Raw genomic sequence first — 72,089 nt, forward strand, 5'->3', positions numbered from 1 at the left:
GATTAAAACAAAAAATATGAAGCTATATTAGACTCAACAAAATAAGACAGAAGATCCCTCAAGGATCTAACCAATTACAAGCGCTATAATAGGCTGAAAAAGCCCAAATCCTAAAAGTACTATGTTTATTCAAAAAAAAAATTGTAAAATTTTAGTTTTGGAAAATAGACAAAAAACATGCACTTAAAAAAATGCACTCGAGATTGTGTCCATATGATCTTGAATGAAGACTTTGAAGTTACAAAAAATGAGATTTGTGATTTTCAGAAAATATTAGAAACATAGATCATAAAGTATGTGCAACAATGAGAGAATGATAATGTGATAAGAGAAATAAGTGGACTTCACACACAAAGAAGTATGAAATGAAAACCAACTCCACCTCAAGTGGATTTCATCAACACTATGTGCTAAAATGTATGATTTCACACACAAAGAGGCATGAAATGAAAACTAACTCCACCTCAAGTGGATTTCTTCAACACTATGTGCTAAAATGTAATGCAAACTCCGATATTTCTAGATGACAACTAATATGCAAATGCATTATCCTAAATAAACTTACCTAAAATATAACTAGTAATTTTTAATTAAACCAACGATTTCAATTTTCCAAGTCTACTAATCATATTGGGAGAAAAAAAGATTACTACATCAAAGAATTTAATCGAGTTCAAAACTATGGAGAGAGAATATTTAGGGGTTGCTATTAAGGGAAAACAAGACCATTAGTGGCATAATTGAAGATGACTTTGGATCATCTAAGGTGCAAGATAGGTAGGTAGAAGAGATCTAAAGAGTTATGGGAAGATAGCACATGTATGTTATGTAGAACAAGTGCAATTGAGGCAAAATGATACTTTCTCATAGAGTACTCAACATATAAAGATATCTAAGCCCAATACAACTTCATCTTTAAGAAAAAATATATAAAGATATCTAAGATCATTACAAATTCTTCTTAAAAGAAAATAAACAAACATAATCTATTTGACAAGAATTCATAATAAAAGAACTAACATTAAAAATAAAAATAAAAAACTGACATTAAAAAAATATATATATATAAAAAGACATTAGACAACAATAATCCCTTGGATTTCATAGATTGTTATTATTATTATTATTAAATTTTATAAACATTAAATATTAGATTGTTAAGTTTCATAGACATGAAAATCTTCCATTTCATTTCATTTCTTCCGTCCCTTCCCTCGAGAAGAAATCTCATCATCATTAATAATAATAATAAAGATATAAGCTGTGTGCGAGTTTTTAATTTTGTCAATCAGTGTATGAAACATAACAAAATAAAATAATAATAATAATAATAAAAATAAAAATTTAAAAAAAGGCGATTTAGCAGAGTGTGGCTGTGCACGATAGCAGTTGAGTGCCCTTAATAAGGGCCTTTATATTTTGCTGTTTCTTTTGCCGTGCTTTGTGCGGTTCCACATAGCCGAGGTTTGGAGATCGATTTCATGCCGGAGCTGCCCCTCTCCTGCTTTCATCTCAGACCATCATTTGCACATCTCAGTTAGGTAAGGAATTGTTGCATTTCTTTTGAGTATACTTTGCTCTTCCGTTCTTTCCCATGCTCAGCAATTGATTATCATATCCGAAACATCTGATCTGATCCGTGTTGGTGACCTATGTTTTGATCCTTGTTAATTAAAGGCTTATGTTTTTCATGCTTCTTATGCTGTTTTTTTTGGTTTTCCAAGTATATAACGCGCTTCTGACAATGTATTTCATTTCCTCAAACAGTACCAGAATAGAAAGTAGAGATGGGCAAAGGACCAGGATTGTTTTGTGATATTGGAAAGAAGGCACAAGGTAAGCAGCCTCTACATTTGCCCTTCATTTGAATGTTTTCCTATCTGGAAATGAATCAAAATTGTAGAAGAGATTCTGAATGTAGCCTTCGGTTCATAATTCAACGAATGGAGCTTCTATGGAATTTATTGTATTAAAGTGCAGATGGAGTATGTGTAAATAAACGATAATAAGTGAATAGATCCACGAAGAAGCAAATGCTTTTCAGCGAGCTAAAGATTATTTTGTTATGTTCATAGCCAAGTTAAACCAAGCTCTGTTGAGTTATATTGCCTATCTATTCAAATTTTGAGAAGATTGATAATCCTTTATTTAAAATCTTACGAAACATTAATGATAGAGAAAACATTGAGCTTACCCTAGGGGTTAAGCGCGTATTTGAAGAAAATGGTTTGTCCACTTACCTGCCATTATATGGCCTATGCCAGCCTTTCGTATTCACTCTTTCTTCAGTGTTTTTCATTGCAATTCTCTGTTCACATCGGGCTCTACATTATTGAAATGGTAGTTTGTCTAGGTTTCCAGGTTTGCATGGGCAGCTTTCTAGAATTATTTTCCTAATAGAAAATTTTTCACTGTTTGCATTGTTTAAAGTATCCCGGTGGTTGGTGGCAGCAGCACAAACTGTTGTATACCTTAGGCCCAGATGTCTCCATTGCTGATGCACCATGCTAAAAACTTTGCCAGTATGTGTTATTAATTTATTAGTGTGTGAAGGTTTCTTCTCATTGTGCCCTGTATTTATGCTTTGTTACTGAATTATTCATGCATGTATAGGGGTTCCTTTTTTTGTATCATGGATTCATTTCTGCCTGGTTGGAGGTTGTGTGAAGACGGTGGCTTGAGCAAGTTACAGATCATGGTTAATTCCTGCTTCTTACTGTTGCTTGTGCTGATTGTTTGAGTTTCTTTTCCCAAAAGTTTACGTAAGTAGTCTGGTCGGATCAACTTGGAAGTTCCAAACTCCAATCCCTTCTCTCTCTCTTTGACCTTGCATTACACCATAACCTCATTTTTAAGAATAGTGAAAATACCAATTGAGACTGAGTCCCAAGAGAAATAGTATCCATCATAAATCTTTAGAACTAGCTATTTGAATAGAATGGAATATTGGATCAGGCTTATGGAGATTTGGCCTATCTACCAGACAATTAGTGTATTTTGACCTCTGGATGTTTAAAGGGAGAGTGGAGATTTCCAAAAATGTCGTTGATAAGGGATTTTTATGGGTAGGGCTGTACTTGTTATGAAATAGTTTCCAGTATGCATCAACTTGATGGAAAATTTTCTTTTTGCCATTGTTTGGTTGAATGCGCGAAAAGAGTTGCAGGGTGAAATATAAATAATAGGTGTAATTATTTCATTACTAATAAAAACTTGACGTTTTAGGTGTAAAAATATGCAATAACTAAGGTTTTTTAATTCTCTAACTTCTACTCCTAATGGTTTAGTAATCAACATTATATTTTTAACAAATATTTATGGGTAACCGTTGGGGGAATATTTATAGGAATTGCTGGGACTTTGCAATCCTCTATTTAACTATGGTAATGCTCAATCCCCAGAGTCTAGGACAGCATCTGGAGGAGGTCATTTTCTTCTATTCTAGTGCTAACAATTAAAACCAACTGGGGTGAAATGGGGCAGAAGAAAACACCAAATAAAAGAGGCTATACATTATATCAGATAAACCTTTCAATCCTGTGTTTCTGGTTTTCTTATGTAAGAATTAATTTAAAATCAAGACAAAGTGCAAGAGATAAAAACTTTAACCGATAACAGGTGAGAACATTCACCAATTCACAATTAACTTTGATGAATAGCAGAAAGCATAGGCATAACATCTTTATTAAATGTTTCAGAGGCATTGCTGGGCTTAGAAGGCTACACTACTTGAAACGCAGATGACTAGGCACTATTACAAATTATAGTATTTATGATTATTTACAATGAGCTCTAGGTTTATATGTATAAAAAGCTTCCAGGAACCTTTCCTTAACTGCATAGAAACGAATTTTCTGCTTTAAACTATCAGAAAAGCATGCAAGAGCATAGAAAAAAATGATCTTCAGTAAACTGTTGCTACTGCATCTATTGGCTGCTGCCAGGTAGTAGTGAATCCTTGATTTCTTCCATTGATATAATTGTATAAGTCTTTGTTTTGATCTGGATTCTTTACACATGCTTGCATGTGCCTTTATAACTTTATTTTGCTTTCATATTGATGACTGCCTGTATTGTGGTATTGCAGGACATTTCACTTTTGCCACCATCTCTGTGTATTTTATTAATATTTTCCTTTTGACCCTCTGGAGTTTATATTCCATTGGATGGGATGTTACAGCATCAAATCTACAGTCTGTGGACCTTTTACCTTTGATAACTTTCTGCCAGGCCCTTAATGTAAAACGGTCTGGAGTTCTTGAGACTTACTCTCTTATTTTATGGGGTCTCAAGTCTTACACCCTAACCTTTTTATATTGCCTTAAGGGTGCAGACCCCATAATTGCCACTCTGACTGAATCAATAACTGACACCTCAGAAAGCTACCCTGTGAAGTCTGTAAATGTAGACTATTCAATTTGCTTAGTTGACATTTCATCTAATTGTTTTCATAGTAGATTGATGGGATTGAGGAAGAGGAACCCACCATCTATTGCTTTGAACTTATTGAGGATTCATACTTGCGTTCACCCTGTTTGGTGGACAATGATTGACAGTGATTGAACCTTTTTGAGACTTCAGTGACTTGCCTGTCACTGGATGAGCATGATTTCTTTGTCACATTTTAACTCAACAGTCTACGGATTAATTCAGTAAGAATCTGTGAACTTTAAGCCTTTGATAAATGATTTGAACTCAATGGTTCAATGAGATTTCAACAATATTGAAGTATTGAGGCCAAGGTTATTAGAAGTACAATCTTCAATGTTCATCATACTTGCAGGCACAATCCATTTCAAAGGTATTGTCTTTTGAAATTGGAATAAGCTTTAATAACAAAAACTATCCAACTTGATCCTAAGCTTGGTGGTGATGATGATGATTCCATAGGTTACCAGATGCACATTCTTTGTTCTGTATCTTGGGTAGAGAAGGACACAGACAGTTCTTCTCCTGTCCTCAGATATTGTTGGTTTTCTGACAATGTCAGTTCCCATGGAGGATGTCCAAGGGATGTCAAGATGCACTTGGATTGATTTGAGGAATTTGGGATGTGCGTCTCTCCACAAAATTGATATAAATAGAAAAACTTCCCATATATCTATTTTATTTGAAAAGAGGGTCTGAGCTTCAAACCAAGCTTACTTAATACATGGATCTAATTGGCAGTTGAAAATTTAAGCTGTCTGCATATACTTTGAAGTGCAAGCACTTAAAAAGTAAATTATTTATACAACTTTAAAAAAATTTATATTCATAAGCTTTTAGGAAATCCTGCATGAGACATTAGCAATACTGTAATAGGATCAAGTATATTTGGCCGATAAATAAGTTAGATCAAAATGGTACAAGAAAATGTGTTACTAATTCTTTTTTGGATTTAATAATTAACTGTATACTTTATGATATGGTCAAGATTCAGTCCATTTAGTCAGCAGATTTAAGTACACAAACACAATATGAAAGTGAAATAGTAACACATTTAAAATGGAATACACGCTGTTCTTATTAATTTCTTAGAAAAAACTCAATATAGCAAGTAATTGGAAGACATTTCTAAACACAGCATTCTTCTGTTCACTGCTTCTGAATTCAAATAACAAAGATACACTCTACAACTATCTTGACTTCTCGTGTTTCTAGAAATCTCATGCAAAAGCCGCACTACTCACTTACTGGAAGTTTCCATCACCTTCCCATCCTCACGCTTACCAGAATTCATTATCTAATATTTTGGCTGAGTAGCTATCTTCATTGCACTTTTCTACTAATAAAGGGAAGAATAATTGGTGGAAAGGAATAATTGGAATTAAAAACATGCCTTTTACAACCATCTTTATTTCTTGAATTCGTAGTCACTTCCCTTGAAATCTACACATTCACTTCTTGGAAGCTGCCCTCCCCTTGCTAACCTCACTCATCCAAATTTAAAAAACTCTTCTGTTTTTGGACTGAGTATTTATCTTCATTGTTCTTTTCCATTGTTCACCAATTGGCTTACAAACATACACTCTACAACTTTCTTGACTTAAAGTCATCTCGCACTCACTTCTAGGAAGACTCCCAACATTGCCTCTCTCACTCTTCCAAATTCCAAAAGTCATCTCTTATGTAACATGGGTTAATGAGTTTGACTTAAAAACTACACAGTTGAATCCTGCTAGAAATGTCATAATTGACTTGCTGCGGGAAATACCTCATATTTATCAACCATTCCACAAGTTGTTTTTATTTTGGCTGTGTTTATCTTCATTGTAGGTAGTTGAATGATCAACACATGAGCCACATTTCTATTGTCTACCATTTTATCCAACAAGATTGGATTATGATCCCTACAATAGAATCAAATACCAACACAAAATTCAACTTGAAGATTTTTGAGCCAACGCTACAGATGAGTATGAGGTCAAAAGGAGTATGTCTTTTAAACTGTCACTCCACTGTTAGTGCGTGTAAAATCATCCGAGTGCCAGACTGTCATATCCCTTAAATTGTGAATTCATAAAACACAGATGTAAATAAGGAAAGGAAATAAAAAGCATACCTTGTCATACATATATAGTACTTGTAGTAGTTAGGACATCATTTGCATTTGCATCCTTAGGCATCATCCATTGCATACTCACACATGATGCATCCGTACATACATAAACACCAATACATTTACTCATACCATGCATCTATACACGCACACACACACACACACACATATATGAATACTCACATACATACACATATCTACAAATATACTTCTCTGCATATACATAGACACATGCACACATACTCCTCTACATACATGTACACCTGCACATACGTACATGCATACACGATCATCTACATGATTGCATCATACATCAGCATACCATGGTTGATATATATATATATCTGTGTGCATGTGTGATGGAATCCATGTGGCACTCTTGCTATATGTATATATAAATATCCATACTGCAGTGATGCAAGATGCTTAAGTATCATATTCAAAGATGGATTGTTAATCCATAATTGGTTGTCACTGCTGAATTTTGGAAGAAATCATGATAAACATGATTACTTGTAATAATCAGATGATTATCATGAATGATAAATATTATATAGCCTTAATAATTATTGACACTTGATCGTTTGTCATCCTTGTGTGATTAGCATTAATAACATTATGTTCATGATATTCATTGGTGATGTTAAATAATCACATCAGCAGTTACCCAATTGACGCGACTCTACAAGCGCGTCCCTTACAACACATATTAACAACATGATAACTGAGAAGATCAGAAAAGGCTACTCAGAGACACAGGATGGATATAAAAGTTTGTGAATCTACAAAATACTAGGTGACTATTCCATGCCATTTGATTAGAAAAACATCATCGATTGAGAATATATCTTATTTACTCCCTTGTGGATTTATTGCTCCGTTTAGCAAGCAGTGGTTGCTGACACAACCTTAATATTGTTGAATTGCAAGTATCGCAACAGTATATATTAGACACAACACATATTGAGAATACTCATAATTAAATATCAGAGACAACTCTATCGATTACAGATTGCATATATAATTAAGAAGATCCGAGACGCATACTGCCTGTGACCATCCCAGTATTGGCAACATATTTTATAAAGGGATATTAAAGACATGTAGCCAGGAACGTGCGTGGATTGTAACAGCATATCAGAGACAGCCATAGCATCACCTGAAGGTCTGGATATTATTTGCAGACTTAGTCTGTAATTGTATTCCACTGTCTTTGGAATAGGCATTGTAAACTAATACATTTCCATTATCTGCGTCATTGCATACATACTAAACTTTTTGATTGCATCCAGAAACATTGCATATCGTATCTATTTCATAAACATTTGGAATTACCAGTCATTCAATAAGTTAATATTATAGCACTTGAGACTATCTATAAAAATTATTTCTACATTACTATTGAGTAATTCCACGTAGTGTCCAAGGATAGCAAAAGGGGACATTATGGTTGGTATCAGAGTTTCCTTGCCTGCCTCTTGATTTATAGCCATAGGAAAAAGAAAGAACCAATGGAGCAAGACCATGAGGTTGACATGACATGAAGTTATATCAATTCTTAAATGGACAAAAAAGGATGCGAGACTCAATTGACGGACTCATCAAAGCACTTACCCAAACATCTTTAAAACCTTTCACAAGAAACACCCCCCAATCCTGCAAGGAGTCTCGACCATACCTTCCCACCTTGACCAACTTGTCCTCTAACTCTAAAGATAGAAATCCTAGACCCTACATTTCTACATTTACCAATTCCAAACCTACTGGCTTCCTACAAGAACATATCATAGAAGATTGGGAAAATGGGAATCTAAAAGAAGAGCTGACATTAAAAGAGTATTTTGAGCCAAGGATAAAATATGGATAAAAAATAGCACCCTACTACACAAGGTCGCTAGCCCGACAAGAAGAAAGCACCAATAAGAGAGACCTTACCATAAGGATTCTATCTCCTCCAAGGATCATGCTCTAAGAAGAACACTGGCTTCAGAAATAGACCAAAATATCAATCCAAAGAGACTTAATACTTGACAAGTTCCAACCTCCTTACCCAAAGGAAGCAACTCACAAGATACAAAGACCAACCTATACCTTTTCCAGAGTGAAAGAGACATCCAAAAGAAGATAGGGAGACAAAGCCATTTCAGATAAAACATCTTCCCCACCTTGTCAGAACAACGTCATCATACATATTCAGGGAACCAGAAGAGGGAAGAATTACAAGGTGACTCAAAATCCAGTTTACGAGTTCGAAAATCACACTGTACATGATAATCACTTCTTCCATATCAAGGAGGAAAATGAAAACCAAACTATCTTTCAACAAATAGATGAAGGAGGCCTAGATAAAGAAGGTACCCTAGCCAACCTTGAAGGACCCAACACCAACACTTTCAAATTCAAGGAAGTATGGAAGGAAGAGGATTACAAGCACTCCTAGGTAGTGGCTCTTCACATAACTTCATCAACAACTCTTATCCAAAAACATAACTTACTTATAATCTCTTGTGACTCTATCAAGATTAAATTGGCAAATGGAAAAAGTGTGTTCTGTAATATTCAACACTTCCCCCCAAGTTACAACCACATGGCCCAATTCCACATATTGAAACTTGGAAACGCAGACCTCATATTAGGACTTCCTTGGATGAAGCACATCGGACCCTTCAAGCAAGATATTGAACCATCAAATCATCACTTTCAAGGAAGGCAGAAAGAAATATGCCTTAGATGGACTTCAAGCTACCATATCCCCAATGAAGACTCAACTGCAAAATATCAAAATTAGACCAAGGATAGAAGTGATTTAAAAAAATAATGGATTATCCAGACTCTGCATTGGTTTCAGGAAGAAATCCAAAAGAGCAGAAACATCAAACGTTTATGGACAAGCATTTTTGAAGCAGTGGAGACTGTGATATCCTATAAATTGTGAATTCATAAAGCACAAATGTAAATAAGGCAAGGGAATAAAAAATATTCCTTGCCATGTATATATAGTACTTGCATATTAGCTAGCAAATCATTTGCATTTGCATTCTTATGCATCATCCATTGCATACTCACATACATACATGCCTACATATTTAAATCTCTGCATATACATAGACACATGCACACACACTCATCTACATACGTTTACACCTGCATATGTACATGCATGAGCACCCACATACATGCATCCATGCTCATCTACATGATTGCATCATAAATCAGCATCCTATGGTTGGTATATATATGTGTGTGCGTGTTATATATATATATATATATACAGCCTGAGTTGGCCTAGTGGTGGAGAACTTGTACTCTTGAAAGAGAGGTCACAAGTTCAAATCCCACTGGGGGGTAGGGTATGTATGCCTCGTTTGTAGTGCCAAGCGCCTCTCGAAAAAGAGTACGAGGTAGTCCCATATCACTGTCACCATATGTAAACCCAAAAACTATGGCATAGTGTCGTGGACTATAAAACCCCCTTTCCTTTTCCTTTTACAACAATCATGCAAGATGCTTAAGAATCATATTCAAGGATGGACTGTTAATCGATGATGGGGGGTCACTGCCAATTTATGGAAGAAAGAGTAACTCATGATCAACGTGATTACTCGTAATAATCATATGATTATTAGGAGTAATATATATCATATAGCCTTGATTATTATTGACAATTGATCATTTGTCATCCTTGTGCGATTAGCATTGATTGCATTATGTTCTTGATAACCATTGGTGATGTTAACTAATCACATTAGCAGTTAACCAATTGACTTGACTCTACAAATGCATCCCTTCAGACATATATTAATATTCCATGTCTTTTGATTGGAAAAGTATCATGAATTGAGAATATATCTTATTTACTTCCTTGTGGATTTATCGCTTTGTTGAACAAGCAGCGGTTGCTTATGCAACCTCCATATTGTTGAAGTGCAAGTATCGCAACAATATATATCAGACTAAACACATATCAAGAATACTCACAATTTTATATCAGAGATGACTCTATTGATTGCAGATTGCATATATAATTAAGATTATCAGAAACAATGTACTCTCTGTGACCATTCCATTATCAGTAACATATTTTATAAAGGAATATCAAAGATGGCTAGCAGGGAATGTGTGTGGATCATAACAGGATATCAGAGACAGCCATAGCATCACATGAAGGTCTGGATATTATTTGCAGACTTAGTTTGTAATTGTATTCCATTGGCATTGGGATAAGCATTGTAAACTCATTTATCTCCATTATCTGCATCATTGCATACATATTAAACATTGCATATTATATCTATTTCATAAACATTTGGTATTACCATTCATTGCATTATCATTCAATAAAGTCATATTATAGCACTTGAAACTATCAATTAAAAGTATTTCTCCATTATTATTGAGTAATTCCATGCAGTGTCCAAGAATAGCGATGATGGACATTACACAAACCAAGTGGAAGAAGATACAACGTGATCCAGTCCGGATAGAGTCGGAAAGGGAGAGGATCATCCAGCCGTATGATTGGTTCGAGAAGGAAATATTGGATCTTGATTTAATATTTGGACCAGTCATGAAATTTACAAAATGGCGGGTTGGGCATCAAATCAACAAATTAAAGGTGTTTAAGGATAGTTTAACTTATAACTTGGTGGGGCACCAACCATTGCGCGATGATAGATCAAGGGAGTATGAGGGTTTAGAATTAAAAGAGGAATTCCAGCAGAGAGTGCTGAATGAGGAAAAGAAAAAAGTATTGCCCAAGAACTTGAATTGAGAAAGAGCCCCAACTCGCATAGTAAATAACCCCAACATAAGAGGCAAAGATCAATGACAACTCCATCATCGCCAAGTAGGACTTCAAGCTTACATGAGATTGACCCTTTCACAAGGGAGATGTTGAAACAAGTAGAAGGATGTCACAGGAAGTTCTGATGACTAGGCTAGTGCAAGATAGAGAGAGGATCAATGCTTATCAAGAATTTTCCAAAGAAAGAGATAGAAAACAAGAGGTTGCTGTTGAGGAAAGCCTTGGGGTCATATTAGAAATATGAAATGATGGATATTGATTTTCCTATGGTAGAGATGAAAGTTCCTACCACAGATGTAGAGCTTCCTATCGTGACAACAAAAAGTCCCATCACCAAAGAAGAAATTAATGAAAGAATGGTGTAGGGAGAAGAACAATTGTATGTTGTCATTCAAGATTGGTTAGACAAATGTTGCAAAGGAGTAGCAAAAAAGAAATTGACCTTGCATTGGAATTACAAGAAATCTTGAGCTAAATCAATGATAAAGTTTTCAAAGTTCATCCTACAGTTCCTCAAGCTAAGTTGGTGGAAGATATTGAGATAACGAGGATTTACTAAAGTGCAGAGGTTTGGGTGGAGGACATCTAGAAGCAAGTTTATAAATTTGTTGAAGGTTTGGTATAGATAAATGAAAATGCATTAGCTATCCTTTCCAGGATGTAATGCATAGTTGAGTCATGAGGTGATGATCATATTTATTAAGATTTTTTAATCTCACACATGCAAGCCTTAGTGGAAACTCCTAGGCAGACGTTAGCCAATAGTGGAGTGATAAGGAAAGAACGATATCATTTTGCTCATTGGTACAACATAGTAATCATGACAAAGGAAATGCTTAACATTTTTAAATGAGGAATCCGCTTGATCAAGAAAGGTTGTCGGAAATATTCAGCAAGGAATCTCCAACACATTTGTAGCCTTATTCACGTAGAAACTGACCGAGAATTATATAATTGTAGATACCTTAACAACAAATTGGCAGAGTTATTTTGGTTAAATTTCTTCACGAAGAATGACTTTGAGAACTTTTCCACATTCTCGAATGTCATGCACATGGCCCGAGATTCAATGCCAGATTGGAAGAACAATTTGAGCAAGTGTGAATGAGAAATGACCATCATTATGGAGTTCAAGTGAGGATCGACATCAAGTCGCAACATAGATGAGTTGGAGTCAATGTTGTGCAGATTCTGTGCATTCAAGGAACATATCAAACATAGGCTATTCTCAGTGAAAGAGCATTTAGTGGATAGCGAACAATTATTTTACTCCACTCTCCTACTAAATGGGCTAACACAGTGAGCATTCATTAACCCACTGAGCAAGGTTGTTCTATCTTGATTGGTCCATGTGGACCCTCTTATTATTTGCAAATTCTCTTTTGTTGCCCTAACCTTAATTAAGGTTGAGGCAACACAGTGTGGGCCTTTGATTATGTTTCAATGGGGGCCTAATTTGAGATAGAATTTGGAGATTGTTTCTTATGAGCTACTGAGATAACAATGTTGTCATTAAAGTTTTGCACGTGCTCTTAGATTTGTTTTCAAGTACTTAGATGAATGTGATTGGTAATAGTGTTATGGTGGAATCATCTTGCTCATGCCTTTTTCTCTTAGGTGATTCCTAAGTGCAGTTTAAGGTTGGAGTTGAGCCATTATGTGGACAATTCAGTTCTATCTTTAATGCACATTGTATGTTTTGATGGTGTTCATAGGGATATGAAAACTATTTACACAACCCCTGAAGATTGCAAAGCAAAGCTTGGTAGATCTCATCTTAACATTATTTATCTTTCAAGTTACTAGGATAGGATTAGAATAGAACTCCTCAACCCTATTCTCATTTACTTTCTGCACATTGTGAAATGACCCCCCAAAATGTACTCTCATTGCAATGTCATTTGAAAGCTCCCAAAGCCAATATTGCTTGAATCAATTTAACGAATATAATGTAAGGCCTCTTGTGACACAAACATATCATTTCAACCGTTGAGCTTGTCCACAGTAAAAAAAATGACATATTAGGAACCTTGTTGTCAATTATATAATCTTTCACAATCTTAGCACACACATGATTTTAATCAGAAAAGGGGAGGATATCTCAACATCAATAGGGAGTATTTTAAGTGGTGTATGCCTCTGTAGATTACTTTTTCAAACTTGACACAAATTATGGTATTACGTTCCTTTTCCGGAGACACAATTCCAAGCCTTATCTCTAGCCCCTTTAGGGCACATCCCTATATATTCTGATGGGCATGTGTTAGTTGAGGCATAGATAGACTATCAAGCTGACCCAGTTGTAGAATAACTTGTATTTGCCATCTAGTTCAAATTTCAACCTACACATACAAATTAAAACCATAAAGTTATAAATTAATATTCGAATAAAAACTTAGCAAACAAACTAAATTAGTCTAAATAATTTTAGACAGTTAAAACTTGAAAAAAAAAGAAGTGTTAGGGTTTGAATTTTTTAGGAAATGCTGAGATTCTTGAGAAAACAAGGAAATTTAAAGTAAAATAAAAATGATGTTACATTTTGTTTTTACACTCAAACAATTTAGTTTACTTGGAAAAGGCCATTATTGAGTTTCGATAAACCTACATGCAATGAAAAGGAGATAAAATGATTTTTAAAAAAAGGAAAGAAAAGAAATTTGAAAACCTACTTGAGAATCCGATTTCGATTCAGAATCCTCTTCAAATATGCTTCAAATTCGCTCCAAATTGACGTAAATTCTTGCAAATGATCTTTTAATACTTTACAAGGGTTTTCGGTGGCTTGGACAGTAAAATAGAAGCCATAAAATACAAAAAGAACTTCTTTGTTTGATGTCAAAGTCTATCATACAGCCGTGGTTGAGAAAATGGCATGGACTTGCCTATTCCCAATGTGAAAAATTCTGAATTTCTCGCGAGGGAAGATTTCTTGCTAGAAAACAACTACTTGATGAGAAGTTCACGATTTTTTCATGTACAGGTCAAACATTCCACAATCAACAAATGTATGGATATAAAATATTATTTGTATTGTATATGTCATAATGGTGAAGGTATTATTATAACTTATCTATTGTAGAGGATATTGTTGTTTGATGGTTATCTCGACTGTTTGTCTAATGGGTGTTTCCTGCTTGGCTTACTTACTATCTTCTTTTTATTTATTCCTTCCTTGAATGCTAGCCTTGGATCTCCTTTATACTTTATTGGTTAGAGGATCACCACCGTTCTTAAGAATTTAGTCACCACATTTCATTGTTGCCTTTGAGAATATATTAGTCCCCAAGTTGTTCTCCCTTGGATGCCCTCAACTGAAACCTTCTCATCTTTATATCTTCCAATGTGGGAGAGAGTCACACTTGTTCATCATGGTTGCCCTTTGCAATCATCATAACCTTTCATCATTACCACCCTTGGGAAGAGTCACAACCCTTTATCATTTCTACTTTTTGAAAGAGTCACAAATCTTCATACTTGCCACTCTTTGAATGAGTAACACCCTTCATTATTTCTGCCCTTTGGAAGAGTAATTACCTTCCATAATTACCACCCTTTGGAAGATTCACAACCCTTCATCATTTCTGCATTTTGAAAGAGACACAACCTTACATTATTACTACCCTTTGCAAGAGTCACAACCTTTCATAACCTTTGTCATTTTCCTTATTTTCTCTTCATTCCCTCTCTCTTCCATTAATTCTTTCTTGATTCCACCTTCCTCTATCTCTTCCTTGCTCTCCCCTTTCAAGTGAAGTTCTCTTCTCTGCGAATCACTACTTTTCGTTTCACACCTTTTGATCCTTCTTTAAGTTAACTACATTTTAATTATGTCATATTCAATTTTATTCTTTTATATTTTTAATTTAGATTTTATTTTTATTCTTTGATATTTTAAATTTATAATTATTATTTATTATTAAATCTTGTTTCAAAAAGGGGACATTTCAGTCCGCCCTTCCCAAAATTTCTGATCTTCAAGCAATGCCTGTCTTATCCAAATCTCTCAAGTGAGTAAAGATATGCTTTTGTCTTTATGGCTTGGTGTGGTGTACAAATAATTCTCAACAATGTGAACAATAGTTTATATTAAGATGAGGTTTAGAAGCATGACACAATAAATTCATTTCTTCCCATTATCATTTAGTCATTGCCATATATTTGGACTGAGTTAATAGATCCTTTCTCATTGCAATGCTCTGATACTTGTCTTGTCCCTCTTGGACTGTCTTATAATTTGTCGTAAATTCACAAATCCAAAATGAAACAAGAGGAAAATGTAGTAAGAGATGTAATTCTCACTCAAGAATAAGATGAGATAAGCCTAACATGGGAGGCACATGAACTACCGAAGGAGAGTAGGTAGCCTAATCCATTCTCGAATTGTTAAGTTTTTGTGGAGGGGTTGAAATCAGGATACTTAGGCATCACAATGAGGAACCTTGTCCCAAGCATAGGGTCCAACCTCAAGCTGGAAATCCTGAATATATCTACTGTCCTAGACATGAATATATTTTAATTGTAATTTGATATCATTTTCTTTTTATCATTTTTTTCAAGAAGCTCTATAATTTGTAGTTTGAAAGGATTGAATGTTTATATTCATCTCAGGAACATGATCTTATTCACTTGCAGATCTTCTCACGAAGGACTACAACTATGAACAAAAATTTACTGTGTCAACGTACTCTGGAGATGGGCTGGTGAGTAATTTGATTGCACCTGATATAGTTTGCAACTTCTAAACATATATTCTTGTATCGTTGCAAGATTTTCCTATTACATATATGCGCTTCAATGATTTGGTTTATACATAGTTACTCTTGACTGTTTATTTGCTTCAAACAATAGTTTTTTATGACTGCTTATTTGTTTCAAACAATAGTTTTTTTCATAGTAACACGGCGACCTGTCCACCCCCTTTTTGCCCCACCCATTTGTGCCACCAGAATGCGCCACCTCCGCCAAGGATGTGAGGGGGCATCCTGGTGTTGACTATTTGCCGATTCGACTATTTATGTTGAATGTTCCAATTCAATGCAATGTTCAAGTATTTACTCTTTTACATCTTTATATGACATATTGAAATACATCTTTTCATAACTAGCATTTTAAGTACCATATGTATAGTATATACAACCCCTGCCATCCCCCCACCATCCCCAAATTAAGGCTCTTGTGTCCCCCCGCTCGGAAATTTGTCCCCCCATTCCGCTGTACCCCCATCCCCGAGGGTGGTCTAACTATGGTTTTTTTGACTGCTTATTTTCTTTAGCTTTACCATAAAATCCAAACATGGAAGCATCTGATAGTTATCGCAATGCTGTTCTATAAGTCTATAGTCAGTGATTGTTTAAAAACCACAATTTCAAAAGTCTCCAAGTACACCCTTACTTGTGATCTATTTTTGTAGCTGAGTAAATCACACATTATCTACCTAGCCAAGTTTTTCCAGGTTATTTATGAGTCTCGGTGAGTACTCCTGAGTTTGGTCATGTAGAGTCCCACCCCTATTTGATACTAATTTTTTGCCTTGTACTCAGGTATTTTGTTAAACAATTTGCATGCATATTGCTCTCACTGGAATTTTCTCTCTCAATTTTTGTTTCAAATGCTTCTAATATGATAACAACCAGTCACTGTATTGCTCTTCTAAGTTGCATTCTGTTTTCCGGTTCGTTGGGTTTGACATTAGAAAGACATATGTGCTTCTACCATTTGAAATTTGAATAACAGAACTGAAATAGCATGTTACCAATATAGAAGTGGACTCATCGTCTCAGAAGTAAAAGAAGGAAGTCAAAACTGGAAATTCGTGACCTTTTATCAAAGACTACATTCTGGAATCCACAGCAGCACTTACATTCATTAATGTCAGAGCTGACCACAACATGAACTTGATGCCAATATTCAATTCAATTCATTGATTATGACTCCAGATACATACTAGCAGCAAATGGCAGATTCTCAGTTAATGGTAAATCTGTGGATGTAAGAAGCGGTTTCCAACTGAAGCAACAGCAATGGGCAAGTATTCTCACGAGCTAAATAAGGGAACCCCAAACCATCCAAAAGGAAATACTTCCAATACCTGCACCACTCAGACAAGCCCCACATTGTCAAAGACAAGCATGGATGGCATTGAGCCAAACCCTGGAAAACACCCACAGACCAAACTGTTGTAATGACCGGCACACTCAGCTATATCTGTGATCATATGTCAGCGCCATACCTCGCTGATGAATCACATATACCATCTATTCTTTTTCATGCAATTCTGAATGCGAAATTCTATGATTGCCAGCCAGAGTTATTCAAATGTTTCTCATTTCCAAAATAACTTTTAAATCCATAATATCTCCGCCACATTCACAGATCCGATCATATGAATGTCTTCTATATCATGTGCAGCAGCTATGAGAGACTTCCATAGGCTTCCACTAATAAAATAGTGGATTCAACTAATGTTTCTTGACTATTAATGGACCAATGGGGGACTAAGTTGCCAATATTGATGCTGATGCACGAAGCCAATGCGCAAATTTTTTGTTTTGGATTTGGATGCGTCGACACACACACACGCACAATAATTTATATATGCAAAGAAATGCAAGAAATATACAAAAATAAACCATTCCATGATATGATACTTCACCATTGATAGTTCAACTTCAAACTTCACAAACACAAAGTGACAAAGATACAAATTGAAATAACTAATTAGTAAATTACTCAAGTTCAAGATTCCAATACAGTTTGAATTACAAAATAAAAACTTAGTTCATGATTCAATGTTGATCAATCAAGAGTCAAGAGGCAAGATTCACTAATCAAATTCAGTAATTCAGAATCATAAGGTAAGAATTGATGAAGGTAGAGTTGTAAGAATCTATTGGATCTGTCTTGTTTATGAGATTTCCAGTCAAATGTAGCGGAGCACTACTTTTGGAGGAGTAAAATCAGTAAACCCAAGCCCTGAGATTCCAGTTTACATCATTTCCAAACACCATCAATCATCCTCAATATTACATCAGTCATATAAGGTGCTGCTACAGCATTGTGGAAGGTTTCCATCAGTAATATAAGGTTCTGTTCAGTTTTCAGAAGGTTACATAAAAGGTGCTGTATCAGTCATCATAAAAATGAAAATTATACCAATCATATAATCTCTAAAGTGCTGTTCCAGCATTTTGGACAGCTACATCAGTCATGTAAGGCGCTCTTCTAGCATTCTGAAAGCTTATGTAAGTCAAAGTGCTGCTCCAGTTAACAAAATGTTATAAGACATTAATAGTGTTGTACTGGTTTTGAGAGCAGTATCAAATCATTTGATTTTAGAGTACCTTATAGTTGACATATTGCACAGCATCCATCATTGTTCACAGTTGATTTTTGAAATCGATAGTTCTGAAAATTCATCCATTAAAAGGCCTTTTGGCCACGGTTGGTTTCCGGATGTGCCCGGATGCTCCCAGGTAGCGCACCTGGGAGAATCCATGCAGCACCATAATGCACCTGTGCATCCAGATGCATCAGAACCAGCATCCGGCCATTTCAGCAGAGAATTGGTATCAAATCAAGAGACTTTGAGCGATTCAAACATCAGAAATATTTGCTACAGAAGATGGTGCTTCCAATATATTAATTATTCTCTGGAAGTATAATGAAGTCCAGTGATTATATTTGCAAGACTTAATCAAAGCGAATCTTAATAAATTAATTCCCCTGTAAACTATAGTCAAGAGCGATAATGACTTCCGAAACAATGAATTGGAGCCGGCAATAAACCAAGATAACATCACCATATATAATCTCGAATTATAATATTGATAAATGGCTTCAAGATACAAGTAGTTAAATTCATATGCAAATGAAGAATTTGAAACAAAAAATGTGAAGCAGATCCATAGATCATTTGCTAGATTAAAAAATCAGAAATATAATATCAGAACATAATCTTCCTTTTCTCAAATAGGAAAATAGAAGAAAATATTTGTTTTTTGAATCCTTACAAATTTGTCTTTTAAGAAGACTTTACAAATTTGGAACAATCTTGAGATGCTTGGATAATGTCTACAACCTGAATTGGGTCTCCGTCCAATTTGAAAGTAATCCCAAGGGTTTTTGTACTCAGGAAACTGAAACAAGAAGCTTTTAGAGCTCTTCCAAGAAGTTGATAAACCAAGCATATTTTGAATGAACCTCTCACTGTTCTTTTATAACCCATTACAGCGACTCTTGACTTTCCTTCTGCTTGCCTCTTGATTTTCCTTTCCCCGTGTTTTGATTTTCTCTCTTTCAATTTAATTTTTTAACTTAGGGAGAAATAATAATAAAGAGAATTTTATAATTTTCCACGTAGCTCACTTTAAAAGTTTATTAAAGAATTTATTTATTAAATGAAGTTGCCATAAAATTTATTACTTTTCAACTTAAATTCTAACTATTTCCAATATCGAAAAAAGGTTATTACATGTCAAGCTCCGAGTTCTGAAACTAACTCTAGACTTTCAAATCAATAATAAAATTCATAAGGAATCTGGCAAACATTTCAGGATCTGAATTTAATTTTTCGATTGTATTCAATTACCTGTTTACTTGATTAGGAAAGCTTGATATATGACAGATAATTACTGGGCGGTTGTTAATTAAAGTTGACAAGTGTCCATGAAGTAATATTTAGAAACAAGCTTATTCCATCAGGTGCACGACTCAACATTTGAATAAAAATATGATATTAAATATCTAAACTGCTATTTGAACAGTTCAATGATTGTACTGAAGTCATTGAGTTGAGAGTTTTGATGGGTAAGGTGTCCTATTTTTACCGAAGATTATAGAGGATTATCAACAAGTCTGTCAGTTTCTTTTCAGCCTGTAGATCCAGCATTTGATTGGTGGCAAAATATTGAAGCAAGTTTTGAAACTAACTTTAAATGATAAAAATATCAATAATGTTAATGAGGATTCTGACAGGCACACCTTTCAGGATGTAAATATAATATGCAATTTTATTCGATCACCTTTTTAATCAAGATTGATTAAATATATAAAATGCAAGATTGATTTATGACAGAATTTCTTGGAAGTTATTAATTGAAGTCAATGGCTGTACATGAAATAATATTTAAAAGTAAGCTTATCCCACTAGCTATATATACCTCTATATATATTACGCCGAGAGTAATCGTTCTCGAGGCGCCTATTTTTATTTAATCTCAAAGTTATTTTAATCGAAGTTCGGATTAATGAAAATAAAAATAGGCGCCTCGAGAACGATTACTCTCGGCGTAATATATATAGAGGTATATATAGCTAGTGGCAGTCGCGGCGCAATAGGAAAAATATTTACTTTTTATTTTTTATTTTGATAAGGTTACTATAAAATTGTTAATTAATTTTTAATTAGAGTTGTATGAAGTTAGTATAAAATTATGCTTCAAAATATTTTTAAAAATTTAATATAAGGAGTTTAATATAGATTAAAAATATATTTTTTATTTTTGGGATATTGTAATGTAAAATGTTATAGTCATACATAGATATATGGTTAGGGACAAAGTTACCATTATAGTTAATGTTAACCTTAGGGATAGAATTAGGGTTAGGGTTAGCATTAGAGTTAGGGTTGGAGTTAGGGTTAGGGTTTGAGCTATGGTTAAGGTTAGGGATAGAGTTATGGTTATGGTTATTGTTAGAGTTATGGTTATGGTTTAGATTAGAGTTATGTTTATGGTTAAGGTTAGGGTTAATGTTATGGTCATGGTTAAGGTTAGGGTTAGAGTTATGGTTATGGTTATGATTAGGGTTCGTGTTAGGGTTATAGTAAGGCTAACGTTAGAGTTATGCTCATGGTTAAGGCTAGGGTTAGAGTTATGCTTATAGTTAGGGTTAGGGATAGGATTAGAGTCCAATTATGGTAGAGTTAGAATTAGGGTTAGAGTTAGGTGTAGAGTTATGTTTATGGTTAAGTTTAGGTTTAGAGTAATGCTCATGGTTAAGGTTAGGGTTACGGTTAAGGTTTGAGTCAAATATTATTTTAAATTTAATATAAGGAGTTTAATTTAGATAAAAATATATATTTTATTTTTGGGATATTGTAATGTAAAATGTTATAGTCATACGTAGATATATGGTTAGGGACAAAGTTAGGGTAAGGGTTTGAGCTAGGGTTAAGGTTAGGGTTAGGGTTAGATTCTAATTATGGTAGAGTTAGATTTATGGTTAGAGTTAGGGGTAGGGTTAAGGTTAGTGTTAGGATTAGAATTAGGGTTAAGATTAGGATTAGAGTTAGGGTTAGGATTAGGGTTATAGATAGGGTTAGGGTTAGGGTTAGGGTAAGGTTCTAGGTTAGGGTTAGGGCTAGGGTCAGGTTTAGGGTTAGAGTATGAGTTAGGGTTAGAGTTTGAGTTAGGGTTAGGGTTATAGTTTGAGTTAGGGGTAGACAGAGCATTATAATTTGGGTTAGGATTAGGGTTAGGTTTAGGGTTTGAGTTTGAGTTATGGTTAGAGTTAGGGTTAGAGCTAGAGCTAGATTTAGAGTTAGGGTTAGAATTAGGGTTAGTTTTAGGGTTTGAGTTACCAATAGAGTTAATTTTACAGTTGGGTTAATGTTAGAGTTAGGGTTAGGGTTAGAGTTTTGAGTCAAGGTTAGGGTTAGAGTTAGGGTTAGGGTTAAAATTAAAATCCAATTATGGTAGAGTTAGATTTACAGTTAGAGTTATGGGTAGGGGTAGGGTTACACTTACAGTTAGGGTTAGAGTTAGATTTAGGGTTAGGGTTAGGGTTAGGGTTAGGTTTATATTTAGAGTTAGGGTTATATATAGAGAGAGTTATATCAATGTTAAGGTTAGGGTAAGGGGATTGAGTCAGGGTTAAGGTTAGAGTTAGGGTTAGGGTTAGGGTTTCAGTCAGGATTAAAGTTAGGGTTAGGGTTAGAGTCTAATTATGGTAGAGTTAGATTTACAAAAAGAGTTAGATTTAGGGTTAGAGTTAGGGGTAGGGTTAGGGTTAGTGTTAGGGTTAGAGATAGGGGTAGACAAAGGGTTAGGCTTAGGCTTAGGGTTAGGGTTAGGGTCAAGGTTAGGGTTAGGTTTAGGGTTAGAATATGAGTTACGGTTAGAGTTTGAGGTATAGTTAGGGCTATAGTTTGAGTTAGGGTTAGGGTTAGGGTTAAGGTTAGAGTTAGGGTTAGGGTTAGGGTTAGAGTTAGGGGTAGGGTTAGAGTCAGGGTTAAGGTTAGAGTTAGGGTTAGGGTTAGGGTTTCAGTCAGGATTAAAGTTAGGGTTAGGGTTAGAGTCTAATTATGGTAGAGTTAGATTTACAAAAAGAGTTAGATTTAGGGTTAGAGTTAGGGGTAGGGTTAGGGTTAGGGTTAGGGTTAGAGATAGGGGTAGACAAAGGGTTAGGCTTAGGCTTAGGGTTAGGGTTAGGGTCAAGGTTAGGGTTAGGTTTAGGGTTAGAATATGAGTTACGGTTAGAGTTTGAGGTATAGTTAGGGCTATAGTTTGAGTTAGGGGTAGACAGAGTATTAGAATCCTAGCTACGATTAGGGTTAGGTTTTGGGTTACGGTTATGGTTACGGTTAAGGTTAGAGTTAGGTTTAGGGTTATAGTTATAGTTAGGGTTAAAGTCCAATTATGGTAGAGTTAGATTCAGGGTTACAGTTAGTGGTAGGGATAGGGTTACAATTATAGTTAGGGTTAGGGTTAGGGTTAGAGTTAGAGGAAGGGTTATATTTAGAAGTTTTCTTATGGTCACAGTTATAGTTAGGAGGGGAGTAAGGGTTGGGATTTTAGATTATATTTATTATTATATAAGGTGCCCTATATAATAATATGTATATTCCCACGCTCATGGATAAGATTAGGGAAAGAAGTAGGACTGTGGTTATTAATGTTACATTTAGAATTTCATTTAGGAGGGCATTGTGTGCTATTTTTTCCCCCTATTCAACCCATCACTGATGTCTAATCTGAGAGACCTTAAATGGGATAGGTTCTTTGCAAAGGGTTAACATCGCTAAAGTTGGCGGCTAACATTTTGTGTTGGCTCGGTTTCTTCATTGACCACGCTGGATCATTTTTTCTTGGTCAGGTTGATTCATGCTGCGAGATTCGATAACTCTTATTTCTTCGCGAGCTATCTTCCCATCTTCCCAAAAGTGCAAGATGTTGCCATGCATTCCCATTCTAACGTTTCTTTATATGCTAGTGTCTTCGAAACACTCTAAAGCCTAGAATTGCACAAGATGCTGTCATGCATCTCCATTCTGATGCATCGTCATGCTACATTGTTTCTTCAATTCTTTGAAGCCCAAAATTGCATCATGCTACCACGCATTGCCTTGCCAACATTTCCTCACTCTACAATGCTTTCATGAGTCTTTAAGACCCAAAATTGTGCCACATGGAGGGGGTTCACACCTTTTGTGCTATCTGCTTCGTTTGTTGGGAGGTCTCTCTTCACTACATCTTAGTCATCCATTGGAAATAAAGCCAATCTTGATCGACGAATGTGACTTAATCCTTCATTGGGAGGAGTTTCCTCGTTGCATCAATGTCATCCTTTTTAAGGGGAGAATCTACATCGACGGTTGTGACTTAATCCTTCATTGGTGAGGATTCACGATGCATCTATGCCGTCTATTTTGAGAGGAAGACCTTCATCGATGACCATCATTCATTTTTGGGGAAACCAAATTCCCCCTTGGGATCAACCTTGCATTTTTTGTGGGAGGTTAAGACATCATGTTATCTCTTTTCATAGTTTTTTGCCAGCGACATGAATGTCTTTCCTCTTCTTTCCATGAGTCTCCATTCTAGCGCCTCCTTAAGCTGCATTGTTTCTGCAATGCTCTCAAGCCCAAAATTGCATCATGCTACTACATGTCACCTTTATGACATTTCCTCACTCTGTAGTGCTTTCGCAAGGCTCCAAGACCCAGAATTGTGCCATGTAGCGGGGGTCCCCACCTTTCGTGCTATGGTTACAATTTAGATTTTAGGGTTATGGTTAGAATCAAGGTCAATTCTAGAGTTTATAGAATATTTAGAGTTAAGATTAGGGATTAAATATACATGAGGGTTAGCATTGGGTTGTATGATAATTACAGTTAGGATTATAGTTAGATATATCATTTAGATTAGGTTTTAGTCAGGGTTTAATTAGACTTAAGATTAGGGTGAGGATCAAGGTGAAGTCTATATTAGGGTTCATATCATGGTAGGATTGAAACTAATGTTAGGGTTAACATTGAAATTATGATTAGGGGTAAGGTGAAGATTTATATTTGGTCATGATTGTGGTTTGTGCTAGGATTAGGGTCTAAGCTATGATTAATTTTATGATTGTACCTTTAGGGTTAGGGTTTTGTTTAAGTTTATGATTATGGTTACAACTATGGTTTATGGTTCAAGTTTAAAGTTGGGAATGTGATTAGGATCAGGGATTAGTAAATTTTTTAAGAGTTTGGTTATAGGTTTACACCATGGTTAGGACCTTGGGACTGGATTTAGAGTTTAATATCATGGTTATCCATATAGGTAGGTTTAGGATTTTGATCAATATTTTGGAGTTTTTTTTTACATTATGGTTAAGGGTTAGATTTTAGGGTTAGGACTATAACCAATATTAGTGTGTAGGTTTTTGGTTTAGATTATGGTTTGGACTGAGATTTTCGTTATATCAATAGGGATATGTTTTAGTGCTATAATTATAGTTTAATGTTGGATTATAGTTATATTGTACATCATTGTTGGGGTTAGGGCTAAGGTAGGGGTTGTTGTTAGGGTTAACTAAGGATGACAATTAGGATGGTTTATCTTTTCAAGTAGAAAAAAAAACTCATATTGATTCAAAAACAAAGAAATTATACTTCGAAAATATTTTTCTATGTCATAATAGATTCATTTATTTTAATTATCGTATTAGTTAATTAGTTGTTTGATGTTTCAAAGTAAACATGGCTTATTTTATTTAAATTTAAATAATATTATTGTTTTGAATTGAATTTAGCTTAATTGTTAATGATCATATTTATATTTCTAATATTAACTCCAATTTGATCAAAGACCAAATATATTTTTGGTATTTTTGTAAACGAACTTGCTTAACACTTCCCTATTTCAAAGTTAATAAAATATCATTTCTATTGTCTTAGATTTGAGAGTAAGTATATTAAATAAGTAATAATAAATGAACATTATGATTAATATATTTCTAAAATAAAAATATATTACTTAAAAACTTGTTTACTTTAAATGAATAAAGTACTCATTTACTTGTAAATTTTAAAAATAGAAATTAATCTACATATATATAAAATATTTATTCTTTTTCCTATTTGCATACAAATTAATTAAAATCTAAACTTTAAACTACATAAATATTTTAAAAATATATATCCATCAATAAATAGTTTAGAATAAAGTAAAATCTAAAAATTAGACACATATAGAATCTTTTTAATTTCTATATACATGTTTTTCTAATTTATTTCTACAAACATGCAACTGATATTTCTATTATCCATTTTTTTCCATTCTAAAAAAATCTAGATGTAAATAGAATTTTTTTAGATGCATGCAATCTTTCTAATTTTTTCTACATACATATATTAACATTTCTATTTTATATTTTGTTTTTACATTATGGTTATTTCAATCAAAATATGTAGATGTAAATAGAATTCTTTTCAAAAAAATTTATTTAAATTTAAATAACATTATTGTTTTGAACTGAATTTAGCTTAATTGTTAATGATCATATTTATATTTCTAATATTAACTCCAATTTGATCAAAGACCAAATATATTTTTGATATTTTTGTAAACGAACTTGCTTAACACTTCCCTATTTCAAAGTTAATAAAATATCATTTCTATTGTCTTAGATTTGAGAGTAAGTATATTAAATAAGTAATAATAAATGAACATTATGATTAATATATTTCTAAAATAAAAATATATTACTTAAAAACTTGTTTACTTTAAATGAATAAAGTACTCATTTACTTGTAAATTTTAAAAATAGAAATTAATCTACATATATATAAAATATTTATTCTTTTTCTTATTTGCATACAAATTAATTAAAATCTAAACTTTAAACTACATAAATATTTTTAAAATATATATCCATCAATAATTAGTTTAGAATAAAGTAAAATCTAAAAATTAGACACATATAGAATCTTTTTAATTTCTAGATACATGTTTTTCTAATTTATTTCTACAAACATGCAACTGATATTTCTATTATCCATTTTTTTCCATTCTAAAAAAATCTAGATGTAAATAGAATTTTTTTAGATGCATGCAATCTTTCTAATTTTTTCTACATACATATATTAACATTTCTATTTTATATTTTGTTTTTATATTATGGTTATTTCAATCAAAATATCTAGATGTAAATAGAATTCTTTTCAATAAATCTAGATGTATATAGAATTCTTTTAATTTTTTACATACATAAAATCTTTCTAATTTTTTTCTACATACATAAAAGAATAATTTCTATTTTCTATTTTAAAAAAAAAGCTATCATAAAGATTGATAAAAAAATTGATTGCATATGCATTCTTTAGTTTGTGCACTAAATGCACAAAATAAATTGTATAGATTAAAACTTCCTGTGCTGGGCACGGGAATATACAATAGAAATATTAGTTACCAAGAATAGTCGGCCATAAGCAATCAAATCTTAAAATCTGCAAAATTTCTTGCAAGCAATCTTTGTTCTGTCTTTGGCTGAAAAGGAAAAAAAGAATTTCAGATCTGAGATTGTTTAGATTGCCCTATTCGATTCAAAAAGCCATGGAAGTCACCGCAATTACATCTCCAAGAGGCCTAATGTGCCTTGATTCAGTACCCACATGCTTATCTCCACGAAAAACTCTGCACAGGTCCTCCAGTGGCCTCAATTTCGGTCATATGAACAGAATTCTAAATCTAAATGAAATTAATTAAAATTGAAATATAAATCAAAGTAGAATATTATAACTAATTTTGAATTTCAATTTACTTCTACATCTAAATCTAAATGAAAATGTAAATAAAAAATTGAAATCTCACCTGCAAAAATGTTACTCCAAAACTTCAATTTACTCCTATTCAAAAACTCCAATCTAATCCTCCAATAACCTCCACCTCTTCCTTCCTGCAAAAACATAAAATGAAAATGAAATGAGGAGCCTTGGTTTTATAACTTCTGAGAGGCTCCTCATATCTCCCAACAGACGTCTCTTCACATTCCACGAATTTGTTTCAAATTCCCCCACTCCCCACAAAAAAAAAGCATTATTGTGCATGCAAAATTATATTTAACAAAAAAAAAAATCATATTGAAATTATTTCGCCCCTATTTTTTCGGGCCCTATTTTTTCGGGTCCTACTTTTTCGGGCCCTACTTTTTCGAGCCTATTATTTCGGCTTCCATTTGGCTTCCTATTATTTCGGCCAGCTATTATTTCGGGAATTCTTTTTTAATATTTAATTTGGAAGTTTGTAACTGCTCCCAATTCTTTTTTATTGACAAAGAATCTTGGCATATTCCCGTGCTGGGCATTTGTGCTGCCATTGTATAGAACGCCTCTCAGCGTAATCAGGTTTGCTGTTAAATATGTGCATAAAAATATAGTTTAATGTGATGTCCTGTTTGTAGGATTGCCCTAATTTTTGCCTTAGAATCACAATTTCCATTAAAATAAGATTTGTAAGATGGTTAGAAATAAACTTTACCAATTTAAATGCTTTTTAACAAGATAAATCTTGATTAAGGTCCTGCAATCACCAAGGAAGGATCAAGTATATGCAAACTGACTGTTGTTAGTGTAATATAATCTGCCTAATAGGTTATACTGTTGTAGCATGCACCATTCTACTGCAGGGCCTTGTTCCGTTATCGTTGTATGATGTAGCTCATCCCATTCCACTACAAGATTCTTTCCTTTGTATGTTGTAGCATGGCCAATTTCTCTGCACGACTTAACCCTTGCCTTTGTATGATGTAGCATGGCCCATTCCACTCTAGGACCCACCTATCTCGTGAGTTATTAAAACTATTTTTAATGTTGCCTTTGAGAATAATATATTATCCTCCCAAATGATTTACCCCCTTTTTATTTTTTTATCTTCCCATGAGAGGGAGAGGTCACACGTCTTCATCATGTATTCCTTTTAGCAAGATTCATAACCATTTATAGTTGACCCTCTTTCGAAGAGTCACAACTCTTCACCTTTTGAAAGTCACTTAATTTCTTCTTCTATTAATCCTTCTTTAATTCCTTGCTCTACCCTTCTTTGTTTCTCTGTATCCACTTTTGAATGAACTCTTCTTCCTTTTATATCTTATTTTGAGGGATTAATAACTCCTTATTACATATCTTTTGACCTTGCATTAATTTAGTTTAGCTATATTATATTAATTAATTAACTTATTTTTATATATTTTTATTTTAATTTTATTATTTATTATTAATGCCTCATTTTAGTTAGGGGACATCATAGTCCACCCTTCTCCCAAATTGCTTGTTCTTAAGCAATGCCATATTTATATGAATCTCATAGTGCGAGTAACTTTTGCCACACAATTTTGACAACCATTTCAAATTGCTAATTTGAATTCAATAATCTAGATTTATGAATGTCGAAGTTTGTAACTTTTACAAGTTTTCTCTCTTCCCTTTGAGAGAAGGAACTAGGTTTGTGTTGTTCTATGAGGATTGTTGCAAATGTAATAGCACTGCCTATTCCGCGGTCACAACAATATTGGACACTTAGGTTAATAGCTTCGCCAACACTTGAATAAAATCTAGAGACGGCTGGTTCCTGTGTATGTTAAAATTTGATGTGAAAAGGGATAGGAGGAAAAAAGGTTCAGAGAAACAGAAGGAAAAGAGGCATTGCACCAAAGCATGGGTCATATGAGTTTCATATTCAAAGTTCAACCTTCTATCTGTTTTGAGAGCATTGTGGAGTCTAGTCCCTTTGCATATGATTCAACTACAAAGCCAAATGCATAGATAACATTTAAAGAACTGTATTATACACGACGCTTTTTCCTGAGGGTTGTAAATAGGCGCAAGAAACACAGGTTCATGTTTGAGCACTCACTTTGAGGCAAGGTGTTGAAGCAACATAGATTAGAGACTAGATTTTACTTAGCGAAACCCAAAATCCTTACAGAAGGGAAGGACACCCATATATAGATTTCCTAAAAGGGAAGGACAATCCTTAGCCATTGATTCAAAAAGGAAATCCAATGAATGAGACTACCAAGGCTACTAACTAAAATGGGGGGAACTCTTTAATAGTTTACTTTCTATTATGAAGTAATTGTTAAATATTTGCTTCTTATTAATAGAGACTGAGAGGTCTATATATACAAAAAATAAAGCTATGCTTCCTTAGGAAACTATCGTAAAGAATAGAACTAGCTAAAAGAAAGCTAAAGAAAGCTAATAGATAACTACAAACTACCTAATATTAGAAACATTCTAATATATACAATAGATTACAAATAGATAACCATTTAACTAATAATAGAAGCTTATCTATTATCGTAATACCCTCTTTTAATGGTTAATCTATCCACAACACCAAGTTGCTGAGGGCAAACCGAGGACAAGCTCTTTTCAAGCAAGTTGAGAGAGATAATGCACATTTAAGTGCCCATACCGCTGATGCCAAAGTATGCTAATAGAAGATTGTCAAGCAGCCATAGCTAAGTCCTGTGAATCACCAGAATCAGTATGTGTAAGGAAACTTGGCAACAAAGAATATAACCGTTTTCACATAACCCATAATAGATCTAAAATAAACACGGAATTAAAATCCACATGCAAGAGAATAGACAACATACCCACAAAATTGTGACACAAGATATACCCTGGGAAACCCTCATTGAGGGAAAAACTCAGCCTCCAAAAGCATCCATCACCATGTATTATTCAGCAAAAAATACCATTGCCATACAACCATGGAAGCCTTCATGGCCATAGCCACAACCGAGCAAATTATGTGAACAAGCATGAATCCACACATCCCATGCCATGCTTCCAACCTTCACAAATGCTCCCTTGGCTAACTTGTCAAACCTTGTCCCGCTCGACTCTTGCCTTTTGTCTTCTCCTTATCACTCTCTCTCTCTCTCACTACAACAACTACCCTTGTGGTTGCTTATATAGTAGCAAGTTCCACAAAAACACTAAGTGGTATTACATAAACCATGTGCTACCTAACCCACTGACCCCACATTTAATATTGGGCATTTAATTCTTTTCCCCCAATATTAAATAATTACATGAAATATCACAATGTTACAATACAACTCATCAAGAATATTCTATGGGAATCTTTACATGTTGCACGTCCATCTAGGCACAACATTACATAATAAAATAAAATAATAAAATAACAATATTATGCAATTTGTGCAACACCCATCTCAACAATTTCCCACTTGTTGTATACATTGCATAGGGTCAATCCGTAGCCACATAAATGAACAAGGGAACAATCCCTCCCAGCACATCCACCATCATGGATCAAAATACACCAAGTGCTCCATCCTGGTACCCGCAACAAAATCAAAATATCTAGCATCTCAAACATGAATGATCTCACCTCCTATTATGCCACTCCCATTGAACATACATAGAAGCCATCCAAAGAGAAAGCCACCCAACCTGTCGCATTAGAAAATCATAAAATCTTGTACCAACTGAAATTCCAAGCACAAAAAATCTGATCCAAAGGTAATCACATATATCCGTAGTTGTCAAAATATCCATAGCTAAAATAGCACCCACAGCAAGTGCCAAACCCATCCAACTATCCATACCTCAAAGGTATAACAAGTGAATCTCATATCACTGACATATCCAATCTGCAACCTACAATCATAAGCCTCAAGAACAATACCTGCCACATATACACTAAGAAGCTCCCACTGCAAAAGATAATGTCAAATCTATAACCAATCCACTCAACACATCTCAAAGAAGTGAATCCATGTAGTATCAAGGACATCCGCAATACATAAACCAATATCCTACAAGAAAAAACTCCATAACAAGTCTCCAATAGTCTCCCAAATTCTCCACAACCAACAAAGGAAAGAGAAAGAAATAACCATGTCATCTCTCACATGACATACATGAGCACAAACCAGTGATCACAATCTTTAACCAATTCTCAAATCCAATGTAGGCAAAATTGAACATCCAGGAAGATAACCAAGACCAGAGAAACCATGCAAATCATAACCTGTATCATGTCCTTCTACACACACCTCTAGATGTAAACTGTGCAAGTATGATCTCCTCCATAAAACCCCAACAAGAAGCCTCAACAACAACCAAACCATTCCATATAACTAATCATGGATGTAAGCCTCTCACAAGAAGATCAAACTCATAAACCATTCCTAAATCAAGGAATATGCCCAATATAAAACCATCTCCCAAACTCAACCAACATAACAACATATGCACATGGAGATAACCAATGCTTAACCATCTCTCAAATGAACCCTCTAGAATTAACTCATGTACCATAGCTCAAGATCCATATCCATGAAAGATAAGCATAAATATAATGCAACTGAAAGAAAATAATGGGCTATACCTCTCAAGTAGCAAACCGCCAAGTAGACCAAGAGTGGGGAATGAGAATGCTCATCAAGATACCCAAGTCTCCAACCAAGACTCATCTAAGAACAATCTCCTCTCAAGTCCATATCAGGTGACTGCCCCTAAGATTTCCTGCTGAAACCATCAATCGTCCCAACAAATACTTCTCTAATCCAAGAGAAATCAGCATCACCACTGTCTCTAAGTATCCATGAGCACCTGTAACCAATCAATCCATGCCAACTCCAAATGCAACATAGCAATATCATGAAGTATCCAACTTATGATCAGTGTACTCAATACCAAGAAACTAAACCAAAATCAATGTCAAAGTTCCAACCATGGCCTCAGGAACATAAACATGACAACATGATCTTACCATCTCAACCAAAGAGATAACATGCTCCATATGAACACACCGTAACATGTCACAACTCTAAACGTGTATCAAGAGTATACCATGACATAATAATGAAACCATCCTCATACTAAGAATAACATGACAAATAAAAGCATAAACCACACCTTTGCCAAGAACCTTGTGAGTCCTCAAGATGCAACCATCTCCATACACCATGAAGAAAACCATCTCCACATACTAGGAAGAACCATCTCCACACACCATGAAGATAACCAAGAACTCCATGAGTCCTCAAGATCTAACCATCTTCAAACACCATGAAGATAACAAGTGCACCATGCAAATGTCAAAGACGCTTCTGCAGCAACAGGATCTAAGACAAACCTCCAACATCTGCAAACACTCAATAAATATATCAATGCCAACAACTCCCACTCAACTGTGGTACCAAGTCACCTATGGCATCATAAAATCCATCCTCTCCAAACCAAGAAGATATAAACCAAACCAGGAACTAATCCTGCACTGTCACCCCATCAATGTCACAAGTTCCCACTAAACCGTGTATCCAAGCTATCCATGACATCATGATAAAAAAACTATCCTCTAACCATGAGAATCAACCAAGGCATCAAACTATCAAAGAACTCAAAGTGCACATCATGAGCTCCTCAAAAGAAAACCAAATAACCATGATCCTCAAACCAAGAAGATATACCACCATAACTGAATCAGAAATCCAAGCTAATGAACATCAAGGATGTACCTATATATCCAATCATGTCATGCCAAAATCTATGGCACCATGATCACATCCATGAACCGAGCATCTGACTCTCAATATGTCAAACCTGTCAGCATAAAATAGTCAACCACAATCCTCCACCATGACTGTATCTGGTAACAACATTTCATCCCTTCAACATGAAGATAAAATCATGTGACTTAAGGCATAGACAACCCAAATCCAAGCCACCAATCTGAATATGCATCAATAATGAAACATCAATGGGCAAAGACAACCCATAACCAAGCCATAAATGCAACTTGTAAGTATAGACCGCTTACAACACTGCATAACTTGTAGACCCAATAAGTCATCATCCATATTCAAATCAAACACTGATAACCATATCATCACGAGACCAAACTGAAATATGAACTGAGTATACAATGACATCAAATCTTAAATCTCCAATGCCATAAACTCACAATGCTACCATAGTCAAAATATACCTATAAACTGTTCAGATCAATATATCAACAAATAAATCATGCCAAATTTGCACCAAATCTGAACCAATGTGTAGAGCTCTTCAAGAGTTTTCCGTTGACTACTCGAAGTCCAAAATCCGACTCCGTATGCCCAAGTTATGCCCCAATTCGTGCTCAAAATAAACAACATCTGACTTTAGGGCTCTTAGAACCTGACAAAATCTCAAAATTACAAAACCAAACCTATGCCATGTTGTAGTGCTCTGAATTAGCTTTCCAACGCTTGTAAGATCTCTGAAATCCGATATTCTGAGAGAAAGTTATGGCCATTTTACTAAGACAATCTTTTTACCATTTTCAGTACGATTTTTTATTTTTTTAAATTTTTTTTCAGTGATGAAAATTTCGACGGGATTAAATTTGACGGCCATCATGAGCTGAAACCAAAAAACTCTTTCATTTCCTCTAAACATGGCCAAACTAGGGCATATTATATATCAAAATTTATGAAAATGTCGACCCAGATCCAATGGTGAGGTCTGTTTTTACCTAGGAGGTCATTTTTGCAAGCTACCCCCCAAAACCCTCATTTAAATGAAACATCCAAAAAAATTTTTTGTCCAACAATTTCACATGCCCAAATATTTTAACATCCCATCATAACAACAAACTCAAAACCCTCAGATCTGCAATAAATCATTCATATATCTTGCCCTTTCCTTTTATCCTCTCATGCATTCCCATGGATTCAATCTAGGGTTACAATAATAAAACCATAGCTCTGATACCACTTGTAAGGAAACTTGGCAACAAAAAATATAACCGTTTCCACATAACCCATAATAGATCTAAAATAAACACGGAATTAAAATCCACATGCAAGAGAATAGACAACATACCCACAAAATTGTGACACAAGATATACCCTGGGAAACCCTCATTGAGGGAAAAACTCAGCCTCCAAAAGCATCCATCACCATGTATTATTCAGCAAAAAATACCATTGCCATACAACCATGGAAGCCTTCATGGCCATAGCCACAACCGAGCAAATTATGTGAACAAGCATGAATCCACACATCCCATGCCATGCTTCCAACCTTCACAAATGCTCCCTTGGCTAACTTGTCAAACCTTGTCCCGCTCGACTCTTGCCTTTTGTCTTCTCCTTATCACTCTCTCTCTCTCTCACTACAACAACTACCCTTGTGGTTGCTTATATAGTAGCAAGTTCCACAAAAACACTAAGTGGTATTACATAAACCATGTGCTACCTAACCCACTGACCCCACATTTAATATTGGGCATTTAATTCTTTTCTCCCAATATTAAATAATTACATAAAATATCACAATGTTACAATACAACTCATCAAGAATATTCTATGGGAATCTTTACATGTTGCACGTCCATCTAGGCACAACATTACATAATAAAATAAAATAATAAAATAACAATATTATGCAATGTGTGCAACACCCATCTCAACAGTATGTCCCATGATCCTCAAGACCCATTACAACAATAGACCGAGTTACCCTATTAGTGATGGTACATTGATGTGAACTGAAGGTGACATCTAACCATGGAGAATGTTGGAGCAACTGATTGAGAGTCGATTTAACTCCATCCTTGGAACGTAGTTCACATCGAGGAAAATGAGATTCCTCCTAGCAAATTGAATCTGAATGTTGCCTTTACTGACAACAGTGTACTCTTCTCCACCACAAAAAATAACAGAATCTAACTAAGGCTAGTATTCAGTGAACCAGTTTCTACAGTGGGTGAAATGACGAGAGGCACCTGAATCAATGTACGAGGCAGACGATTTCACATGATCTGCAGATCTTTTAGCCATGAAGGTGTAAAAGGTAGATTCTGTTTGCTCAGTGTGCTCTATACTGTTCGCTTTGGGCTGCAAATCTGATTGCTTAGACTGGACAACTAATCATTTCCAACATTCATCCTTAATGGGACCAAACTTGTGGCAATAGTTGCATTGAATGTTCTTCCGGGAGCCTTATGAAGTTGGAGCAGAAGACTTTTCTTGAGAAGAGTACTGAGACTTGTCTTTATCCTTCTGAAAGGATTTAGCAGCAAAGGCTTGCTCTGTGGAGGTGGAGGTGGAGCTACTACCGAACTATTGTTTCCATTGATCTTGCTGAAGCAAGAGTGTACAGATATTTGTGAATTTCATATCAACACCAGAAGAAGTGATGTTGAGAGTCTCAATAAAATGCTCATAGGACTTAGGTAAACTCCAAAGAGTGATGACCACAATGTCCTCTTCCTCCATCTTGTAAAGCAATTGATCACGAATTTTTTGAATCCTATATAGGTGAGCCTGGAGCGATGTTCGCTCATCCATGATAATAGAAAACAGTGTTAAAAAAGAGCGCTCTACTTTCGTCAGAAGTCTCACGAAGATTCTTGAGATGTGCCCATATCTCGGCAGCTGTCTTGTTGGATGAAACTTGAGAGAACTGATCATCAACTACGAATAATTTGAGAAGCATCACTGCCTCCCGATTATTCAAATCCCATGTATCTTGATTAGTACTAGGGGCAATCAGACGTTGTGTAACACCCAGAACAATCTGATGAGTATTCCGATATTCAAAAATTGCTATTATCCGTTACTTCCATGTGCTATAATTCTGACCATTGAATTTCAAATTGCTCTCGAGCAAAATATTAGTCAAAGATGCCATAGCGCATTTTTCAATGAAAAAGCGTGAAAATTTGTGAAGGAACGTACTTCAAGGCAAAAGAATGGAAGACCTAGAAAATTTGAAGGGATACCCTGAAGAGAGCTCAAAAAACCCGAAAAGAATATGTTTAGTTTTTGGATTTGTTGGCTTGAAAATTGAGGCACCTAGAAAAATCGGATGACAACCTAGCTGAGGTCTCGAAAAACCCACCAAGAATCTTTAAAACATTTTTTGATCCGGTACAAAAAATTAGGGTTTTGAACAAAAACGATCCTACTGCAAAAAAAAGGCGGAAATGTGCAGAAAAATAGACAGCAATTGCAGAAAAATGGCCATAAGAAGTAGATATCACAGAAAATAATTTCAAAAAATATTTCTCTGATAATTTCGAACAAGAAATTATAATATTTTTTGAAAAAAATTCAAAGAAGTGGCTCTGATACTATATTACGAAGTAATTAGTTAATACTTGCTTATTATTAACAGAGACCGAGAGGTCTATATACACAAAAGAATAAAGCGATGTTTCCTTAGGAGACAATTGTAAAGAATAGAAAATTCTATTCTAGCTAAAAGAAAGCTAACAAATAACTACAGACTACGTAATATTAGAAATAGTCTAATATTTACAATAGATCATAAATAGATAACCATTAATTAACTAACAATAGGAGTTGTTGAAATTGATGAAGGATCCACCAAACTCCCAATAATCACTTGCATGCAAACACCTGTCATAAAAAGAGAGAAGCAAAAGCTATGGAAGCTGGAATTTCCAAATCCATTAAAAATGAAACATTCTTGATGTGCAAAAAAAATTTGCTGAATAAATGAATTATTACAAAGAGATCAATCCTTATAAAGGAGAACAAAACCCTAAAAGGTAAAACGTAGGTTGCATGATATTAATTAATAAAATAATTAATTATTATATGCCCAAAGTTTAGCTTAAGTAAACTAGAGATAATAAGTATCTTAATAATTAATTCAATATGATATAATTAATAAGAAAATACTTTATTACTCTAACACCCCCTTTAAGATAAACTTAGGGAGTAGCTAAAAACCTAGAAACTATTACTGAAAGTAGATTTGGATACCAACAACAAAGTCAGATGAGGTACCCAAGCACAACCAAATCTTCGTAAAGAGGAGAATTAGATAAAACCACATGAGAAAAACTCTACTCCAAGAAGAGATGGAAAGAATATGATATAATTAATAAGAAAATACTTTATTACTCTAAACCCCCCCCTTAAGGTAAACTTAGGAAGTAGCCAAAACCTAGAAACCATTACTAAAAGTAGATTTGGATCCCGACAACAAAGTCAGATGAAATACTCAAACACAACCAAATCTTTGTAAAGAGGAGAAATAGAGAAAACCACATGAGAAAAACCCTACTCCAAGAAGAGATGGAAATAACTAGTGAAGGAATGAAGAAACCTCCAAATTAAGGAATGTCCCAGAAGATAGGAACAAAAGGATGATCATGTAGAAGCTGCAAAGGTGTGTCAAAAGTAATTGTTGATGTCAAGAACCTCCACTGCAATAGAACCTGACTAGGTAGAGAAGACTATAATCTTCATGAGTGCTCTCAGAAGACACTACTCAAATGAGGAGGCACACAAAGGCAAACTACTGAACTTGAAGATATAGATGGCATAAAACACCATAGCCCGAAGAGATGATCAATCAAACATGGAAGGCTGCAACTAAAGTAGGAATGAAAAGAAGAGTGTCTATATGGTAGATGATCCATCTCACCGAAATGCATAGCTACCCAGCCATTGCATCCGCCTAGTACATAGGAACAAATACTGAATACATAGCTCACTCCATCGAACCAATGAAGCACAAGAAACAACAAAAGAATCCCCCCTAATGCAAACAAGGGTGAGGTGATATACAATTGGAAAAAAGGGCCAAAAGAGCCTAATGTCAAGGAACCACGATCAAGATGCACAAAAGAACACGTGCATATTGAGGTGATCAATCTCAGACATGTCATGAGGCTAATGTCACAAAAGGAATAACTCACTGGAGAAAGGAAGATGACAAACAAAGGCAAAACATCAATCCCCCATGACACTTTAATCAAAGTAGTGCATGTACAATAATGCACTAGATATGGTGAATCCCAAGAATACAGTAATCTGCATGAGTTTCCTTAGATGACACTATAATTATAAGGCAAAACAACTGAAATGAAAATGCAAATGGAATATGACACTTTATTGCAATGCGTTTGCAAGAATGCATACAAATGATGTCTACAAAGACCAGAAGAGACATAAGGCTAATACAATAGATAATACAACCCATGACGAATCATTTGAAGCAACAAAATTGATCCTTGGACCTGAAACAGCTAAGATATCCACCAGAATGCAAAACTTTTAAAAAACTAAATAGAATGTGCCTGGAGCAGAATTTGGAAAAACTACCAGCATCACTAGAAAGAGATCTAAAAGACCTTTCCAACGATATAAAGAATTCTCAAATTAGAGATCAGATGCTCAAGATGTCTCTTAGAGTGCAAATTTGAACTCCTAACTTTGATTGTATAAACAAGAAACCAAACAACATCAAAAGTCCAAATAACCTGCACCATCACAACCGACTTGGAAAGAGCTTTCTGATGATACAATATTTGTCAAAAAATACCTTCATATGACAAAAATATGGCCAAAAAATTATCAATAGGTCTCTATTACAAAACAAATTAAAGAAATGATAGTTTGAAGGCCGTTAAATTTTGGCTAAAAAATGTTGATGTCAGCACCTACTCCCAAGTATTGATGACGTCAAAAAATTTGCAGATTTGTTAGTACTTGCTGATGTCACCATACCTTGATGATGCAACATCACATATTTTTTTTATAAAAAGAAGGCACCTTTTTTTAATTAAGAACTTTTTAAAATATGTGATTAATTTTTTTACAAAAAATAAATTGTTGCCTCGGGAAGTGTGCCCAAATTTGTGGACAATTTTTTTTGCCGTACTAGTCAACTATGTCCAAATTGGACAATTTTTATATGGAAATAGGGGTTTTTGGGTGCTATGAAGTTGACGGGAGGTCTGCACGGGCTCAAAATGCACCGAAAAGAAGTGATCCCCCAGATCCAATACAAAAAACCTCTGAAAAATGAAACCCTCTGAAATAAAAAACACAGATACGAAAGCCAAGCCAAACCTCTCATAAATAGAACATGGGCATGAAGATCTGAAGGTCTGATACCATGTTGAAATTGATGAAGGATCAACCCCACAGCTTCCAATAATCACTTGCAATAGAAAGAGAGAAGCAAATGCTATAGAGACTGAAATTCCCAGATCCACAGAAGATGAAAATTCTTGATGTGTGAAAAAGAATTGCAAATTGTAATGAATGAATGAATTATTACAAAAATATCAATCCTTATAAAGGAGATCAAAACACTAAAAGATAAAATCTAGGTTGCATGATATTAATTAATAAAAAAATTAATTATCATATGCCCAAAGTTTAGCTTTAAGTAAACTAGAGATAATAAGTAAACTAAATCAATATCAATATGATTTAATTAATAAGAAAATACTTTAATACTCTAATAGAAGCTTATCTATTATCGTAATACTTTTTCCATACCTGTCATATGGAGGAGATGAATTATTACACGAGGAGAGGAATATTATATTTATTATTTAATTTAAAGGAGGTTATGACAAATCTTGCTAATCACATGCTATGTGCCCAACGGGATGCCAATAAAGGAGGATTTTTTCTGTATGTGGTCACCACACCTACTTTATCCGCCCTCCAGTTCTCCCTTGAAATAAAAATTGTATATACTCTCAAGCCTTCCCTTCCTATTTTTTGATGTTCCCATGGTTCCCCTTTTTCTTGCTGTTGGCCTTGTTGAAGAGGTTCTCCCTCCACTGTCTAGACAAAATCCCTTCAATTCACAATGGTTTTAAGAAAATGATCCACTTATCTATGCAAGAAGAGGTTCTCTCTCCGCAATCTCGACAATGTCCCTTCAATTCACAGTCGTTTTAAAAAATGATCTACTGTGTTGCTTTTCTATGCGAGAAGCTGAAAATTGAGTGTGCAAATGAGCATGGAAGTAAAGCACAGTTATACTCAATTTATTTTTAGTTCCAATGTGATCTACTGTGTTGCTTTTCTACGCGAGAAGCTGAAAATTGAGTGTGCAAATGAGCATGGAAGTAAAGCACAGTTATACTCAATTTATTTTTAGTTCCAATGTAAGGTGACACTTGAAAACTTGGTTTGGCACGAGGGTAAGTGGCAATCAGATTTTAGATTTAGGATTGTGGGGCATGTAATGCTACTGGTCTGAAGTTTGATTGTCAGTTATATTTAAAAATATTATAAGCTTATTCTTTTGCATTTAATATACCTGTTGGAGAGGGCAATCTACATTATAAATGTTAAATCCATACAAATAGAAGAGGAATCTTTTTGTTGCCTTGTACAACAAAGCTTATACTAGGTTAGTAATTACTTTTTTAAAACGTCACTTGAGGTGACAACAGGAACACTCAGGTACTGACCATATCTTGGAGTGTGACGTAAGTTGGTGAATAAATGTATGCATATGCTATGTATGGTGTTCAAATCGTTTTTGAGACTACATTTTTTCTGGTTCAGTGTTACACCGCCAACCCTAATTATTTTTTAATAATGTTTTTTTGATTGTTTTATATTCTAGTTTAAATGGGTAGAAGACAAGGGAATAATGATTTCTTAATGTTGTGTCACGTTCGTTAATTGATGATCATTTGCAGTTCTTAATGTTGTGCCACATTTGTTAATTGATGATCATTTGCAGTTATTTTTATCTTCACTTGCTGATACTCGATTGTATGACTGGACAGGCTTTTACATCCACTGGTGTGAATAGAGGGGGTTTTTTCTCTGGTGATATCAACACACAGTACAAGTACCAGAATTCCACTATCGATTTAAAAGTCGACACAAATTCCAATGTGTGTAATAGGAATTATGACTAAAGTGTTTAATAGCTTTATTCTAATATTTCTTGTTAAGTTTGCTCTTCTGGTTCTCAGTTATGCTCATGCTGTTAATTTTACCTGGAGTGTTTCTAAGAATAGATCTGAACTTTTAAGTGACAGATCTCAACTAAAATCACTGTCGATGAAATCATACCTCGTACAAGGACTGTTCTTAGCTTCAAATTTCCAGATGAGAAATCTGGAAAGGTAAGTAAAAGGGTTTGGATTAACATTGGTTTATTTTCTGATTTCTGCTTATCAATCTTTGTAGAGTTAAATTAACCAGATTTGTGTGGGGCATCCTCAGGAAGATTGTTGCTATAATTGGGTCGTGAAGTATCTAGGTTCTTATCATGTCAATGCTGTGTTATAATGTGCCAGCACAAGGCATTCACTAATTTTTTTTGAAAGCTATTAGGCATTTATTCTTTAGTTTTATTGAGTGTACTGGTCAATTTGCTTTGCTAATTCACAAAATGTCGAGTTTGGTTTTGTATGGGATCATTCTCTACTGATCTACGTATTTCTTGGTTATTCCTTCTGTTTTTCTTGTCCAGTTAGACATGCAATATTTGCATGAACATGCAGGCTTCAGCTCAAGCATTGGTTTGACTCCCAAGCCACTAATTGACTTTTCTGGGGCAATTGGAAGCGAGGTTTTTACCGTTGGCGGTGAAGTAGGATATGATACTGCTTCAGGCTTATTCACAAAGTACAATGCGGGCATAGGCATTGCAAAACCTGAATTCAGTGTTGCTATCATATTGTATGTATCTTGATATTCTTAATTAACTCCGTTCTTCAATATGAATTTAATATGAAGCATGTACGTGCAATGGTGTGAATGACATATATGTGAGATTTTTCAGTTGAAACTTACACTGGTTGTGCTGTTTTGTTTATAAGGGCTGACAAGGGTGACACCTTGAAAGCATCATATCTGCATGCAGTCAATCCTCTTGCGAACACATCTGTTGCTGCTGAGATTTCACGCAGCTTTTCGGAAAACAAAAACACTTTCACGGTCGGTAGCTCCTACGCTCTTGACCCTATCACAACCGTGAAAACACGACTTAACAACCATGGGAAGCTTGGTGCACTACTACAGCATCAGTTCATGCCCAAATCTGTGTTAAATCTTTCTGGAGAGTTTGACACTAAGGCCCTTGATAAGTCTCCCAAGATTGGATTGGCATTGGCATTAAAGCCCTGAGATTACCTGTTCTAAGCATACAAGGAATTTTTTCTGGAAAGTAGGCCATCTTGATTTTTGCAGGAAGCATATGCTACTTTATTCTTTTTCAAACTGCTCTATGGAGTCTGATGTCAGATTGAATTGATTAGGAACATTTACACAAGCTTTGAAGAATATAGTCATCCTTTTTTATTGTGCAAGAGCAGAGTAATTGTAGAGTTCGAGAGTCTAGTCAGGCGGGATATCTATTTGATAATAATGCAAGAATTGTGATTAATATGCACATTTGGGATGTGAGTTCATTACAATAATAGATTTTCTGACTGTAAGCTAACTATAGTTCCTTTGTGGCTGGATAAGATCCATGAATTATGAGATTAGATGCTAGGTTAATTATTGAGGATGTGTCCTAGATGGAGAAATCAGAATAAAACTGGGGCAGTTATTTATTTGTAGTGTTTTAAAAACACTACGTTTTCTTCTCTTACTTGCAGTTTGGGTGTTTTAAACAATAGTACGTTTGGAATTTAGCAAAGCACATCAGCAGTTTTGAGTGTTCGATATATGTAAAGCAATTGTGCAAAAGACTGATTGCCCTTGAATTGATTTAGAATAACTATTAGATGTTTCAAATCATACCAGCAAACATCATTGGGGAAATAAGAGCAAAAAAATGTGATGTAAAATTATTTTTTTTTGTAGAAAATGAAACATTTTTTTTCTTTTTTCTTTTTGAACTTAAGGGTGTTTCCATTGTATAGAGATATAGAGAGCAAATAACATTGAGTTCAACTTATAAACACTAGAAAATATTTTTGTTGTTGTTTATATTCATATTGTTGAGTGTACAAGCAAACATTAACCTTTTAAGAGGGAAGTCACCAAATACACCTAATAGTTGGGTAAGTAGAGATCAAATATTAAGTGCTAAGTTTATGAAGTAACTGAGGTCAAAGTTTTCCAGAGTTATTGTAGGGGTAGTTCAATATTTGAAAAAGCTTAGCAAAGTACCTTCAACAACTGCAATGCTTTATAATTCCATGATGACAATTGTTTAAGTTCTTTAGAAGGGGGTAAAATTTGCTAAAAGACATTTGTTTAGTTGAAGTAGAATATTAGCAAGTCACTTGTTTTGCTAATACCTAGTTCGCCTTGTAGGCAATTGTTATAAGTATGTAAGCTTTATTATCACTCAAATTTATTTCATAGAGTACTTTGAATAAAATGTTCATATATCAAGTCTATGGATTCCTAGTCTATTTAATGATACTCCGTTAAAGTGCTTTATATAAATGTCTATTATAGTTATTATTTTAAAATTATGCTGAGTATTAATTATATTATTGTTCATCCATGGGTAGAGGGTGAAGAGAGCACGTGTCAGCAATTTAGGATGATTGAAGCCCTTTACAATTCAACTGATGAACACCATTACTCATTCATTGTTGTTCCTCTTGTTCCTTTGTTTAGATTTTTCTGCATTGATTTCACATTCACTCTCGTTTGATTCTCGACTATTGGGACTATTGGCCATATTTTTAAACAATTTAATAATTTTGTAAGTTTTTCTAGTTTGAATGAGTTTTGCAACTCTTTTCTTTCAATTTTTTTTGGGAAGATTTCAACATGAAAAGTTTTTCAAAATTTAGATCGATTTTTTTTACTTGATCCAAGATTGGCAATCAATTAGATATAGTCCTGAGTTTTTTCCTTTAGATTATTGCTTCTTTGATTTAAAGTCACTGTAATGTTCTTTGAGGGTATTCTTTGACCATTTAGCTATCTTTTCTACAACTTCAATTTGTGGTTGATTGCGATTTTTATTTATTTTTGATTATATCATACATATTGAGTTTTATTTCTCTTATTACATTTGTATATATTTATGTGTAGAAGCTTTTTTTTATTTTTTAATGTGCTTAGGGGAAATGATCCATTATCTGAGCACATTTTAATGATTGTGATAGCATTGTTGATTTTATACCAACACTTTATTATGTGATGCTAGTTTTAAAACATTGTATCAATAGTTGTGATTGAAAAGTTGTAACTGAACTATCGACAACGACTACTTATGATTGAATGAAATGTAACCCTTAGTTGTAAAAAGGAAGTAACCTGTGATGCTATGTCAGTTGTATGATTATGGGTCTCCTCTTTTGCGCAGCTATAGGTCTCACCTTTTGCTTGAGCTGTTTTAGGTACCCTGACAAAGCATGTTGACATGGCATCATATTTGATAATGTAGCTCTGATATGATATGATAGATTTTAATGACGTCCACAAGACTAAAGTAGCCTCTAGGATCCACACGATCACCCCCCCAAGGCAAGAGCAGAACTAATCTAGTTGCAAAGTTTTGATTAACTTGTCTCTCCTTCTCTAAAGTTTGATAATCGGAGCTGCTGTTCTCTTCATTTGATCTTCCTCGAATAAATAGTTGAAGTCTTTGTTCTGCAATATCTCTGTATAACCAAATCTGATGTCATTGTATGCCAGGCAATCCATGACAAAGTGTTGCTCTGTCTCTATTGCTCCCATATTACAGAATAAACACATTTTGTCTGCCCACTCTTCCTTTGGAACTTGCCATCTACTAGTTTCACATCGCAGTCGATGTGAACTAGTTTTGAGTTGTGACATCAACATTTTTGCTTTCCAATTAGTAGGTGCTCTTAAATAGGCATTTTCATCATGACTAGAAGTGGGATTAAATTCTTTAATGTAATAAGATTTTTTCCACCTTATGTGTCCTGTCCATAAAATATAGCGAAATTTTTCTATGACAAACTTTTTTATTTTTTTAATGTTATCCAGGCAAGTATGGATGTTGATATCTCATTTTCACATCCATTTGTCATTTTGCTTATCCATGTGCTTTTCCGCCTGACAAGTTTTTCCTCTATGACTAGCTTGGGCCAGCGATGCGTTTCTAGACCTTGGGTTTTCTTTAAATAGCTTAGCATCTAGACCAATGTGATGGCTTCTAATGGAAAAGAACTCACCTCTGCCAATAGAATCTCATACGGTACTGTGGTCTTGACTTTAAGATTGCATTAGATAAAGTGTTTTTGAATTCTTTCTACCTGTCGCCATTTCTATTTGGACATACTATTGCCCCACACTTCACATCCGTATAGAATAACCAGAGTGACCAGCAAACCAAAAAGAGTTTTCATGGTCATCCAATCTCATAATTTTGTATTCCTACACTTGTTTTGTAGAGAGTATAACACCTTCCAACCCCCTTGGATCCTTTTTGATCTGCATGTAGCCCAGTTGAGTTTGTTATGAAAATCTATGCCCAAGTATTTATACTCCTCCACAATCTCAAGAGGGTTACCCTCAAACAGAAACTTGTCCTGTATGCCCCTATTCTTCTTTAGCGAGAAGATCATAACTTTGGTTTTGCTAGTGTTCACTTGCATTCCCACTTCATGGCAAAAACTTTCTAGCGCTTTCAAGTGTTCTTTCAAACCTTTAGCCGTTCTAGCAAGTATTATGAGATCATCTGCATATAAGAGCAATCTTATCATAAAGTGTGCCAGCTGTACCCCCTCACCATTGGTCTTGTTTTCCATTCTTTTAACTTGGCAGTATAGAGCCTGAATAATATTGGAGATAGCAAACACCCTTGCTTAACCTCGATGTTGTTGCCAAAATCCTCTGATAGCCCTTCTGTCATTCTGATTTTAGCTTTGACCTGCTCATATAATCTGTGAACAGCTGACCTAAGTTCTTTAGGAACTTCCAACTCTTCCATTCTGTCCCATAGTTTGTTATGTGGCACTGTGTCAAATACTTTTTTAAAGTCCACAAAAAAATAGAAAGCCTCGATCCCTTGAGTGTCCCAAACTTTCTCTATCAAGTATCTGAGAGTGATGTTGTGATCTATAGTAGAGTGTTTCGGTCTAAAGCCTGCTTGCCTTTTTGCTCTTTTTCCTTCTGTTTCAACCCAATTGCTGATTTTTTGTTCTACCATGCTGTCAAATAGCTTTCCGAAGAGTGGATTGATCATGACGATTTGATATTTAGAAGGATTGTTTATATCTCCACTTTTGTGGAATGGGATCACCACACTTGTTGTCCATTTTACAGGGAAACCTTCTCTATTGACACTATTGAAAATCTTAGTGATGTGTGGTGTCAGGGTTTCAGCACCCCATTTTAAGTATTCAACTTGTAGCCCATTTATATCTTGCACTTTACCAGTAGCTAACCTCCTTATGCCTTGAATAATATCCTTCTGGCTGAATAAGTCACCTGTAGTCTCAATTACCATGGTTCTATGTTCTCTTAAATCACACTCGTAGAGGGTCTTGGTAGATTCTAGCCATTTGGTTCTTGTGATGTTGTTCTCTATTTGTGTTTTTCTCTGTCGAAGCTCTTTTCCAAAACTTTTTGGGGTTGCTTTTACCAAGATTAATCAACTCGATTCTTCTCATGTTCACATACTCTTCTTTCTTCTTTTTTAATCAGCTGATCATATTCCTTTAGACTTTCTTTATTCGTGTTCTTTTTCTAATTTTTTTCACCATTTTGCACTCCTCATCAAACCACGAATTGGTCGGAAAAGTGTTCTTGGCTTCTCTTGTGGCCTTAGATCTTTTACACTCCTCTAGAGCTTTGATGATAGTAAGAACAAGATTATCTTTGTCCATGGAATGTTGTTATAAAACTCGAGATGCTTTCCTTGAACCTTAGACAACCACAAAAGAGTCTCAAAAAATATTATGGTTTTCTTGTGTCATTAAAACTTTGCCGGTCGGAATCATCTTCCTCTTCTGTAAAGGGTTTGAGACAATATGTTGATCTTTAAAGTGAGTGACTATCCTTATCAAGATAGATTTATGGTCAGATTTTAGCTGCATGGGGCAATCCTCTATCTCAAAGTAAATTATCTTTGCGACATAGTCTTGTGAGCATATGACATAATTTACAACACTTTGCGCATTGTATCTTTTGCATGTGATTCCACTTGATTTAGGCCACTTTTCCATACCATTGCATATGACCATGTTATATAGGCAACATAAGCCTAGTAATTCAACCCCAAAGTGATTAATCTTTCCTATGCTATCCTGTGAAGATCTTTCCCATTTTTGTGTCTCTCCTCCTTCTAGCTAAATTAGGTCTCTGCTTTCATTGTAACTCTCCTTAAGATTGAGAGTTTGGTTGTTTGTTATTCTAGCATTGAAGTCACCTATTATCATTATTTCCCCTAGAGAGCTAAAGGCTGCTATGTCTTTTTTGAGTGCAGCAAACGGGTCTTCTCGATTCAATCTATATTTTAAATACATTTTTGAGCCTTTTGGGGCGAAGTAGCAGACAACCACCATTGTAGAAATTTTGATTCTCTGTTATTTTTATCCATATATGTTGTTTGTTTACATCTTCTTTCTCCAAGTTTATAAATCTGCTCCAAGTTTCTTTAATTAGAATGGTGATGCCTCCATGCCGCTTACCATTTTCTATCTTCTCATTCCACAGTGATACTTTCTTATACCCCTCAATCTAGAACCTACATCCATCATGTTCATGAGTCTCGGTAAGCATAATGATGTCATTATCTTTAGCTATTGACCTTAACCCAGGTCCTTTTCTCCAAGGATAATCTCTACAGTTCTAGTTGACTATAGTAATATGTTTCTGGGTGGGCCCAAGTTTCTATTTATTGTGTGTGATTTTGTCACTAATTTGGGCTTTGCCATTTTGTAGCCACGCCCATTTTCCATTTTCTCTTGTTGTTTTCATTTTTTCACATTCCTTCCTTCTTTCTTCCTATTGAGTTAAGGTGAGGTCATCATCAAGATACATGTGTGTGCTCTAAGAAACTTCCTCTTGTTGAAGATGTTATTTTTGTCCCCTGTATTCCTCATTGTCACTCTAACATGTCTGTCCTTGCCTCCTCTTATCCATTTTCCGATTCTTTGTGCCTGTATGGTTGTCCCATGCCAGTCTAATTGGTCTTTAAAGAAGTCTTTAACTAGATCTATTGTGTTTTCTTGTTCTCCATAGTCTCATAGCCCTTTGATGACGATATTTGCTGCTTTCTCATTTCTTTCTTTTTCCTCTCTAATTTGCCTCCGAAATTTTTTTTCTATGTTGTCAATAGAAGTGTTTGTTGGCCCCTTTACTATGTTAGCCCATGATCTAACTTCTTCGATTTGCTCTCTGAGTTGATTCCCTTTTATTTCCATATTGACTATGGCATCTTGTATATTTTTCATTTGCGAGTTTTTGTCTCCTTCCTTAGCCCCACCTTCTCCCACAATACTTGTTGCTGTCCTCTTTTTCCCTACTTCTTTCTTTAACAAAATTAATTTATACTCTCCTTTTTCCATATTAAATTGCAATTTTTGAATTTGTTCTCTAAGTGACTTAACCTCCATTGCTAGTTCCCAGTTATCTTCAGTGTCTCTTTTCATTGTGATACTTTCTATTTGGCTCCTCTCTTCAAGTGCCCACACTCTCTCCTTCATAACTACCAAGTCATTCACAAAGATGTTCGGGTACCACGTCATAGGTGTCCTCATGGGCCTGTAATTATTTGGCAGCCCATCCTCTATTGTGTTCATTGCCTGAGAATTATCTGTCTTCCCTTTACCTTTGATATCATCAAACTGCTTAATTGTTTCAGAGATTTTAGTCGGCCTCAAACTTTGTTCCCCTGCCTTTGCACTATTTGGGGCATGTGGTATCAGTTTTGGAAGTAAAGCTATGAGCTTCCCTCTTTTTGCATTTTTAATCTTTCGTATCTTTCTCTGTTTGATTATTCTTTTATACTGTTTGACATTCACATAGATGTAGTTTCCTCCTATAGGTGGTCCGCTAGCTTGTGGGAAGCTCAAAATGTTTGTGGGTAGATTGCCATTTGTTCCTCCAAGACTAAACAAACTCATGTTTCGAGTTGGGGGTCCTAGAAGAATGAGGAAGCTCCCTTGATTCCAATTGATGTTGTTGTTTTGTATTAAACTATCCCCGTGTGTCAGGACCATGCCTTTGTTACCAAAGATGTCATTGTGTTTAGCAACCTCTCCCAAACTTGCTTGTTGTTCTGCTATTACGGGTGCATTAACCATCTGATTCTCTGCCACACTGTTACTGTCAGATCTTGTGTTTTTCCCGGTGAACTCATCTAGTTCTGACTGTGCCTCCCTTATCTTTGGTTGAGCAATTGATGAGACTTGTGCCAGTATCTTCTCATCTATCTAAAACCCTATAGGTGTTTCTATGATTCCCCTATTTATTCCTTCCACGAGGACCATATCGTTCTCACTGGTGTCTTATTATAGATTCTTTGTGGTTTTTGCATTTAGTTTAGTTAGTGACACACATTTTAGTGTAGAAGTTTTGTGCATGCTCACGTATGATATGGAATCAACAAAGCAATTTTGGAGAAAACAATGTGTAAGAGAGTGATTGTTGAGTGGGGCACTTAGACTTACCGATTGATATCTTGATGCCAATAAGATAAAAGGGTTTTGTTACCCGTTATGGTCTTGGTCGGCTTGCTTTTCCAAATGCCCTGTTGTTGTCTGTGGGTCCAACTATCTGTGCTGTCTGAAACCTTAGTCATAAGAAGGGGACTTCGCAAATAAGTAGTTGTACAAAAAAATGAGTGATTTGAAAATTCCACAAAGAGTTTTGAGAAGTCCCTGATGATTCCTCTCCACATAAAATTGCATTGTTTCTATATATCATTTTCATTGAAGATATTTGAGATTTACAGTAAAACCAAATAATTGTTTTAAAATTTTAGAAATACCACTCTAAAATTTCACAAATAGCACTCTCTAGATTCTCCTTGCACTAATTTTCAATTTGAAAAAGATGGTTTAAGCTAGATGGAACTATGGAACAAATAACGAGTTCATTTACTTCCAGTAAAGTATTTTTTTGGCAGGCCCACTAAGATTGGCCAGTCTTAAAATGCAATCACCCAAATAATTTCAAGAATTACCAAAAAAAACTCAAAAATTTCCTTGAAATAGGGTGAATATTCATTCATATATTAACGACTTGAAGCTTGTCCAATTTATCTACAGTTCCATGAAAACCAATAACGTTGGAATCGCTGAAATTGTTCCATCTTTAGGTTTCGTGCAATATCTGCGCATAAACCTACACCGATAGATGCAGTCTTGAGGTTAGAAGAGAAGAATGTAAGAGTGTTGCATTATTAAATAGATATGACTTATGCCAATTACATGCACAATTTGGTTTGTAGTAATCCTAGTGCATATCCCCATAATTTACTTTGCTTTATTACGCCGTAGGTGTTCCCTTATTTGAAAGAGAGGAGCAGAAATTCCCATCGAATGGTCGGAAAATGTGCAGGCCAAATGACTGCCATCAAAGTAATCTTGACCGTTCACTATTATGTGGTTTGATTGGGAGCAATTTATTGGACTGTCAGATGAATTGAATATAATTTGATCTTGTCTTCTAAGAAAAGAAAGGCACTTCTGCACTGCTTGTGATGGTGATGGTGACAAAGCCTTCCATTCCATTAGCATTTTGGTTAATTTAACTTCCATGTAGCCCTAATTTTTTTTTTCAGCCTTAGTTGAGATGAGCACCGATGGATTTGTACCACTTAGTCGATGATAGAGTAAAAGACCAGGCTGAAAAGTAGAATCTCCGATGATAAAACTGAGACTTATTTTGGTGGTGTTTACCGCTGGGTGAAGTATATTGTGGGTAATTTGCATGTGTGCTTGTCCATGGGGAGAGGTTTCGAAGGCTATTATTTTGTGGATGCAGGCTTTGATTAGTAATTAGTTATCTGTTTAACTGCAAATCTCTGAACTTTTATTACTGTTATATGCTTCAGCGATTTGAGCCTTTTCTGGGCTTTCGATCCACGAGTTTTTCTGCCAAAACGACACATATTTGTTTGCAAGCATGAAATCCAGGCTTTCTAACATCAAAGATATATGCATTGATTTTTTTCTTGGGTATTTGCAATAGTTCTAGGTTTCAATCGATATCTCCAAGTCTCACTGGAGAAGTCAGTGACATCTTTCCAAATATGTCACAACTGAAGAAAATGCTTTTGTCGAACAATTATCCCAAATCAAATATTTAAGAAATGTCATTTCCTAAGGTCATTCCACTCCAATCGACTATACAACTCCTTTCACAAAGTCAACATCTGCTCATCTCTGGACGATTGCCTCAATTGCTTAGATCTTTCAGACAACTTAATATTCGACATCGTATTGAATCTGGTCAAAGAAAAAAGATGATCAAAGGATTTGATTCTTGTGATATTGCTATTAGGTTGTAACTGTGCGATTTTGAATCAAATTCATTGACCCATGTTTCATGAGTAGTGATTCAACATAATCCATCTTTTATGAGAATAAATGGAACACTTAGCACTCATTGGATTTGATTATGTCAAATAACTAGCTCAACAGCAAATATGCTCAAGTCTATGATGCAATTAGAGTTGTCAAGGAATATATTAGAAGGTATATGCCAAAGAGTTCTGATAGTTGAAATAAAAAATATTGATCAACTTTATTATTTTTAATTAAAAATAAACATTTATTTATATTTTTTAGTGTTTTCTTATTTTCTATAAAGTAAAACTTAATACAATAATACATTGAAATTCAATTGGGAGACACATATTTTGAGAAAGTGTATTTATGAATTAATAATTTTTGTACATATATGTTTATGTCATGAAATCAATTTACATGTCCATATTCTATAATTTGAGAGAGGGACAAATGGGGTGGGGGGGTTTAATATCAATCCACATTCCTTCAAATATATATCAATTTTGTACATTTTGTGATATGTGAGGGGAACTAAATAGGCATTCTTAGATGCAAGCTTGGTTAATCTATGAAGAAATTTGTTTACAAATGAACGATTGATAAAGTGTTAAGATATTAATCTTGTTTACACCAATTCAAGATAATATCTTAAAAAATAATAATTTTGTATCTTCAAAATTACTAGTAACATGAAATGTCCCAAAATTTTTTACAATTGTCAATCTCATTTTCTAAATTCCCATCATCATATGAAAATAATATTGCCACTTTAGAGAGAGATTTTAGGAAATAGACTGGGAGAGAGAAAGATAGAGGGAATAGGGAGAGAAATAGAGAGATGACAAGGTAGAGGGATATAGAGAGAGAACATTTTATCCTTATGTTGTCTTGTTGTATTCTTTTCTACAAGTTGTAGTGTGTGTGTGTGTGAGAGAGAGAGAGAGACAAAAGATCAAATCCTTAATTGACCTTCGGTACTTATTAGCGTATCCATTGCACACTAAGGTGCGATTGCTAGTATAATTGCGGTTGTAGTCAACATAGATTAGATGGTAGTAGCACGAGTTTTATTTAATATTGTAGTTATTATTCTTGTATGAGTTAAGAGAGTCTTAATGTTGTTTATATTCTTTTGTGTATGACTATGCACCACGGGTATCATGACACTACATGGTGGTAATCTTAGCATTCCTATATTTCACTGTAGGTGCTTCTAATATCATTGTGTGTCCTGCAATTTAAAATAAAATTCTTTTTGATTTCCACAATTCTTGCATATAAACCATCTCATTCCAATTTTCTTGACCTTTTCTATCACTTTGTTTTGTATCAAAGATTTATGTGATTAGGTCTTGGTTAGGGGACAAGAATCTCTTCCCTCCAAAGGATTTTGAAATCTATTTAGGTCCTTTTGTTAGTGGTATAGTTTCAAGTTATATTCATCAAAGTGATACTTATTTTCATTTTATGAATCACCTTTGTTCATAGTCTTTCAAAAAATTTCCACTACATTAGCTTTTATGTCTTTATGATTATTAGGACACACATTAAAGTGAATGGGTCACTTCATTCATTTACTTCTTTTTTCATGTCTTCTTTCCTTCATCTAAGGCATTCTTAAATATTATATTACATCAATAATGTGCTATCTATATACTATTTTTCAGATATCTCAAAAGATGTACCACAGTGATAATCTAAATAATATTCAAGATCCGTCCTTATTCAATTAGAAGAATCTTGTAAGGAACCAATGTTTTAGTTTGAAATTTCTCTTAATCGAGTCATTGAGAAGGGAATTCATCTCTCAAGATTGATGGAATCTCAATGAGTGAATTGGTGCCTGCATGACCTCACTTAACTATTACTCACAATGCAGGAGTCTAGGACTACAATGTGGATTTGCAATGTTAGCACAACGCACATGCATCCTCTGTGAAGAAAGTATAGAAACTCAACTAAAGAAATACAAAAATCGTGTCTAAGATAACAAGACTTATAAAACAACATAAATGTAAATAACAAAATGGAAATTACAAGGTAAAACAACTATTCTAAACAAAAGAAAGGAGAGAGGAAACCTCACAAATAGAAGTAGAGGAATCTCAAGATGCAAATCCACTTCCTCCATTTTTTTGAGGCCATTTAGTTATTCAAGAAAGATGGTAAGAAAAGTAGGGTAGCATGGAGTGTTGGTAGGAATTTCAATATTAAGCCTATTGAATGAAGAATTACAAGAGCTGCAATATATGACATTACATTCACCCCCACTCTTTCAAGCATATCATTAGTGGAATGCCGGTAATATTATTGTAATAAAATAGTAAATATAATAATATTAGTATTATTTTTGTTAATATTGTAATAAAAATTATAAATATAATAACATAAGTATGAAATATTCTAGTGTTAACGATAGAACAATTCAAGATTTGAAGTTATATAATTTATTTAGAAATACAAATAAATAATGTCACTGAATCATGCCAAAGATGAAGAGGGGGGTTAGGAAGACAAGCCCAAATGGGTATTTTGCAAAAGGATTCCATGGTATGATTAAAATCCTTGTGCCAAGTGTAAAGTTTCTATCAGAATTCAAAATAGTATTGTTTGATGTATGATTTAATTTGCAGGTTTAAACTCTAATGAAAATGAAAACTGATTTACTTCAAAATATATGTAATACTCTATAGTAATATGGATGAGATTTTCTTTTAAATTGTGGTGCTAAAGTCCCTTCGGATCCGCTGGCATTAATACATTTAGATGTCAGCAAGAATGAGTTCCTTTGAATATATATATCATATGTGTAGGTATGGGGGTGAATGGGCTTGTCTCTAAATAGAGACATGACCATTCATCACCATAACTATTCATAGATAGTTAGCACTTAACAAATGCTGATGATAACCGATAAGTATAAGCACCAATTCAATATTGTGCATTTCCTGCACATAGAACTTGCATGATCGATAATGATAAATTGACATTATTCAAACATGTCGATTAACATATGAATAAACAATGATTGGCATCTTCGGACATGCCTTTAATGATATCAACTATATGTGAACTTGTCTCAATGAAATATATATGGAATGCATCAGACATTCCAAATAATATTAGAATAACATCGAACATATAAATGAACAATATGTATATATACATATTAGTATGCAAGTCATACTGATATGTATATACATATATATTTTAGATTTGTTGTTCACATTGTTTTTGTCTGATCGAAGCTACATACTTTAACACTCCCTCTTAGCTAGGGAAGACTATATATATATATATATATATATATATATATATATATATATATACATATATATATTTCAATAAATTCATTTTATATGAAAGAGTGATATCACCTATCTCGTGAGTCATACTGATATGTATATATACATATACAGTTTATATTTGTTATTCACATTGTTTTTGTCTGATTAAAGCTACATACTTTAACACTACCTCTTAGCTAGGGAGGACTATATATATATATATATATATATATATATTTCAATAAGTTCATTTTATATGAAAGAGTGATATCACCTATCTTGTGAGATCAAAAGATATAATATGCATAAGAACATCAAGTCTCATGATATATCTATAGATGTTATGTCTCATAATATCTACCATGATAAGTGAACATAATGATCTTCTACAGATATCACGTCACATGATATCTATCAATATGTCCTATTAACTATCATGATTTGTCCATGAATGTCAAGTCACATGATATTCATCATGATAGTAGTCTACTTATTATAAAGTCGTCATCTTATAATGTTAGAGTAAACAATTCATTATAAAAGATCGTCACATTTTAATAATGTACATAGGATAGGCCCATAAGTCATAGAGTCACACATATGACAAAAGAGCTTACACTTCAAATATCTTAATTTATATTAATACAAAATTTTTCAATGTTGAGACTCAATCTCATTCACTCACATTTCAACCATACCAAGCTTCTTTTTGAAATGATCAAATTTCACCTTTGGAAGAGGCTTTGGCGAGAATGTTAGCTATTTGATCACTTGTGTTAATATATTCCAACTGAATAGCTCTTCTTTCCACCATGTATCTTACATAGTGGTAAGAGATTCCTATATGCTTTGATTTTTTATGAAATACTATAGTCACGGATAACTTGATGCAAGTTTGGTTATCATAGTGAATAATAGTAGGTTTCAGAGGCTCATAGAATCAAGCAATTTTCAAAGCCACACTGCTTCTCGTGTTCCCATTGTAGTTGCAATATATTATGCCTCGGTTGAACTCTAAGCTACTGAAGCCTGCTTCCTGCAAATCCATGAGATCATAGCTGATCCTAAACAAAAGCAATATCCAAATGTTTTTTTATGCTCTTTATACTTCCAACCCAATCAAAATTAGTGTATCCATGTAACTCCAAACTGGTATTCTCATATTTAAGTTCATACCCAATAGTGTCTTGAAGAAATCTTAATATATGCTTCAAAGCAACAAGATGTACTTCTCAAGGTTCGCACATGAACTAACTTAAAGCATTCATAGCATAGTAGACATATGGTCGAATATTCACAAGGTACAATAGAGATCCAATTATCTGTTTGTATAAAGTGAGATTGATAAGTCTGGATTCAAAAGTTGTTTCCTTTAACATTTGTAAGTTGGTTTCCATAAGTGTTGACATAGGTCTATTGTTCCAAATTCCAAATCTTTTTAGAATATCGATTATATACTTCTTTTGATGTAGAAAGATGTTTCCTAACTCCTAACGAACTTCTAATCCAAGGAAGTAATGAAGAATCCCTAAGTCCTTCATGTCAAATTCAAAAGTCAATTCTTTCTTACATTGATTAATGAATGGTCTTCTCGTGTAATAAGAAGATCATCAACATAAAGGATTAGAATCAACATATCACCTTTAGTTACTTTAAAATAAAGATTTGGATCAACATCATTCTTGAGGAATCCAAGACTTAGTAGATATTTAACAATCCTTTCATACCTTGCTCGAGGAGCTTGCTTGAGTCTATATAGAGTCCTTTTTAATTTACACACATAAGAGGAAACATCTGTTAATCTCATTACGGTTTTGACAAAGTAATAACAAAACACTTAGTCATTATCTAGCATAGTTGGTTGGTCATCACTACGACTGAGCCACTACTTAGGCTGAGTGAATAATGCATGTCAAGTGAACAGTGTGGGTTGCGCCATTAAAGCATGCCAAGCATAAGTGTCTAGACAATACATGCCAAGTGATATGACAATTAGTACCAAGCAGGTAGTATTTGTCAAGTCACTCTAGTGCCAAGAAAATAGTTAAAGCCGAGCAGTCAATATGTGTCGAGTGATTCAAGAGCTAAGAAATAGTATTTGCCAAGCCATTCAAGAGCTAAGTAAACAACATAAGAGCACAATTAAGGTTGAGCATCAAAAGTCTATTGATGTAGAGTAACTAGTTAATGACAAAGATGTTTGTAATGACACAAATTCCTATGTAAATTATTTTTGGTTGGCATGAACATTAATTTTTGATATTAAGAGATAAGGATGGAGTCATATCACACATCCCTATGTGACCCATGCAGCCAATCAGAAAAGGGAAGCATTAAGCAATAATAAGAATCAACTAGAGTTGTTGATTATTACCTAAGATTACCTCGAAATGCCTATTTAAAGAGGTAAACCCTAAGGGAGAGTATAGCGATGATAAAGATACGTCGAAGAGGAGTATCATGTATGAAAGGAGGCATGGAGAAGATGCTTAATTGAAGGATCAGTATTACAGAACAATTGAGAAGATGAGCGATGAAGGGTTAGAGAAGAGAGATTTGATCAAGAGGATCAAGATATAATTAGTAAAGAGGATATTTGACATCTAGCAAAAGGGTGCTAATCGAAGGATCAAACACTGAATCATTTTGACAAGTGATATAAGGTAAATCTCTTAACAGAGTAGTCCTAACAGACTTTTGTAAATCTCCTAATAGAGTGCTTACTTAATTGTGAATTTAAATCCTTTAGTCAAGGTGAGACCTAACAGTCTTTGTAAGCCTTTAACAGGTAAAATCTTTACAGGATAGATCATAGTTTATGATCAAAACCTTATAGTCATAATTGGCCACACTTTATTGCTGCAGTAGTGAAGATTTGTGGGTGTCATCCCCACCCTAGTTTTACCTTCTCCTTGGAGAGTTTCTAGGTAACCAAAATATTTTGTGTTATGTGTTGATTTATGTTATGCTATGGATGTGATGCATAGTTAGATATATTTCAGTTTACTTGTTAAGTTATGAGATGGATGAATGGTGAAATATTTTTATGGTAATAGTTTAAGTATTAATTCACCAACCTCCCACGCCCCCTCCCCACCCCCCCCCCCCCCCCAAAAAAAAAAAAAAAAACTTACTTTCCCATTTATATTTTGAACAATTGGTATCAAAGCCTAGTTCTCTAGAAAGTAAAGTTTGATAGCTTGAGAGGAAAGATCTTGAAGATAGAAGTCTACAAATTGGGAAAGACTATTGAGAACTAGAAGATTAAAATAGAACTTACCCTACATCAATTGAAGGAAGAAAGAGATGAAATACAACAATTATTAAAGAGAAGAAAGGATATGGTTATTTGACAAAATGACACTTAATATCAAGAAGAAGATACTACAGGATTGTTTGAGGACAAGAACTCCAGAGAATTTGATGCAACAATTGCAGATCTGATAGAAAAGAATAATGCCCTAAATGAAGAAGTTGGGAATCTAAAAAGGGAACAACAAACTCAATTAGTAATGTTGTGTGAGATATCTGAACTAAAAAGAAAGTTGAGGAAGATAAAATTGTGATTGAAGAAGATTAAAGATTATTGGCAAACAAACTTGAGGAGAAGTCATTAGATGTGCAAAAACTTACAAACATGCAACTGGACACAATGAATTAAATAATGATTGCAAATCAAGTACTGAACAAGAAAGACATTGAGATTACAACTTTGAAATCACAAAATGACCTACTGCAGAATGAATTGAAAGAAGAAAAGGAATTTATTGAAAGGTTTAATAAGCCTAGTGAAGCCATAAAGTAGTTTGAAAAACTGATGAACACACCAAGAACAAAGGATGATACTACTGGATTGGGATATTCTACTACTGAGAAAGGTGAATCATCTACAAGTGGTGAACAAAGGAGTGATAAAGGAAAGAACAACAAACCCACTTGTCATCATTGTGGCAAAATAGGTTACATGAAAAATGTTTGCAGAAGTAATATTGGTAATCAAAACCCTAAGCAAAAATACAAGGGACATTGCCATAACTACAAGACACAAGGACATCAGGCACATGAATGCAGAACAAAGATCAACATTAAAAAATTGTAAGGATATTGTTACAATTGTTAGAAGTATGGACACAAAGCATATGAATGTAGATCCAAACCTAAGTGGACATCAAACAAATAAACAAAGATACATCATCATCGAAATTCTTACTATTGGGATTGCAATACATGGTATAGTTGTCACTATTGTGGAGAATATGGTCATGTTGCTAAAAATTGCATAAGGACACACTTTAGAGATAACTACAAAAAGTGGATTAATGGAGATATCATATGCTTTAGTTTTCTTAAGGTTGGTCATGTAAGCAGAAACTGCCCAATTTGGTCACCTACACTGAGCAATGAATTCAACAAAGGCAAAGGAAAGGTAGATGTTGAAAAGGTAAAGATCCAAATGAATAAAACATCGAGAGAGATAGAAGATTGCAACACATCAAGCCAAGATGAGGTCACTTTATCCAATGGATCAGGTGATTACATCACTCCCAATTAGGCAATCAAAGGTATGCATGGAACTAACATTTGAAATGATATATTTTGCATCAGTTCCAAGCATTTAAGGTATGAAAAGAATCTATCAACATAAATTAAGATGTAATGAAGTGATTAGAAGGACAAGTTATTCTATCCTTATGAGATTTTCTATGTTGTTGCGAGTAGTGAAGGAATCATAGTGACTACCAAGTTAGCTATATAGACCAAGCACATTATAAAGACTTATAGTGACCAAGCTTACAACTATGTAGGCATTAAGCATTAAATACAAGGTTTTCAAGGTTATATAGTTGATTTTTTGGGTCACTGTCACTTACCAGACAATCTAAGAGCCCCAAGTCAATTTGTGAAAGAGGATTCTAGCAAGTGCAAAGACGATTCAACTACTACTCAATAATTTTCATCAAATCAAAAGGTATTTCAATTGTGTCGAGTTACATTGTTTCATGATTTTTGAATCCTAGCAAATTAAAATGGAAATAAGTTCTTTAGCAGCAGAAAGGAAGGAAGGAAAAGAGGTTACTAATGTTCAACTAATTAGTAATGATGTGCAGGAACCTCCTAAGTTTTGAGCCATACTTGAGATAGCATATAAGGGAGATCCGTCAAGTGGGTTGTCAACAATTCCAACAAAAGTTTTGATGATACACGATTTGAGATGTTGTTACATGTGCAAGGTAGGAGAGGTTGGAGACCTTGAGATCAGGGAGACATACTAGAAGCTATGTGATAATGGAATTCTGAAGGAGGAGAATAAGATTGTTGAGCGAAAAGGTTTAACTTGTGCCCTAGATTTTCTGTAGGATTTCAAGATGGAATGGATTAAAATTATTTTGAGCTAAATTCATGTCAACCAATTGTGGTTTGAGGATGGTCCTATCAAGAACAAAAAGTGATTCATTCATAGGGTAATAAGGTATCCTACCCTAGATAGACACAAGACCATGAGGAGTGATGCCAAGGAAGTAATTGAAAAGGCTATGAGAGCTACCTAGAACAAAAGGGGAATGTGCATTGATACAATCACATACCCCATTATTTTATTTGCAGTATGTGTGATTGCACATAAGTTTTTTCAGTCAAGTGGATTCAATAATGTGCCATGTATTGCAATAGGTCTCGATTACAAGATTATTAAAAGGGATCATAACTACGACCTAGCCGAGCTACAACTTCAACAACTATAAGAAAACCTTGAAGCAATCAGAGAAGCGAAGAATTATTCATTTAAGTTTGGCTCACTTATTGTTTGTATATTCTTCTATGTGAAAAACATATTTCCCACATTTGGTAAAGTTGTATGGAAGACCAATCAGTCCATTACCCAACACATAGGGGAATACATTGATCAACTGGGAGAGAATTTTTGAATCAATAATGACTAGTTACTTTGAAGATTTCAAGAATTCAATGAAGCAAAGATCAAGAATACATGTATCTCTAGTGGAGCAACATTATAATAATGTTTGTTTCCTAGTAGATGCAAACTATACATATGTTCAAGTAGTTATTCCAAGGGTCAGATGGTTGAAACATTTATCTTATGAGGTGAATGTTGATTAAGCATCTACAACCATCACTGCATTGTTAGTAGAGGATATTGATGAGAATGCTAAGACATTTGGGAACTATGAAGAGGCTAAGGCAAGAATTACCATCAACTTGCAAATTGCCACTATTGATAGAAAGAAGAACAAATTGATGAAGAAATTGAAAGAACAATTTGATGAAGAAGAAGAGGAAGAAGGTCAAGGACCTTTACAGTTAACACAAGGACTAGGTGAGGATCAAGGTTCAAATGATGAGTAAGTCAAGGAAGAGACAAAGGAAACTATAAAGAAAAGAAAGGCACAACAAAAAGTGTAGAAGCCCAAGAAGACTGCAAAGAAAGAACAAAATCTTGTTGTACCTTTGGCAAGGTCAAGCACTAGGGAAACCACTACACTAGAAAAAGAGACACAAGCTAAAGGAAAACAAAAGGATGATACTGTAGAGCCGAGTCAGCCTACAAAGAAACCAAGGAGGCAAATTAAACCCTAAGATGAATTAGATGAAGAGAGGACAAAATTAGATGACATAAGTCAATTCAAAGTGGTAAGCCACAATCCCTCATCTGATAAAGATAATCTACGTGCGAATGTAAAGAATAATGCAGATTTATCTGGTTTTCCACATATTGATTTTGATAAGTTAGATAAAGGAGACAAGAACAATATTGAAGAAGCTATTTATGATATGATGGCTACTTTCAAAACCACTCCTTTAGAGATTACTAATTCAATACTTAAAATCTTATATGAGAGAGTAGAGTAGAAAAATAAGTTCAGTATGATGAATGAAAGACAAATTAGACAGGCTACCTAAGCACACATTATGCCTGCTCTAGATAAGAAGATGATTGCAAAAGTTGTAGAAGAGTATAAAGGGAGATTTGCTCCAAAATATAGAGCTTTTCGTATTTTGAGGAATCAAGTTGAAGAGGTAGTAACCTAAAGTACACAACTTTGGAAAGAAATCTATGGGTTGACCACAAAAGTTGTCGAAGAGAAGGAAGAAACATAAAAAGATGACACTCAAGAGACCATAGATGTCAATATACCAAACACCAGTCTTCCATAGAAAGAGAAAGAGAGTTAATGAGACTCCATAACTATAGAGGAAATCCCTGAAAACACTACATAGAATGTCAATCCACTCAATGATGATGATATAAATCAATTGCAACAAGAATCCACCAATGCAGCTATTCCATGTACAAATCCTAAATTGGTTAGAGTTTTTGAATCTCCTAAGGTTGAGATTGCATCCACTAAGAAACAAAAACTAGATACATTTATTGTTCCCCCACATATTGCAGAAGTGAAGGAGAAAGAATCACAAGAGAAAATAACAAGTCAAGATAAGATTTTGGAGAAGAAAGATGAGCTTGATAAGGAACCATCTGCAATGTCAACATTTGTCATTGAGTTGAAAGAGAAAGAGGCAAATACACCAACTATATCACTGCCAAATCTACAAATCTCAAGTATACCAACAATTGTTTTAATTGACAAAGAAGGAAGTAAAGAGAATAAGGGTAAGAAAGCTAGTATTGTACCCACCTCACCAAAGCATATTGAAGATCAAAAGGAGGATGATCAAGTAGAAGAGCACAAGATGACTATTGAGATAGAGGAACATGTAGCAATTCAAACACTAGTTACTTTTCTAGTTATTACGTCTCCTCCTAGCAGCCAGACTCTTCAAAGACAGAGTACTCAAGTCACAGCATTGTAGATATCAGTGTTGAGTACTAGCACACCAAAGAGTTCTGACACTACATCATTTGAGGATGTTAGTTTGGATGAAGTGGTTGTTTTACCCCAATTCAATCTGGAGATACTTCAAGCGGCCCTACAAAGAAAATCAAGATAAGAGAAGCTCAAGAGAGAGCATAAGAAAAAACAAGTTTTGCATGAAATCAAAGATATTTCTATTGATGCTTTTGATATTTTAGATTCATTAACCAACAAGCTTGTCATTGAACAACTTGTACACATAGTTGATAGGATAAAATATGAGGACATAGAGACTAATGTCAAGTTATTGGAATGGTCTAAAAAGAAGTTTCACAATAAGGTCATGGATTAGATTTCTAGTGCTATTGAATTGAGACAGATTGATTTGTCAACTAAGATGAACAGTGTCAAGAAAATTTTGGATAACATATTTTCTCTATATACTAAACTTTGTAATATTGATTTCTTTACTCAAGAAACTCAACAAACTATTGATAGGTTGCAAGGAGAACTGAAGTCAACTGGAACTTCATTGAAGACATCTCTAGATCAACTTTGATCATCATTTAGTCCATGTTGACCCCACACATGGAAATTTTGTAGAAAGAACTAGCCTTTGTAGAGACATTGTTGAAAAGATTCCCATCTTTCTACACAAGAAGGTACACTTGACATGGCAGAAAATTTAGAAATTTAGATCCAATCATTAGATGCAGCCAAAGACAATTGGGATTCCACATTAGGAATCATTATCAAATATACAAACCATTTTTGGATAAATACACTTTAAGTGTACCGCCCAAATGTCATAAGTGTCAAAAAAGGGGGATTTTGAAGATTTTGTTGTAAATTTTGAGAATTTTTCAAGGTAGATATCTACTCAAAGGGAGTTACAAAACCATAATGAAGTATTTACTTAGGGGGAGTAACAAGGTATGAGAACATTTTTGCAAATTTTGAAGATTTTGAAATTTTGTAAAGAGACCAAGCATAAATTATAAATTGTTTGAATTATTCATGAAATAAGATTATATATGCCATGACAAAGTGTTTTTGCTACTCATGTTAAAGGGCGATATTGTTAATCTCATTATGGTTTTGACAAAGTAGTAACAAAACACTTAGTCATTATCTAGCATAGTTGGTTGATCATCACTACGACTGAGCCACTACTTAGGCCAAGTGAATAGTGTGAGCTGAGTGATCAAAGCATATTGAGCATAAGTGTCCATACAATAGATGTCATGTGAAAGGATATTTAGTGCCAAGAATTAGTGTGTGCTGAGTCACTTTGGTTCTAAGTAAATAGTTAATTATAAGTAGTTAGTATGTGTCAAGTGATTTAGGAGCCGAGCAACAGTATGTGCCAAGCAACAGTATGGGCCAAGCCATTTAGGAGCTGAGTAAACAACATAAGAGCACAATTAAGGTTGAGCATCATAAGCCTATTGATGTCGAGTAACCAGTCAATGACATAAATGTTTGTAAGGGCACAAACTCTTATGTAAACCATTTTTGGCTGACATAAAAATTAATTTTTTATATTAAGAGATAAGGATGGAGTCATATCATGCATCCCTATGTGGCCCATGCAGCCAATCAGAAAAAGGGAAGCATTAAGTAGTAATAAGAATTAACCAAATCTGTTGATTATTACCTAAAATCATCTTTGAATGCATATTTAAAGAGGTAAACCCTAAGGGAGATTATATCAATGATAGAGATACAAAGAGGAGTATCATGTACGAAAGGAGGCATGGAGAAGATGCTTAATTAAAGGATTAGTATTGTAGAACTAGTTGATGAGAACAGAATCGGTTAAGAAGATGAGCAATGAAGGGTTAGAGAAGAGAGATTTGATCAAGAGGATAAAAAAAAATCATTAAAGAGGAGATGTGACATCTACTAGAAGGGTGCTCACCAAAGGATCATATACTAAATCATTTTGACAGGGTAAATCTCTTAACAGAGTAGTCCTAATAGACTTTTATAAATCTCCTAACATAGTGCTTACTTAATTATGAGCTTAAATCCCTTAGTCAAGGTGAGACCTAACAGTCTTTGTAAGCCTTTAATAGGGAAAACCTTTCACAAGGTAGATCACAGTTTATGTTCAAAACTTTGTAGCCATAATTGGCCACACTTTATTGCTGTAGTAGTGAAGATTTTTGGGTGTCATTCCTACCCTAGTTTTACTTTCTCCTTGGAGGGTTTTTGGGTAATGAAAATCTTTTATGTGTTGACTTACATTATGCTACGGATGTGATGCATGGTTAGATGTATTTCAATTTAATTGTTAAGTTATGAGATGGATGAATGGTGAAATTTTTTTATGGTAAAATTTTTAAGTATTGATTCACACCCCACCCCCCTAAACTTACTTTCCCATTTATATTTCCAACAACATCACGAGTCACAAACCCTTCAGGTTGCTCCAAGTATACTTCTTCCTCAATAGTTCTATTTAGAAAGACAATTTTTACATCCATTTGATGAATTTTCCAACCTTTCGCTACTACAATGGCTATTACAACTCTAAGTGAGGTATACCTAGCAACTAGCGCAAAAGTTTCTTCAAATTTTATTCATTCCTTTTGTGAGAATCCTCTAGCCACAAAATGGGCTTTATGTTTTTCAATGCTACCATCTGCAACATACTTAACTTTGAAGAGCCATTTAGATGAAACAAAATATTTTCCTTTAGGTCTAGGAATTATGTCCCAAACATCATTTTTTAGTATTGACTGATATTTTTCTACCATTGCATCTATCCAAACTTGATGCTTGAGAGCTTCAGGAGCTTTAAAAGGTTCAGAATTTGGAATCTCACACATGAATGCATTGTATATTAGTTTGCGAGGTCTTTTTCTTTCTCTAAATGTCTTGAAGGTGCATAAAATTTATCTCCTTCCTCTATTATTTTTCTTGCCCAAAGTGGCCTCTTAGAATTATTGTCAAGACTCTGTTCTTAAGTCTCTGGAAAGATCTCATTTTCATTTGAAATCTCTTCAGGATACTCCCTCTGAATCTTAGGAGTAGGAACCTCTTCTAGGGAATGGGGTGAATCATTTGTATATAGTTCATATAAAATTTTGGCTCTTTTGAAAGCATTGTCTTCTTCAAAGATGACATCTCTATTGAGTTCAATTTGTTTTTGTCTAGGTATGTAGATTTTGTAACCCTTTACTATTTCACTAAAACAAATAAGGATTCCTTTCCTTCTAGTAGGTTCTAATTTTGTTCTTTTCTACTTAGGTACATGAACATAAACCTGACATCCAAATATCCTCAAATGACTAATGTCAGGTTTCATACCTAAAAAGGATTCTTTAGGAGTTTTTTTATCTAGATGTGAGTGAGGACACTTGTTTTGAATAGAGACTATTGTATTAGATGCTTAAGTCCAAAATGACATGCTCAAATTTTGATCATATATCATAGCCCTAGCAACTTCTACAGTAGTTCTAGTTTTCTTTTCAACAACTCCATTTTGTTGAGGGTTGTTGTAAACTCCCTCTTAATCCCAACAAGTTTGTATAATTATTTAAATATTTCAAAAGTGTATTCTTTCCTGTTATTTGTTCTTAGAATTTTAATATTCTTTCCTGAGGAGTTTTTAGTGATAGTTTTGAATTCTTTAAATTTAGAAAGAATCTCTTCAGATTCTTTGCACTTAGATCCATGTCTTTCTTGAAAATTCATCAACAAATATCACATAGTACAAAAATCCTCCTAAGGATGGTGTAGACATGAGTCCACATAGGTCAGAGTGTACTAGTTCTAACACATCTTTAGTTTTTCTCAAACTATGAAGAAATGATTTTTTTTTTTGTTTTTCCCTAAGGCACAACCTTTACAAGATTCATTTTGAATTTGACATAATTTGGACATTCCAGTTACCAACTTCCCCTTAGATGTTAGGGAATGAAAGTTGATATGACCTAATCTTCAATGCCAAATTTCATTTGAATCTAAGGTCTCATGAACAAGTGCATCATGTCCATGTTGATCACATCTAAAACATTTAATTTTAGATAGATCTTTCTTTTGTTTTGAAGGTCCTTTTCCATGAAAGTTTTTTTTTTCATTTTGGAGTTTTTCTTCTTGCCCTTCTTATGAGAGTTGGTGTTAAGAACATGAATGTCTTCATCTATATTATTTTTTTCCCTTTAGTCATTAGTCTCAACTCTTCTTTAAGACAATTAGATCTTAATCGATCTAATTTTGGAAGTTTAGATCTTGCACTTATACCTTGTACAAATGACTTCCAAGAATTTGGTAACCCCACTAATGTTGTTAGTGATAACTCTTGGTTGTCAATCTCATAGCCAACTGAAGATAATCAATCTTTTAATTCAGTGATTCTCATGAAGAAGGCATTTACTGATTCTCCTTAATTAATGGTAATATTATTCATTTATCTTTTAAGAGAAAGTTTTCTACCAGTGTTGTATACTACATGTGTTTTCAAGAGCTTTAAACATGCAATATACTATTACATGTTTTGCCACAATAGGTATTATATATCTCAAACAATGTCCACTATTATTTTCATGACTTTCTCATTATTCTCAATCCATAGAGTTTTCTCTGGATCATCTTTTGGTTCTTCCTTTTCTTCTTTTACAAAGGATTCCAATTTGTTCTCTTTTAATAGCATCAATATTTGAAGTTTCCAAGATTCAAATTTGTTAGCACTTGTAAGGTGGTGTTCAAATCTTAACATGTTTGACATTTTTGAAGAATAGTTAGAGACTCTAACTCAATGTGAAAATCTGATCTTTTAAACTTAATAAGATCTTTCCTTAACAAGGCTCTGATACCATGTAAAGTTTCTATCAGATTTCAAAATAGTACTGACTGATGTATGATTTAATTTGCAGATTAAAACTCTAATGAGAATGAAAACTGATTTACTTCATAATATATATAATACTCTACAATAATATGATTGAGATTTTCTTTTAAACTATGGTGTTAAAGTTCCTTTGGATATGTTGGCATTAATAGATTTTGATGTCAACAAGAATGAGTTCCTTTGAATATATATATCATATGTGTAGGTATGGGGATGAATGGGCATGTCTCTAAATAGAGACATGACCATTCATCATCGTAACTATTCATAGATAGTTAGCACTCAACAAATGTTAATGATAATCGATAAGTATAAGCACCAATTCAATATTGTGCATTGCCTGCACATAGAAATTACATGATCAATAATGATAAATTGGCATTATTCAAACATGCTAATAAACATATGAATAGACAATGATTGGCATCTTCAAACATGCTGATAATAATATCAAATATATGTGAACTTGTCTCAATGAAATATATACGGAATGCATCAGACATTGTGAATAATATCATAATAAAATCGAGCATATAAATGAATAGTATGTGTATATACATATCAATACGCAAGTCATACAGATATGTATATACATATACAATTTAGATTTGTTATTCACATTGTTTTTGTCTGATTGAAGCTACATGCTTTAACACCAAGGTTTAAGCATTAAAGGGAAGAAATTTTGCCAAGTGAAAAAATGATCACATAAAATCGCTCTCTAATCATTCACATTATCAAATCTAGCAATTAAAAAATCCCTTACCAAAGGAAAGGTCTAGAAAGAATTAGTAAGGTATTGATCTCAGTGCTTTCAAATCCACATGTGGAGCTCCTTGAGAGAGGACCAAAAACCCCTAAATCAAACAATGGGTGGATCCACCTCAAGAGCATCAATTTTTTGCTCAATCTTTGAAACTATATAATATTCTTTATTCAAATTGACAAAAATAAGGTTTCATGTAGGAAAAGGTGTGGAGAGCTTTGACTTAGAGACAACCCCAAAACCACTACCATTACATAGAGATTAAATGCAAGAAGGCCCATAAAGAGCCCCTAAAATTTCCTTCCAAGTCCCAACCTCCTGCAGGATAGCCACATCCACAATAGAAAGAGAATTTTAAAAAATCCCTCCTGAGAAGAGGGCTTCCCAAACATCTACCAAAGAAAAATGTCAACATTCCACACCAGAAAACCATCCATAGACCCAACAACAACTATGGGAGAAAGGCCATCCCCACAAAAATCGTCAAAAATGAGACCTTGTCAAAGACAACCAAAAAGGGGGTTGTAGACCCAACAAAATTCACACCATGAATACCCACGAGACACATAACCAAAACACCAACACTTAGATTGCATAACCATGCTAGTAGAAACCCTAGAGTGCTTGATAACATGAGCCACTGTTGTCACCATCGTTTCTATTAAAAAAAAATTTGATGGAAATAATTGAGTAAAATTAGAAAAATTATAAGTTTCTATTTTGTAAACAATGACATTATAAGACACATTCATTTCAACCAATGAAATTAGAGAAAAATATAATTTTTAAATTACAAAAATAAGAATTATAAACATTAACATTTGTTATAGCTAGTATATTTCATTAGCACTAATAAAAGTATTCTAATAGGTGGATATTCATCAATTAATAGACTAAAAGTCAATACAATAGTATTGCCTTTATGACAAGTACTAATAAAGTCTTTCATTTGCATGAAGTTACCAATTGGGACACGATCTGAACCTTCACAAGATTGCATCATACCAGGTAAATAAACATGCTAGATGATAGATATGATAACAATCAAATATACACAACAAGATAGTGAGCATGGGATTATATTGACATAGATAACAAGTTTTGTTATGCTAGGTAGCTAGATGATATGATAATATTTTATTACACTAATATAAGTAGAAAATTATATATGATAGATAGTCATATGATAAGGTAACTTTAAACCATGTTAGTAAAAGTAGAAAAGTGTGTTATGCTATATAATTGTAGGATAGGGAAAGATACTTTGATAGTTCCACTACAAATGGCAACTGTGTTATGCTAGTTGGTTGTACAATAGAGAATTTTTTTTTATATGGTTGGTATAAGTAGAAAATTATGGTATGCTAGACAATTGAACAATACAATAAGATATTTGTATAGGTGAGTTGGCCCTCATGGAGGTAGATACAATAGACTTAATTTTTTAATGAATGTAGACAATATAGATATAATACCCTCCTAAGAATGGAATATCTTGTACAAAGGGGAACACAATGCATTCTAAAAAGACAAAATATGTTATTATGGAATTACATCATACAATACATTTACATGATATTTGTAATATCAAAAATAAAGTATGCAAAGATAGAGGGATTTGATTATTCAACATCAAAACCCATAATACTGCTTTTTAAAAATTATTAAGTTAGATATGGGTGTTTCACAATAGTGTTAATGTTGATGGATTTGCAAAAGTGCATGTACATATAAAGATAAAATAAATATTTGGGTCAACATGGAAGAGGACCTAGATAGCCCCAACACTTTTAATTGTCTCTTAATATTGAAAACCAAGATATGACAGATAGAAGAAATAGATAACAAATAGATGAAGTGTATGCCACTCAGACCCATGTTTCCAAGCAACAAAAAAGTAACTTGGTTCATTAAGAGGGGAATAACCATAAAAGAAAAGAAAGGGTAATATAGATTGACATTATCTAAATTGCCTTAGAGATTCTCCACTAAAATGTCATCATCTTCTCAATCTTGACCATGTAGGGAGGGATGTGAAGACTAAAGAGAAACAAATGCTAAGGATTGTGTGGTCTCAATGATCTCATATAGAAGCTCTATTGAGGTGATAACAAGGGAGCATGTAAAAACTATTATCAATTGCAAAAGCCAAATATCCTCAAATAAGTCAAACAATGTACCTCATAAGGAAAACAAATCAACTTAAGGTATACATAGTTCAAATTTAACAAAATTGTCCACTATTGTTGCACACACTAGGGTTTAGGAGGTGAGGTCTTTGATACAAGATGGTGTGATTATTATTGAATGGGGACTATCGCTAGTCTCATTTTGAAACTTTTATCTATGTCAAGAAAAGTTTCATTACATTCAACTAATATGAGAGTTTCTAATTTGGCTGTTGTGAAGGGTGTTTCTTGCTTTGTGAATGGTGAGGCTGAGAAGGGCTTGTCCTTTGTCGTGGCTAAGGCTTCTGGTTGTTTTGGTGCGAAACTGGTGGAGGAGCACTCACATAAAGATCTTTTCTTGGGATGTGCCCAGACCATTATGGGTTCAATTTTCCTATTTTGTAATAATCTAGAACATTCTATAAGTCATTTTGGCAAGAAGTCTCTTTGGATAAGTTTTCCTAGTTTGTAATAATCTAGAATATTCTGTAGACCATCCTAGCAAGTATAAATAGAGTTTTTAGGTTTAGGTTTAGTAAAGTTTTTGGATACGAAGTTACGGGGAGAAGAAATTTGTAGGAGAGCAAAGTGTATATATTGTTCATTTGATGAATCAATTTGAAGAATATCATTATCTATCTCTTTCTGGTGCTAGTTTCTTTTTTGTTTGCTTCTGTTGAGTTTAAGCACCAGAAATTCCTATAGATTTATTTTCCCCGTAACTTCATATCCAAAAAACTTGACCTAAACCTAAACCTAAAAATTCTATTAATACTTGCTAGGACGGTCGACAAAAAATTCTAGATTTTTACAAAATAGGAAAACTGACCTAATGAGACTTCCCACCAAAATGACTTACAGAATATTATAGATCAATATAAAATAGGGAAGAATGCCCCACAATGGTCTGAACAAATTCCAAGAAGAGATCTTATCAAAATTGATCTATAATATTTTGTAAGTCATTTTGGCGAGAAATCTCTTTGGGTTGGTTTTCCTATTTTGTAATAATCTACAATGTTTCGTAGACCATCCTAGCAAGTATAAATAGAGTTTTTAGGTTTAGGTTTAGTAAATTTTTTGGATACAAAGTTATAGGGAGAAGAAATCTATAGGAGAGAAAAGTGTATATATTGTTCATTTGATGAATCAATTTGAAGAATATTGTCATCTATCTCTTTTTGGTGTTGGTTCCTTTTGTTTTTGCTTCCGTTGAGTTTATCTCTATATTAGAAAGGCTCTATTATTGGTAATAATGGTTCTTCTTATACCCAAATCAATAGTGGGGGCTTGGATAAAGCTACTACAAGGGTTGAATCTAAATCCTTTCCTATTTGTTGCTCTCTTTTGTTGGATCTTGATGAAGAAAAAGTTGTAGATATTGAGCATCAAACTATAGT

At 34.2% G+C, this 72,089-nt stretch overlaps 1 protein-coding gene across 1 annotated transcript; it reads left to right on the top strand.

Moving 5' to 3' along the window:
- The first annotated feature begins 1,433 nt into the window (after positions 1-1,433).
- Positions 1,434-42,972, top strand: VDAC2 (voltage dependent anion channel 2). Its single transcript, XM_089787844.1, has 7 exons — positions 1,434-1,541; positions 1,768-1,836; positions 15,981-16,048; positions 41,153-41,263; positions 41,411-41,497; positions 41,848-42,056; positions 42,197-42,972. The coding sequence occupies exons 2-7, from the start codon at positions 1,788-1,790 to the stop codon at positions 42,501-42,503; spliced, it is 831 nt and encodes a 276-aa protein (XP_089643970.1). The 5' UTR covers positions 1,434-1,541; positions 1,768-1,787; the 3' UTR covers positions 42,504-42,972.
- The last annotated feature ends 29,117 nt before the right edge of the window (positions 42,973-72,089 follow it).

Source organism: Cupressus sempervirens, chromosome 6 (genome assembly GCF_028749045.1).
Source record: "Cupressus sempervirens isolate cs-2001-9-10 chromosome 6, ASM2874904v1, whole genome shotgun sequence".
Taxonomy (NCBI): domain Eukaryota; kingdom Viridiplantae; phylum Streptophyta; class Pinopsida; order Cupressales; family Cupressaceae; genus Cupressus; species Cupressus sempervirens.

Bases quoted from the DNA above. Each gene is read 5' to 3' on its own strand.
- VDAC2 (XM_089787844.1), top strand. From the start codon at position 1,788: ATGGGCAAAGGACCAGGATTGTTTTGTGATATTGGAAAGAAGGCACAA. The intron at 1,837-15,980 runs GTAAGCAGCCTC...ATTCACTTGCAG, and splicing joins TATTGGAAAGAAGGCACAAG to ATCTTCTCACGAAGGACTAC. The intron at 42,057-42,196 runs GTATGTATCTTG...TTTGTTTATAAG, and splicing joins TTCAGTGTTGCTATCATATT to GGCTGACAAGGGTGACACCT.